The sequence below is a fragment of the Ornithorhynchus anatinus genome, chromosome 1 (genome assembly GCF_004115215.2).
Source record: "Ornithorhynchus anatinus isolate Pmale09 chromosome 1, mOrnAna1.pri.v4, whole genome shotgun sequence".
Taxonomy (NCBI): domain Eukaryota; kingdom Metazoa; phylum Chordata; class Mammalia; order Monotremata; family Ornithorhynchidae; genus Ornithorhynchus; species Ornithorhynchus anatinus.
In genome coordinates, this window is record NC_041728.1 from 66,097,111 (window position 1) to 66,169,199 (window position 72,089).

Below are 72,089 nucleotides of genomic sequence, written 5' to 3' on the forward strand. Positions count from 1 at the left end.
AGCACCCCAAAAATGTGCATTAATCTCATCGAGCAGAACAAAACCAGGGAAATTAGCATTAGGAACAAAAATGTAGAGAGATTGGAAAACATTACCAAGATTGCCAGATGGAGGAACAATATCAGCTTTTGGCTGGGTGCACACTATGAATTGATCTACACTAAAATGCCCAGTAATAATAATAATGATTATGACACTTATTAAGCGCTTACAACATGCTTGAACAGGGAGGTAAATGCAAGGTTATACGATCAGACACAGTCCCTTTTTCAAACGGGGCTTATGATCTATCTTCCCTACATTTTATGATTGAGAAATCTGTGGCCCAGTGAAGTTGTGACTTGCCCAAGGCCACGGAATAGGCCGATCCAGAGACGGGACTAGAACCCAGACCCTCTGGCTCCTAATCTCCTGTTCTTCCCATTATTTAATTAAAAATATGCAAATATACATTTTCATGATTGTAAGCTCAACATGGGCAGGGAATATGTGGAGAAGCAGCGTGGCTCAGTGGAAAGAGCACGGGCTTTGGAGTCAGAGGTCATGGGTCCGAATCCCGGCTCGGCCACTTGTCAGCTGTGTGACTGTGGGCAAGTCACTTCGCTTCTCTGCGCCTCAGTTACCTCGTCTGTAAAATGGGGATTAAGACTGTGAGCCCCACGTGGGACAACCTGATTCCCCTGTGTCTACCCCAGTGCTTAGAACAGTGCTCTGCACATAGTAAGCGCTTAACAAATACCAACGTTATATTATTATTATTATTATTATTATATGTCTACCAACTATGTACCCTCCCAAGCCTTAGTACAGTGCTCTGCACACAGCAAGCCTTCAATAAGTACAATTGATTAATTGATATGCATGTGTAACCTACTTGTTGGCAGGGAATATGTCTAACATCTTTGTTATATTTCACTCTCCCAGGCGCTTAGTACAGTGTTCGGCTCTGCACACCGAAAGCTCAATAAATATGATTGATTACAAGCAAAAAGGGAGATCGGTGGAGGGAAATGGCAACAGTTAAGCTATTGAAGGAATGGTTCACGGATGCAGAGTTTTCCAACAGTGAGCTCTTAGTACATATCTTGTCGGCAGCTGGAAGGAGCTGCTTTATTAATGTATAGCCAGAGGCTCTCATAATCAATCAAACCCCACAGCCCCCTGCTCATAACAACCTTACAATCTAGAAAAGGGGAGATGGAGATTAAGATGCTCCAAGTGAATAGGATGTTTTATAGAATGAATGACCGTCTTTTAATTCATCCAGTCGGATTTATTGAGCGCTTACTGTGTGCAGAGCACTGTACTGGGTGCTTGGAATGTACAATTCGGCAACAGATAGAGACAATCCCTGCCCGACAACAGGCTCTTTTGAGTACGGTGTCAGGGGAGAGTGCAAATGCAGTCCCCTCCCCGTCACGATTTATGCAGTCATGGTTCCCTTATTTTGAGGAAATCGCCAGGGTCAACACACCTAGAGTCTCTTGTCTTATGCTGATGAGCTGTCTCCGATTTGTAGTGACTCCACGGACGCATCTCTCCCAGAGTGCTCTGCCTCCATCTACAACCGTCCTGGTAGGGAATCCATGAAGTTTTCTTGAAGCGGTTTACTATTATCTTCTTCGGTGCAGTAAACTTGAGAATCCACTCTCAACTCTCTCCCATGCCGCTGGTGCCCAGAACAGGTGAGTTTTTGACTTGCCTTCCACTCAATAGCCACTGGCCAAGCTAGGAATGGAATGGGTCGGCCTCTGCTTGACTCTCCCTCCTATAGCCGAGACTGGTAGACTACTGGAAACTCTTCAGGTGCCATCCTGGGTTTGGAGGGCTGGCGGGGGGAGGAGGGTGATGAGTCTCACCCTGGGAAAACCAACACCTACGTGATCCTGATATCTCCTCTGTCATGGAAGCATTCATTCATTCATTCAATTGTATTTATTGAGCGCTTACTGTGTGCAGAGACTGATTATTTATCTACCCCAGTGCTTGACATATACTAAGCCCTTAACAAATACCGTAAAAAAATGATCACAAGTGCTAGAGTTGGCTGATGGAATGATACGGATTCTGAAACTACCCAAAGACGTCAGGTAAGGTGGAGCCGTGCTTTTAGGTTTCTTAAATATCAGGGATCTATGTGGGCTCGGTTCTTCACGATGCTCACTCACTCCCTGGTAATACATTAGAAAGGACTGAGGCCCCTAAGCTCTCCTCACTCCTTTCAAATCAATAGACGTGGAAGATATTTAATGGCACCCTCTCGAGTGCCAAGCACTGTACTAAGCACTGGGGAGAAACAACAGAGGCAAGACATATGTTCACTGTCCTGCAGGAAATTGCAATCTAATGAAGTGGACAGAGACAAACCAATATGTGCAGAAGAACATGTATACAGCAGGGATTAACACAGGTGTAGCGGGATGAAGTAGCAGAGTAGTTGAATATGCAAATAAAAATATAAATCAAGGCATTTCCTTATGGGTTTGGAATGAGACACTAAATTTTTTTCATTTTCAGACCAGTGCCTGATCCTTGGAAAAACAAATGAAAACAAATGAAATTAACAAAGTTTACGCCGAACACATCTCCCACAAAAGGAAAACCTCCTTAAAAACCGGATTTTGCTGAGGACTGATTTTAGTGAATGTTAGGGTCTCTTTAATGACCTTGTAACCTTTTCTGCTATGTGACCTAGGGCAAGTCACTTGACTTCTCTGTGCCTCAGTTATCTCATCTGGAAAATGGGGATTGAGACCGTGAGCCCATTGTGGGACAGGTACTGTGTCCAACCCAATTTGCTTTTATTACTCCCATGGCTTAGTACAGTGCCTGGCACATAGTAAGTGCTTAACAAATGCCATTATTATTATTATTATCATTATTGAACTCCTAGCTATAACTCTAGGATTTGACTATGTACTGTAGAGTCAGAACAGCCTCTTTATAGGTTCCATGATTTGATGCTCAACATAGCAGTCTTTTTCTCTTGGGTAATGAAAGGCCTAGGGTGTTATAGAATTCTCACCAGAGAAACCAGATTGAATTTTTTTTATGGTATTTGTTAAATACTAAGTGCTGGGGTAGATACAAACTTGTTAGGTTGGTTACAGTTCCTGTCCCACATAGGGCTCACAGTCTCAATCCCCATTTTACAGATGAGGTAACCGAGGCACAGAGCAGTGAAGCGACCTGCCCAAGGTCACACACCAGACAAGTGGCAGTGCTGGGATTAGAACCCAGGGCCTTCTGACTGCCAAGACCCATTCTCTATCCACTAGGTCACGCTGCTTCTCACCCAGAAGACAGATTTACATCCGGAGACAGTGTTCAGGGGCTAGGTGATATCTGTTGATTTTCCTGTCTATCTAAGCTCATTACATCGCACCTTTTCTGCTGAATCACATTATTAGAGCTTGGGGAACTAACCTAAATTTCTGAGTTTTTCATCTGTAAAATGGGAGACGTTTTCATTGTATCTCTTCGGGGCCCTGAGTGAAAACAGCTGTGAATTTCGCAGGCTCATGATAGTATGTGAATGCGAAGAAATCACTTGTCTTTCAGGACACTTCCTGGGAAAAAGTGTTTACTGTGTATTTGTGGGAGTATCTGAATCTTTTAAGCCGGCTGGAGGATTTAGTTTAAGGATTTAGTTTGATCTGGAAACAGCTGCGATTAAATCCTGCTGAAATCTGACATCAAATATTCACTGCAAGATATTCTTAACGCCATTAAAATCGGTTCTTGCCGAATGAACCGCAGGGTGATTAAAAGGGGAAGTTTTGACATTTCTCTACTGTTGGAGAAGAGTGTATGGATAAATACAATAAACTAAATGAAGGCTGTTAGCTCCAATCAATTCTTGGGGAAAAAAAGCTACAAGTGCATCAACAGGGATCCTTTGAGGTAAATTCTACAGCACCTACCCATATGATTTTTCTGTATTAGCATCAACCTTGATTCTGAGACATCTTTTGAGGTTTGCTTCCCATCAAGAGAGCTCAGAATAATTCAGTCATGCTGTGCTACGATGTCATCCCATCCAGCTGGGTGATTTTTACCCTGGAAGATATTCGATCACTCCTGTCCAATAAGTTACCATTTCCTATTTGGAAAGCCCCTCAGGTCCAGAGACTTCTGCAGTAGCCACCCTCAGGGATGAAGCAGCTGTGTTAGCTAAATGCATTCTGGTAATTTCCTCTAGTAGCATAGCCATGATACTGAGACTTCTGGATCAGAAATTCTGGTACATCTGTCCTGCTACTCACCTTAAGTAAGTAATAATAATGTTAGTATTTGTTAAGCGCTTACTATGTGCAGAGCACTGTTCTAAGCGCTGGGGGAGACACAGGGGAATCAGGTTGTCCCGTGTGAGGCTCGCAGTCTTAATCCCCATTTTACAGACGAGGGAACTGAGGCACAGAGAAGTGAAGTGACTTGCCCACAGTCACACAGCTGACAAGTGGCCGAGAGGGATTCGAACCCATGACCTCTGACTCCCAAGCCCAGGCTCTTTCCACTGAGCCACGCTGCTGAATGGGAGTGGAACTGTGGGGGAGAGTGGGGAGATCAGGGGTCCCCAAATTAGGGGATTCACAACACCTACGCCCCTGGGCTACTTCTTTCCCACCACCACTGCAGTTCTCCCCAGCTTCTTCCTTCCTTCCTCCCCTTTTTTGCTCCGCCCCTTCCAGTGGAAAAACGCGTGATAGATGAAGTAGTTGCTTGATTTAACAGAAAGCAAAAGTTCAACAGGCTTTAGAGGGGCTCATTTTAATTGTGAGTCCACTGAGGAATAGGAACAATGTCTAATTCCCACCTGTGTACTCTCTCCCGGTGCTCTACTCTACGTGAGAAGTAGGACAGTGTAATAATAATGTTAATAATGTTGGTATTTGTTAAGCGCTTACTATGTGCAGAGCACTGTTCTAAGCGCTGGGGGAGATACCGGGTCATCAGGTCATCCCACGTGAGGCTCACAGTTAATCCCCATTTGACAGATGAGGTCACTGAGGCACAGAGAAGTGAAGTGACCTGCCCACAGTCACACAGCTGACAAGCGGCAGAGCTGGGAGTCGAACTCATGACCTCTGACTTCGAAGCCCAGGCTCTTTCCGCTGGGCCATGCTGCTTCCCAGTGTAGTGGCTAGAGCACGGGCCTGGGAGTCAGATGGTCATAGGTTATGAACCCCGCACTGCCACTTGTCTGCTGTGTGCCTTTGGGCAAGTCACTTTGCTTATCTGGGCCTCAGTTCCCCCATCTGTAAAATGGGGATTGAGACTGTGAGCCCCACGTGGAACAGGGAGTGAGTCCAACTCTATTTGCTTGTATCCTCCCGAGCACTCAGTACAGTGCTTGGCACATAGTAAGCGCTTAACAAATACCGTCATCATTATTATTACTAGACTTAATAAATTCTACCACTACTTGTATTATTATTCACTTAGGTCTCAGGGAATAGGTTTCACTTGGACTTGATATTGTTGAGAATGATCTATTCTTTCCATTTGAAAGACAGGAAATAGAAGAAACATTATACTTGTGGCTTACAGGAGACTGAGTTATTGGTGTAATTTATCCCTAAACCTGTCGGGGAACTGCTCTAAAACTAATAGTCCAGTTATTATATGATATAAAGTCCATAAAAGTTAATAATAAACCTCCAGTTATCTCACTGTGGACAGGGAACATGTCCAGCTGTGATGTATTGTCTTCTCCCAAGTGCTTACTACAGTGCTCTGCCCGTAGTAAATGCTCAATAAATACCACTGATTGATTAGGGATTCGCTTATTTGGGCAAGCTCCTATAGTTTACACAGTCCAGAATATAACTTTCCTGTTGTGGACGAGAGAGGTTTCAGCTCTTTTTCCAAAATATTACTTCATAGCCTGGGGACTTTATTTTCACTCTGATTTTTGTTGTTGTTTTGTGTTTGTTTTTGAAACTCTGAAGGAAATTTTGTCATATTAGAGTTTCTGGTGTACCACCGGTCCATTTTCCCTGGGAATTGGTGTATGAAAAAAGTAATTTTTTAGCTTAATATCGGCTCCACCCACCCTCAGTTTAAATCTATAAACACGTTCCTGCTAAAATGTATAGGAAAACCTCCAAGGAGCTAGCTACGTCTTCAGGATTTCCACTGGCCAGGTTCCAATTATTTTTAACCGTCATAATCCACCCTCTAAAGATACTGGATTTGGCACTTAATTTGCTGTTGGTTGAAACTTGATAATGAGCCCAATCCTGAATGAGCTCTCTGAATTTCTCTGTAGGGCAATCCAGATGCATCTACCTTTCCTGTCCAGTCATGTCATCATCTGTTTTAGCAAGCACAGATTTCTCTCGTCACTTGTATCTCATTTGTACTTATTCTCTCACTGTTCTATTCATCAATTTATGCGTACTGTCTTCTCCCTTGGACCGTAAATTCCTTAACAATCTACACACAACTCAGGGGCCAAAACCCACTCCTGGGACTTCTTGCTTCAGCGGCTCCTCCACTCCTTCTTCTTCTTCAAATGCCGTCGAGTCGTTTCCTACCCACAGCGACTCCATGGACCACCCTCTTCGGAACATCCCATCTTCTGTCATAAAGTCTTTTTGGTATGTGTATCCACTGAGTTTTCTTGGTAAAGATTTGCAAGTGGTTGACCACTGCCTTCTTCCCCTCGGTAAAAACTTGAATCTCTGCCATTATCCCTGATCAACGTTTTGATCATCGGCCTTTGACTCTTTCCGATGCCGCTGCTGCCCAACCCAGGTGAATCGACTTCGCTGACGCGTCTGCTTAGACGTTTCCATTATGGGTATCCCGAAATAGCATAACTCTAAGTTTCATCAGTGTACGTAAACTCTCCTGTCATGATAATAATAATAATTATCCGTGGCTCAGTGGAAAGAGCACGGGCTTTGAAGTCAGAGGTCATGGGTTCAAATCCCGGCTCGGCCACTTGTCAGCTGTGTGACTTCGGGCAAGTCACTTAACTTCTCAATGCCTCAGTTACCTCATCTGTCAAATGGGGATGAAGACTGTGAGCCCCACGTGGGACAACCCGATTCCCCTGTGTCTACCCCAGCGCTTAGAACAGTGCTCGGCACATAGTAAGCGCTTTATAAATATCAACATTATTAATTAGGTTTTTTGTTAAGGGCTTACTATGTACCAAGCACTGTATTGAGCACTGGGGTAGAGATAAGCAAATAGGGTTGGATACAGGCTCTGTCCCACTTGAGGCTCACATTATAAATCTTCATTTTATTGATGAGGTAACTGAGGCCCAGAGAAGTGAAGTGACTTGCCCAAAGGCACTCAGCAGACACGTGGTGGAGCTGGGACTAGAACACAGAAACTTCTGACTCCCAGGCCCGTGCTCTAGCCACTAAACGAGAAGCAGCGTGGCTCAGTGGAAAGAGCACGGACTTTGGAGTCAGAGGTCATGGGTTCGAATCCCGGCTCTGCCCCTTGTCAGCTGTGTGACTGTGGGCGAGTCACTTCACTTCTCTGTGCCCCAGTTACCTCATCTGTAAAATGGGGATTAAGACGGTGAGCCCCACGTGGGACAACCTGATTCCCCTGTGTCTACCCCAGCGCTTAGAACAGTGCTCTGCACATAGTAAGTGCTTAACAAATTCCAACATTATTATTATTATTGTTAAATCATGCTGCTTCTCTGAGCCAACGCTTCAGAGAAGATCTTCCACTCCTTGCAGCTAGTATATTTCACCCTTATCAACAGAAAGACCTCTTGGGAAGTGGTAACGGGGACAAACACTAGCTCCTAGCCTCCTCGCTATTCTTCTGTGACTGACCGATAATTGATTGATTGATTCATTCATGTCATTCATTCAATCGCATTTACTGAGCACTTACTGTATGCAGAACACTGTACTCAGCATTTGGAAAGTACGGTTAGGCGTCACGTGCCCTCATCAGGATGGCCCAACAATCAATCAGTCAGTCAATTGTAATTATTGAGCACTTACCCTGAGCAGACATCTCTTTTCATTTTTATATTATAAATTATTTATATTAATGTCTGTCTCCCCCTCTAGACTGTAAGCTCACTGTGAGCAGGGAATGTGTCTGATATATATATATATATGTATATTATTAGAGAAGCAGCGTGGCTCAGTGGAAAGAGCCCAGGCTTGGGAGTCAGAGATCATGGGTTCAAATCCCAGCTCTGCCACTTGTCAGCTGTGTAACTGTGGGCAAGTCACTTCACTTCTCGGTGACTCAGTTGCCTCCTCTGTCAAATGGGGATGAACTGTGAACCTCACGTGGGACAACTTGATTACCCCGTATCTCCCCCAGCGCTTAGAACAGTGTTCCGCACATAGCGCTTAACAAATACCAACATTATTATTATTATATATTGTACTCTCCCAAGTACTAGTTCAGTGCTGTGCGCATCGTAAGTGCTCTATAAATACGATTGTTTGATCTCCACAGAACTTCTGCACATATCCCAAATTTATTTAATTATATTAGTGGCAGTCTCCCCCTCTAGACTGTAAGCTCGCTGTGGGCAGGGAACGTGTCTACCAACTCAGTTATACTGTACTCCCTCAAGCTCTCAGTGCAGTGCTCTGCACACAGTAAGTGCTCAAATAGCAATGATTGATCAATTGATCTCCTTCCCTCTCCCACTGCTCTAGGGCAGATTTCTTGGTCTCACTAGTCTGTATCTACTGTCAAATTCATTCAATCGTATTTATTGAGCGCTTACTGTGTGTAGAGCATTGTACTAAGCGCTTGGGAAGTACAATTCAGCAACGAATAGAGACAATCCCAGCCCACAATGGGCTCACAGTCTAGAAGGGGGGGTACAGACATCAAAACAAGTTAACAGGCATCAGTAGCATCATTATAAGTAAGTAGAATTATGGAGATATGCACATCATTAATAAAAATGAATAGAATCATAATGATAAATATGCATATACATGTAATCATAATGTTGGTATTTGTTAAGCGCTTACTATGTGCCAAGCACTGTTCTAAACACTGGGGTAGCTACAAGGTAATTAGGTTGTCCCACATGGGGCTCACGGTCTTCGTCTCCATTTTACAGATGAGGTAACTGAGGCATAGGGAAGTTAAGTGACTTGCTCAAAGTCACACAGCTGACAGGTGAGAGGGGAGGGATCAGAACCCACGACCTCTGACTCCCAAGCCCGGGCTTTTTCCACTAAGCCACGCTGCGGGGAGGGAGTAGAGCAAAGGGAGCAAGTCAGGGCGACGGGGAGGGGAGAGGGGGCAGAGGTTAAGGGGGGGTTAGTTTGGAAAGGCCTTCTGGAGGAGGTGAGGTTTCAGTAGGGCTTCGAAGGGGGGAAGTGTGCTAGTTTGGCCGATTTGGGGAGGGAGGGCATTCCAGGCCAGAGGCAGCTTGTGGGCCCGGGGTCGACGGCGGGTCAGGTGAGAATGAGGAACAGCGAGGAGGTTAGCGGCGGCAGAAGAGTGGAGTATGCAGGCTGGGATGTAGAAGGAGAGAAGGGAGGTGAGGTAAGCAGGGGCAAGGGGATGGAGAACTCTGAAGCCAAGAGTGAGGAGGTTTTGCTTGATACGGCGGTTGATAGGCAACCCCTGGAGATTTTCGAGGAGGAGAGTGACTTGCCCAGAATCTTTCTGTTGAAGGCGAGGCTCAGTGGAAAGAGCACGGGCTTGGGAGTCAGAGGTCATGCCTTCGAATCCCGGCTCTGCCACTCGGCAGCTGTGTGACTGTGGGCAAGTCACAACTTCTCTGTGCCTCAGTTACCTCACCTGTAAAGTGGGGATTAAGACCGTGAGCCTTACGTGGCACAACCCGATTCCCCTGTATCTCCCCCAGCGCTTAGAACAGTGCTCTGCACAGAGTAAGCGCTTAACAAATAACAATATTATCATTAATCCGGGCCACAGAGTGAAGTATAGACTGAAGTGGGGAGAGAAAGGAGGTTGGGAGATCAGAAAGGATGCTGATGCGGTAATCCAGTCGGGATATCTTCAGGGCCATGTCTTCGTTTGGAATGGACTCAATCACTAGGTGGTACAGGTCCGTATATCCACGGAGGACCTGAATGAATGTCAGCATGCAGCTTCTTAGTTCCTAATAAGTAGGGAATTGATGTGCGCCAACCCAAATGATCTGTTGCTTTCTCCAGGTGTAAATCTAACACCAGTAGCTGCCAGCCCAGACCCACTCCCAATCAATTCATTCGATTGTATTTATTGAGCGCTTTCAACGTGCAGAACACTATACTAAGCACTTGGGAGACTACAACAATAAACAGGCACATTCCCTGCCCACAGTGACCTTACAGTCATGTAAACTAGCCTTTGAATGAGAGAAATCACAGTATTTCCAGATGGATTCCTTTAAAAGAGTAGAGTTCAAATATATGTAGCTGCACATTCCATGATCTGTTGTTTTACTAAACGGCTCTCAGGGAACCTTCAATGCCACCCAAAGCAAGCATCCATAACTCGAATAGATTTCACAGCAATGTTTGCAGGTTATTAGAAAAACAAGGCCAGAGGCTGCCTCATCTCCTTTATTCATGCCCTGAAAGTCAGAGGGAAAATACAAGCGTGCTTCAGAAGGGCCATAAATTTCCACAAACCTTCACCATAATAGTTTCCAACATAAAAATATGATTTGGATAGATTACATTTTCAGTCCATTTATTTTCTGAGGCCCAGCGAGGGTACCGTCTAAGGAATTAAGAGGAACCCCTTTCTCCTACAGCAAGGTTAAGCATCTTGGAGAGATGGCAAAGCTGGGGCACCTGTAAACACCAAGAGGCTAATTGGAAGAGAAAAGAGGAGCAATCCAGATGTCTTTTGAAAGCATAATAAGGCGGGCCGGCAGGCTGGTTCTGGAAGTCAGGGTCCAAAGCTTGACTGATCCCCTGTGATGCATATAAATCGGTGATGGAAGATTCTATTGTAAGGAGAAGATCCAATCGCAGCTTCTTCTTCTTTTTTTAAACGTGGTATACATTAAGTACTTACTATGTGCCAGGCACTGTAGAGCTACAAAGTAATCAGGTTGGTGTCAAAATCCTGAATCTTAGCAACCAGGACTTTTCCTGGAGTGAGTAGCCTCTGTGACACTTAGTAGAGTCAAACCAAACCACCAAAGTTACTGTGGAAAGTTTTACTTGTTTTTTTTACCAATGTACAAGGGAGTGACACATACACACTCTCACTCACTCCACTAAGGGTCCAATATCGGTCTGCCAGTCAAGGGAGCCCCTTCTGCCAACCCCACGGCAGAAGGTTAGGAGAAGTTCCTGGCGAAGCCTAACACCGATGCTGCAAGCCTCCTCTGCACACCTCTTCCCCTAGCTACCGCTTCCCTCCAACACTTCTTCCGCTTCCAATTCTTCCTCTGAATGTTGCTTCCTCTCTGCTTCCCCTTCGAATGTTGCTTCCCCCTTCCTCAAGCTTCAAAGCAACCATCCTTTTTTATCCGTCTTGGACATCACAGCTGTGGCGCTATCCGGCAGTCGTTGGTTGGTCCAGGCCCATAACTGGGTAGAGCAGGGAGGGAAGGCCACATCTCTCTCCCTGCCCCACATTCACGGGCCGGCAATGACCCACCCTCAAGTAGAACGCCCTGGTTCTTTCGTGAGTTTCTTCTTTGTTGTTGTCTGCGGGATCACAAACAGTCACGAGGAAAGCAACTTGTTGCGGGCTCATCACGGTTGGACACAGTCTACGTCCCACATGGGGCTCACAGTCTTAACCCCCATTTTATAGGTGAGGTAACTGAGGCATGGAGAAATGAAATGAGCTGCCCAAGGTCTCACAGGAGACAAATGGAGGATCTAAGTCTAGAACCCAGGTCTTTCGGAGTCCCGGGACCTTGCTCTATCCACTGGGTCATGAGGTTTCTGCTTATGGCCGACTCCTACACTACAGAATCACTCAGTCGGTATTTATTAAGCACTTACTCTGTGCAGTACACTGTAATAAGCGCTCGGGAGAGTTCTTTATAGCAATATAACAGACGCACTCCCTGACCACAACGAGTTTACCGTATAGCGGGGGGAATAGACATTAATATAAATAAATAAGTTACGGATAAGTACATGAGTGCGGTGGGACTGGGTGGGGGGTGACTAAAAGGAGCAAGTCAGGGTGACACAGAAGGGAGCTGAAGCAAAGAAAAGAGAGTATAGTCAAGGAAGACCTCTTGGAGGAGATAAGGCTTTGAAGGTGGGGAGAGTAATTGTCAGATATGAAGAGGGAGGGCGTTCCAGACCAGAGGCGGGAGGTGGGCAAGAGGGCAGTGAAGAGATAGGGAAGCAGCGTGGCTCAGTGGAAAGAGCACGGGCTTTGGAGTCAGGGCTCATGAGTTCGAATCCCAGCTCCGCCACTTGTCAGCTGTGTGACTGTGGGCAAATCACTTCGCTTCTCTGTGCCTCAGTTCCCTCATCTGTAAAATGGGGATTAAGACTGTGAGCCCCACGTGGGACAACCTGATTCCCCTGTGTCTACCCCAGCGCTTAGAACAGTGCTCTGCACATAGTAAGGGCTTAACAAATGCCAACATTATTATTATTATTAGATAGATCAGATCGAGCTACAGTGAGAAAGTTAGCGTGAGAAGAGTGATAAGGTTAGCATTAGGGGAGTGAAATGTGTGGGCTGGGTTGTAGCAGGAAAGTAGCAAGGTGAGGTAGGAAGGATGAAGAGGAAAATAACGTGTATAGCTACAAACATCAAGTACCACGCCACAAAAAGGGATGACTATTTTGCGTGCTCATTATGGTGGGGATTGTGGATCCTGCTTTGGCCTTTTCAGCCACACACACACTCATTGGTGAACCTGACTGCCGGTGGAGTCTTTGATACGAAGGACAACTACATATATATAGACTTCAGAGCTAGAAGCAGCAAGCGGCTGGAGTGACAAGTTGTAAGGCAAAGCTTTCTGCTCTATTGCTGAAGGAATTACAGATCAGCTGTCTCGCAGGGTCTGAAAAGCAACATGGCTTAACGGATAGAGCACAGGTCTGAGAGTCAGAAGGTCACGGATTTTAATTCCAGCTCCATCACTTGTCTGCTGTGTGGCCTCGGGCAAGTCACTTCATTTCTCTGTGCCTCAGTTATCTCATCTGTAAAAGGGGGATTAAGACTGTGAGCCTGATGTGGGACAGGGACCGCATCCAACCTGATTTGCACGTATCCTCCCCAGTGTTTAGTACAGAACCTGGCATGTAGTAAGCACTTAACAAATGCCATAATCATCATTATTGTCTGCTGCTGACCTAAGGGGGACTGGGCGAGAGAGTGTGGATGAGTCTTTGGGAGACCGTCACCATTACTGGCAGGAGAGAAAAGAAACAAACCAATCCTACACACAGTAGGATCCCCTTATACCAAAGTCCTACGCAGTAAACATCTCAGGATATTAGCAATCAGTGGCATTTAGTGAGCGATTACTTTGTGCACAACACTGTACTAAACACTTGAGAGGGTAGGGTAGAGTAAATTGACCAGACCCCTGCCCTCAAGAAGCTTACAGACTTTCTGTTCTTTTGCTGACGTCTGTGTAGTCCTATTGAGGCATGCACTGCTCACCCCAAATGTGAACAGGGTTAGAAGAGGATCCCCCTAATTTTTTTAATGGTATTTGTTAGGTGCTTACTATGTGCCAGGCACTGTAGTAAGTGCTGGGATAGATACGAGCTAATCAAGTTGGACACGGTACCTGTCCCACACGAGGCTCACAGTTTTAATCCCCATTTTACAGATGAAGGGAAAGGAGACTCAGAGAAGTTAGGTGACTTGCCCCAAATCACACAGCTGACCAGTGGCAGAGCTCCCCGGACCCAGGTCCTGCGACTCCCGGGGCTCTTTCCTCCCTGCTTCTCACACCCTATTAAAAGTCACACAGCCGATCAGTGGCAGAGCTGGGATTAGAACCCAGGTCCTCTTACTCTCGTTTCTTTTCCTCCCTGCTTCTCATGCCCTGTTCATTACCCGCTGCCTCACCAACCTCCCGACTGAGTCTCCAGATGACCACGCCAGGTGAACTTTAATCTTCTGGTGCAATAGCAGTTTATCAGGAAACAAGGCAGGTGGATGCTTGGTAATGGGCCTGCGGGCGGGCTGGGGATGGGCGTCGGCGGGGGGGGGGGGGGGGAAATGGCGGAAGGCCCTGCCCCACCGTGGGCAGAGGACCTGAGGAGAGCCCTTCCGACTCCCTAATGGTCAGCCTGGCTCAGTGGGAAGAGCCCAGGCTTGGGAGTCAGAGGTCGTGGGTTCGAATCCCGCCTCTGCCGCTTGTCAGCTGGGTGACTCTGAGCAAGTCACTTCACTTCTCTGGGCCTCAGTTCCCTCGATTGGAAAATGGGGATGAAGATTGGGAGCCTCCCGCTTGCCGCTGAGCCCCGCTCCTTCTCGGATGAATGAATGATCCCCATTTTACAGATGAGGTCAGTGAGGCCCAGGGAAGTGAAGTGACTCGCCCAGGGTCACACAGCTGATAGGAAGCGGGATTGGAACCGGCGACCTCTGCCTCCCCTTGATTCTATTTATTGCTATAGGTCTCATGTCTGTCCGTCTCTCCCGATTAGACCGTAAACCCGTCAAAGGGCAGGGACTGTCTCTATCTGTTACCGATTTGTACATTCCAAGCGCTTAGTACAGTGCTCTGCACATAGTAAGCGCTCAATAAATGCTATTGAATGAATGAATGTGTCGATTCTGCATGGTTCTTTTTGGTCACCCACCTGGGAAGGACTTCATCATCAGTCATGGGAGGCAGGAGGTGGAAAACAAATTGGGAAGACTTCCTGGAGAAGATGTGACTTCAGAAGGATAATATGATTACTACTATCGATCATGGTATTTGTTAAGCGCTATACTATACTAAATGCTGGGGTGGATACAAGCAAATCGGGTTGGACACTGTCCCTGTCCCATGTGGGGCTTACAGTCTCAATCCCTAGTTTACAAGTGGGGTCACTGAGGCACAGAAAACTGAAGTGACTTGCCCAAGTGTCCTTCTATTCAGAGATGCAGCAAGCCTAACTCTGGAACTCTGGAGAGTGACTCTTACAAAATGCTGAGTGAGTCGGGTGAGTGGAAATATGGTCATTCTTATATTCCTTTATTCGCATTTACTGAGCACTTACTGTGTGCAGAGCACTGTACTAAGCGTCTGGGAAAGTACAATACAACAATAAACAGACACATTCCCTGCTCAAAGCGAGCTTAAAGTGATAATTGTGGTATTTAAGTGCTTACTAAGTGCCAAGCGATAGGATAGACGCACCATTACCCCACCGGCTACAGTTCCTAGTCCTTGTAGTCTAAGGGAGAGGGAGAAAAGGTATTGAATCCCCATTTTACAGATGAGGAAACTGAGGCACAGAATAGTTAAGTAATTTGCCCAAGGTCTCACCACAGACAAGTGGCAGAGACAGAATTAGAACCCAGGTCCTCAGACTCTCAAGCCTGTGCTCTTTCCACATGCCGTGCTGCTCCAAGCCAAAGAGTTTCAGGGGCAGAGCCAGGCACTATCCAACGCCGGGGGCTCATCCCTAATAAGGCAGTCTCCCCGGGTAGGGTGAAGCTCTTTTGAACGACCCTCACTTTGCTTCTCTTGGAGGATGGCACAATTAAACCTCAAATTTGATACCAAGAGGCTGAATATGAGTACCAGTATTCTGTCACACTCTTCCAAGTGCTCAACACCACCCTCAGTTGATGCTGTTTATTAATAATAATAGTAATAATAATAATAAGAATAGTATCTGCTCAACTAAGTGTCAAGCACTGTACGAACTATTGAGGTAGACGCAAGCTAATCAGGATGGACATCAGCTCTGTCCCACCTGGGGTTCACAACCTTAATCCCCATTTTCCAAATGAGGTAACAGAGGCCCAGAGAAGTGAAGTGACTTGCCCAAGGTCACATAGACAAGGGGCAGACAAGTGTCTGTGCACAATATTGCAGATGCTCAATAAACCCCACTGATTAGTTAGGAAATAAACCCCTAGGAGCAGGAATACAGAGAAGTGGACTTGAAAAGCAGGGTCGTAATTTACCGAGAACAAAACCTTTTGGCTTGAACCCATTCTATTAGGCTTCCCTAGGTGCTTTCGTCAGTTGTTTAGTTGCAACTTAGTATAGTATAGCGCTTAGTATAGTATAGCGCTTAACAAATACCATGATTAGTAGTAGTCAAATTATCCTTCTGAAGTCACACCTTCTCCAGGAAGTCTCCAGCAAGGGGATGATGCTGAAGGGGAGAATGTGTGCAAGTGCAAGAGGAGGGATGTGGGGAATCCTGACAGCAACTGATAACTCATCTAGGTCTTAATTTATTCACGTGTAAAATGGGTGAGTCGTTTCCTAATTTAATATAGAATTAAGAGGCTCGGTTGTTCAGTGGTTGAGGTGTGCATGAGACTGACAGGCGTGCGGCCCAAACAGCCCCCTTTCCTGTTACTCTTTAGGGTGTCCAACACCCATTAATTGCATCTCTCCAGATTGATGTCATTTAAAAGAATTGCAATGTTCTTCCTCCCCATTAAATCAAATTAGGTTGCCGCCTGCTATAAGCAAACTCTTCATGGAAACAATTCATGTCGCATTAAGCCCGTCTTACACACCAGTACAGGTTTTGCTCCAGGAAACAGTGATTCCTCTGACATGGTCTCATTTTCCCCTCCCAGAAGAACAGAGCGCGGTTTATTTGATAGATTGCAGTCTGTGTCTTTTCCGCTGTCTCTACCTGCTCTCAGGGCTGCCTCGTGGAAACCCTTTTCTACAGTAGCTCATATCTTTTCCAGGCCAAATGGCAATATTCGGTCAATCAGTGGTATTTATTGAGCACCTATTGTGGGCAGAGCAGTGTATTGAGCGCTTGAGAGATGGCAATACAACACAGGTGATAGAACACATTCCCTGCCCACGACAAGCTCCAGTCTAGAGGGGGAGACCTACATTAATATAAACAAGTTACAGATATATTTCTTAAGTCCTGTCTTCAAGAGCGGATGCTTTTCAGGTTCTCATCTTTTAATTCACTGGTCAGTTCCGTTCCAACACATCCTATCATAACCACATCCTACCTATTTCCTTTGTCTACCTTGCAGAATCAGAAAGCACTTAGCATTTTCTTTTCTTGTGAGAATCACGTCACTGTTGCTTCAATTCATCCTTGCACAAAGCTGACTTTCCCATGGCCTTGTTAAAGATTTGTTGCCTTAAAAGGGCAGGGAATTTTAGGGTAAGAAACAGGTAAGATTGAAGGACGCTGCACTTAACTGATAGGAAGTGGCAGGATGGAGTCATCTGATGTTTTACCTGGAGAAAGAAGATTGCTGTGCTTCACCTTTCTGCTTCCTGTCTCTCCCTACTCAAGTTTTTCATTCCGCTGCCTGAATCATTTTTCTAAAATAAGTTCGGTCCACCTCTCTCCGCTCCTCAAGAACCTCCAGTGATAGCCCATCTCCCTCTGCCTCAAACAGAAACTTCTTACCACTGGCTTTAAAGCTCTCATTCCCCTTGGGCCTATCTTACTTAACCGATTTCCTTCTACAACCCAGCCCAATCTAAAGCCATTCATTCACTCACTCAGGCCCATGTCCTGCCTCCATCCTGGACCTTCCACCCCCTTTATATCTGACAGACGATCGCTCTCCCCACTTTTAAAGCCTTATTAAAAGCACATCTCTTCCAAGAGGACTCCCCCAACTAAGCTCTCACTTCCCCTACCTCCGCTTTTTTCTACATCCCGCTGTTACTTGGATTTGTACCCTTTATCCTCCCTGCTCTCAGACACACAACATTTAGGTACCTATCTGTAATCTAGACTGTGAGCTGCTTGTGGGAAAAGAACATGTCTCCCAACTCTGATATATTGTAATAATAGTAATAACCATATTAGGGTATTTGTTAAGAGCTTACTATGTGCCAAACACTGTTCTAAGGGCTGGGGCGGATATGAGGTAGTCAGGTTGTCCCACGTGAGGTTCACAGTCTTAATCCCCATTTTACAGATGAGGTAACCGAGGCACAGAGAAGTTAAGTGACTTGCCCAAGGTCACATAGCAGGCAAGTGGCAGAGCTGGGATTAGAACCCAAGTCCTCTACTCTCAAGGGCTTAGTTCAGTGCTCTGCCCACTGTAATGGCTCAATAAATCTGATTGACTGATATCTGATGGAGGAGAGCGTGACAGTTTTGTAATGAGCTAATATAATAAAAATGTTGGTATTTGTTAAGCGCTTACTATGTGCAGAGCACTGTTCTAAGCGCTGGAGGAGATAGAGGGTCATCAGGTTGTCCCACGTGGGGCTCACAGTCTTCATCCCCATTTTACAGATGAGGTAACTGAGGCACAAATGAGGACATGGCCTTCTCACATTTTTCTGCCATGATTTGGAGTGTCCACTGTCAACGTTTAGGACCACTGGGTTGACTCTAGTGAGCAGTTCTGACCAAATGAGCTGGGAAAAGGTCTATGAGCTCTATTGTACTCTCTCAAGTTCTTGCAGTGTGGCTCAGTGGAAAGAGCACGGGCTTTGGAGTCAGAGGTCATGAGTTCGAATCCCAGATCTGCCACTTGCCAGCTGTGTGACTGTGGGCAAGTCACTTAACTTCTCTGTGCCTCAGTTACCTATCTGTAAAATGGGAATTAAGACTGCGAGCCCCACGTGGGACATCCTGATTCCCCTGTGTCTACCCCAGCGCTTAGAACAGTGCTCGGCACATAGTAAGCGCTTAACAAATACCAACATTATTAGTACAGTGCTCTGCACACAGTAAGCGCTCAATAAATACCATTGATTGGTTGGGTTCCCGGCCGCACACAGCTGCCTCATCGAACTCCCATTCTCTCCCTCACCCCTTCTATGCTTCCATCACGAGGATCGGATGGACGAGCCGGGTGACCCCCAGCACACGGAGTCTCATTTGGTGTCTCACACCCCTTGGATCCAGGAGCAGAGCCTCATGTCTCTTCCCGAATCCTCTGGGCTGTGGGTCCGAGTGCGTGTTTTTCTCCGGGTTGTGTGTTCAGTTGTCTCCCTGCCTTGGTGACTGCCTCTGTAAGGAGAGAGACTCCCTCCCTTTCCCTTGCAGACTTGATCCTAGGAACGATTTGGGTTCTGTTTGAATTTGGATTCTAGAGGTGGGGCGTTCTGGGGGAGATGCCTAAACATAAGACAAGACACCTCACCGGCCGGTACCTTTCCCCAGGACTGTGTACGGCGCTCTGTACTCTCTCACCACTGATTCAGTGCCTGGGGGATTCTGAAGCTTTCACCCATCCTCATAATTGTGTCCTTTGTTAAGCATATATATCGACTAAGGCTGGGGTAGATTCGGTGCACTCAGATTTCATTCATTCATTCAATCATATTTATTGAGTTCTTACTGGATGTAGAGCACCGTATTGATCCCTTGGAAAATGCAATTTGGCAACAAATAGAAACCATCTCTACCCAACGACGGGCTCACAGAATCCCTGTCTCTTATGAGGCTCACTGTCTAAGGGGGAGGGAGAGCAGCTATTGTTTCCCCATTTTACAGATGAGGGAATGGAGGTACGGCGAAGCTTGTGACTCGCCCAAGGTCACACAGCAGACAGGTGATGGAGCCGAGATTCCCCATGCCGATCCTACGCTTTACAAAAGAGCAAATGTGGTTTTTGTTCCTGTCTCCCCCGTAAGCCCGTCAACGGGCAGGGACCGTCTCTATCTGTTGCCGATTTGTCCATTCCAAGCGCTTGGTACACTGCCCTGCATATAGTAAGCGCTCAATAAATACTATTGAATGAATGAATGAATATTTGTTAAGTTCTGTTCTAGGCACTGGGATAGATACGAGATGATTAGGTTCTACAGGGGACGCACAATCTAAGTAGGAGGGAGGCCAGGTACCGAATCCACCTGTTGCAGTTGAGGAAACCGAGGTACAGATAAGCAAAGTGACTTGCGCAAAGAAGTAGGGGAGGCCGGGACTAGAACACAGGTTCTCTGACCCTCAGGCCGGCGCTCTTCCCACTAGAGCCCACCGCTTCCTCTATGGGGAAGACCCCCTGCCTCCCGACCAACAAGTTGATAATAATAATAGTGGTATTTGTTAAGTGCTTACTATGTGCCGGGCTCCGTACTCTATTGCTATTGTTCATATCCGTCCATCTCCCCCGATTAGACCGTAAGCCCGTCAGAGGGCAGGGACCGTCTCTATCTCTTACCGATTTGTCCATTCCAAGCGCTTAGTCCAGTGCTCTGCACATAGTAAGTGCTCAATAAATACTATTGAACGAATGAATGTACTAAGTGCTATCGATGGCGTCGTGATAGGGGATGGCAGAGCCGGCTGTGTGGTGGGAGGAGGTCAGGTGGATCACCCTATTTATTTTGTTTATTTTGTTTAATGAGATGTACATCGCCCTGATTCTATTTAGTTGCCGCTGTTTTTAGGAGATGTCCTTCCCCTCGACTCTATTCATCGCCATCGTTCTCGTCCGTCCGTCTCCCCCGATCAGACCGTGAGCCCGTCAGACGGCGGGGACCGTCTCCATCCGTTGCCGACTTGTCCGTTCCAAGCGCTTAGTACAGTGCTCTGCACGCAGTAAGCGCTCAATAAATACGACTGAATGAAGGAAGGAATGAAAGAGAGTATAGCAAAGGAGGCCGTTATGAGCTTAGGGCAGGGCACTGCACACAGTAAGCGCTCAATAAGCACCATTGACCGATTGGTCCTTCCGTGAGAGGGGAGTAGGACGCTTCCTGGAACCTCAGCTGCTTTTTCCCTTTCCTCTTAATCGCTTTCCAGGAGAGGGCAGCAAGCACATGAATGAAGGCTGGAATTCCGGAGGAGATGTTCCCAAGGGGAGCTCTGCGATGGGGCTGTCCAGGGCCAAACTTCCTAGCCCCACCACTGGACTCCCCTCAGGGATGGCCCTCACTGGGGTGGAAATGGCAGCAAAAGCAACTCTGCACCCCAACGATTTCCCCTGAGGTGACCCCGGTGGGCGTAATTCCGCGTAGGGGAATCCGTCGGTAACCCCGTTGGCGTGGCTCAGTGGAAAGAGCCTGGGCTTCGGAGTCAGAGGTCACGGGTTCGACTCCCGGCTCCGCCACTTGTCCGCTGTGTGACTGTGGGCGAGTCGCTTCGCTTCTCTGAGCCTCAGTTACCTCGTCTGTAAAATGGGGATTAACTGTGAGCCTCACGCGGGACAACCTGATTAGCCTGCATCTCCCCCAGCGCTTAGAACAGTGCTCTGCACATAGTAAACGCTTAACAGATACCAACATCATTATGGTTATTACTAGTAATAACGGTAATAATAACTAATGGTTTTCGTTAAGCGCTTATTACGTGCCCGGCATCCACTAAACGCTGGGGTAGAAGCAGCGTGGCTTAGTGGAAAGAGCGCGGGCTCGGGAGTCAGAAGTCGCGGGTTCTAATCCCGACTCCGCCACTTGTCAGCTGTGTGACTTTAGACGAGTCGCGTAAGTTCTCTGTACGTCAGTTACCTCATCTGGAAAATGGGGATGAAGACCGTGAGCCCCACATTGGACAACCTGATTACTTTGTAGCTCCGCCAGTGCTTAGAACAGTGCTTGGCACATAATGAGTGCTTAACAAAGACCATCATCATTATTATTATTATTACAAGTAAATAGGGTTGGACAGTCCCCATCCCACATGGGGCTCACGGTCTTAAACCCCATTTTCCAGATGAGGGAACTCGGAAGCAGAGAAGTTAAGTGACTCGAGAAGAAGTTAAGTCACACGGCAGACGAGAGGTGGAGCCGGGATTAGAACCCATGGCCTTCTGACACCCGGGCCCCTGCTCGACCCACTATGCCATGCTGCTTCGCCCAAGTGCTTTGTACTCATCCAAATGCTTAGTACAGCGTCCTGCACACAGTAAGTACTCATTAAATATGATTGATTGATTAAGCTTGGCTCCCACGATCCTTACATCTGTCACAGACCGTGAGACTTTTTCACTTTTATTTTTTAATTTAATGATATTTGTTAATCACTTACTACGTGTCAGGCGCTGTACCACACACCGGGTCAGACACAACCTAATCAGGTTCGACACAGTTCGTGTCCCACATGGGGCTCACAGTGGGGGCAGGAATCTGTGTTAACTACGTGTTAGTAGATCAACCGTTATATTGTGCTCTCCCAAGGAATTAATACAGTGCTCTGCACACAGTAAGGACTCAATAAATGAAACCGATGGATCGATTGAGCTTGGCTCCCACGATCGTGGCATCTCTCACGGACTGTGAGACTTTTTTTTTAATTAACGAGATTCGTTTAGCACTTACCATGTGCCAGACACTGTACTACGTGCTGGGGTTGATTCTAGTTAATCATGTCCCACGTGGGACTCACAGCGGGAGCAGGGAATCGTGTCTACTCGCTCTGCTATATCATCATTCTCTCCCGAGCATTTAGTACAGTGCTCTGCACCCAGTAAGCACTCAATAATTAGTATTGATTTTTCCAGATGATGTGACAGAGGCCCATAGAAATGAAATGATCTGCCCTAGGTCACAAAGCAGACAGGTGAAAGAGCCAAGATTAGAACCCAGGTCCCCCCGACTCCCAGGCCTGTGCTCTACCCATTAGACTACACGGCCGCTCTCGCCTTTTGCCAAGTGAGAGCTGATGCGACGGACAGCAGCGGCTGACGGGAAGCAGCATTCGTTGCCTGGCTGCGAGACTTAAAAACTGAGTCAGAGGGAGATCGTCGTCAGCGTCGTCACTGAAGCTATTTATTGAGCATTCGCTGTGTACAGAACACTGTTCTATAATAATCTTGGTATTTGTTAAGCGCTTACTATGCGCAGAGCACTTTTCTAAGCGCTGGGGTGGATACAGGGTAATCAGGTCGTCCCACGCGAGGCTCACAGTCTTAATCCCCATTTTACAGATGAGGGAACTGAGGCCCAGAGAAGTGACGTGACTCGCCCACAGTCACACAGCTGACAAGCGGCGGAGCCGGGAGTCGAACCCATGACCTCTGACTCCCAAGCCCAGGGTCTTTAGGAGAGCATAGTGGAAGCAGAGAAAAAGGGCAGGGCCCCTGCTGTGGTCAGGAGAGGGATGCTCCTTTGTTAACATGTAGGGGATGACTTTGCCTTGCCTGTTTGACTGAGGGCTGTCACCCCTAATAATAATAGTAATGTTGGTATTTGTTAAGCGCTTACCATGTGCAGAGCACCGTTCTAAGCGCTGGGGGAGATACAGGCTAATCAGGTTGTCCCACGTGAGGCTCATAGTTAACCCCCATTTTCCAGATGAGGTAACTGAGGCCCAGAGAAGTGACGTGACTCGCCCACAGTCACCCAGCTGACAAGTGGCAGAGCCGGGAGTCGAACCCGTGATCTCTGACTCCGAAGCCCAGGCTCTTTCCACTGAGCCACGCTGCTTCCCCCTAAGGTTGCAGCCGCCTCTGGGGGAAGGTGTCTTGGGCCGGAGGCCGCCTGGATAGGCCTTGCTGGGTAAAGAGAAGATCATTCCCAATTGTAGGAGTGGCCAGGCTGAATGGCAAAAGAGAAAAAGTAGTTCCTCTATGGGGTAAAGCACAGAGTGTGGAAAAGCAGGAGGGGAGAAGGGGACAACAGTTGTGAAGCTGAAAAATAATAATAATGGTATTTATTAAGCACTTACTATGTGAGAGGCACGGTACTATTGATAATAATAATAATGTTGGTATTTGTTAAGTGCTTCCTATGGGCAGAGCACTGTTCTCAGCGCTGGGGGAGATACAGGGTCATCAGGTCGTCCCACGTGAGGCTCACGGTGAATCCCCATTTTACAGATGAGCACTGAGGCCCAGAGAAGTGAAGTGACTTGCCCACGGTCACACAGCGGACAAGTGGCAGAGCCGGGAGTCGAACCCGTGACCTCTGACTCCGAAGCCCAGGCCCTTTCCACTGAGCCACGCTGCTTCCCCGTAATAATGGTATTTGTTAAGCACTTACTAGGGGCCAAGTGCTGTTCTAAGCACTGAGGTAGATACAAGGTGATCAGGTTGGCCCCCGTGGGGCTCCCAGTCTTCATCCCCATTTTCCAGATGAGGGAACTGAGGCCCAGAGAAGTTGAGTGGCTTGCCCAAGGTCACACAGCAGACAAGTGGCGGAGCCGGGATTAGAACCCAGGTCCTCTGACTCCCAAGCCCGTGCTCTTGCCACCAAGCCACGCTGCTTCTCAGCAGTAAGCGCTGCGGTGGATACAGGAGGATCGGGTTGGACCCGATCGCCGTCCCACATGGGGCTCACATTCTCAATCCCCATCTGGCAGTTGAGGGAGCTGAAGCACAGACAAGTGAAGTGACTTGCTCAAGGTCACGCAGCAGACAAATGGCAGAGCTGGGATCAGAACCCATGACCTTCTGACTCCCAGGCCCGTGCTCGATCCACTACGCCGTGCTTGCAGGGTAGTACCTGTGTTTGGACTGTAAGTTCAGACTGTAAGTTCATCCTCTAGACTGTAAGCTCTTTGTGGGCAAGGAATGTGTCTCATATTTTTATAGAGAAGCAGCGGGGCTCAGTGGAAAGAGCCCGGGCTTGGGAGTCAGAGGTCATGGGTTCGACTCCCGGCTCTGCCCCTTGTCAGCTGTGTGACTGTGGGCGAGTCGCTTCGCTTCTCTGTGCCTCAGTTCCCTCATCTGGAAAATGGGGATGAAGACTGTGAGCCTCACGTGGGACAACCTCATTCCCCTGTATCTACCACAGCGCTTAGAACAGTGCTCTGCCCATAGTAAGCGTTTGACAAATACCAACATTATTATTATTATTATAATGTACTCTCCCAAGCGCTTAACAAATACCGACATCATTATTATTATTATTATAATGTACTCTCCCAAGCGCTTAATGCAGTGCTCTGCACACAATAAGCACTCAGTAAATACAACTGATTGATTGATTGGAGCAAGCATGCTTTTCCCTGGGTTTTTCTAGATATGCTAAGTCTGACCTAATGGGGGAGGCTGAAGGAAAGAACTTACTTCAGAAGACGGCAGATTTTCCTAGGGTCCAATTAGTGTCATCAGAGGGAGGAAACCAATCATCAGCCGTTGGGGTGGGAGGATGTTTTCCTTTTCCCCCCTCTCAACCTTCCAGCCCCATCCTGGAATCTCCCTGTCTCCGCCGCGAAGCGGCACGGCCCAGTGGAAGGAGCTCGGGCCTGGGATTCAGAGGACCCAACTTCTAATGGCAGCTCCGTCACTTGCCTGCTGTGTGACCTTGGGCAGGTCAGTTAACCTCTTTGCACCTCGGTTTCCTCGTCTGTAAAATGGGGATTCCACGCCTCTTCTCCCTCCCCTCGGACTCAAGCCCCATGCGGGACAAAGGCTGCGTCCTACCTGTTTAATTTGTATCCACCCCAGCGCTTAGTATAAAGCTTGGCACACAGAAAGCACTTAAAGGATACCACAGTTATGATTTATTCTAGGCCCTTTTTCACTCACGCCTCTATGGTATAGCCTGTGGAAACTGGAAGAGTATGTGGCCAGAAACCTATCATAGCTTCTCGGCACTAAAGCGTGTGGCCAGAAACCTATCGTAGCTCCTCGGCACTAAAGTACTGCTAGGTCAGGAGGGAGAAATTGATGGCATTTATTGATCTCCAGCACTCAGAGTCAAGAGGCGGTTGTCGCAGATGAGGTTCAGTGTAAGGTTTATGTGCTTGCTTCCCGATGGGCTTCGGGCTTACGAGGTGTAGCCTCTGAGAACAGGAAGAACTACCCCATAGCCAGCCAACTCTCTCCCTCTGTCCTTCTCTCTCCTTCTAATAATAATAATAATTACGGTATTTGTTAAGCGCTTACCATGTGCCAGGCGCTGCACTAATTGCTGGGATCGATACCAGCAAATCAGGTTGGACACAGTCCCGCGGGGCACAGTCTCAATCCCCATTTTACAAATGAGGTAACTGAGGCACGGAGAGGTGAAGCGACTTGCCCCAGGTCACGCGGCAGACAAGCGGAGGAGCCGGGATTAGAGCCCACGACACTGGGATTCCCAGACCCGGACTTTATCCGCTAGGCCTTGCTGCTTCACGTGCTTGCTGCTTCACATGAGAAGCAGCGTGGCTCAGTGGAAAGAGCACGGGCTTTGGAGTCAGAGGTCATGGGTTTGAATCCCGGCTCGGCCACTTGTCAGCTGTGTGACTTTGGGCAAGTCACTTAACATCTCGGTGCCTCAGTCACCTCATCTGTAAAATGGGGATTAAGACTGTGAGCCCCACGTGGGACCACCTGATTCCCCTGTGTCTACCCCAGCGCTTAGAACAGTGCTCGGCACATAGTAAGCGCTTAACAAATACCAACATTATTATTATTAGTATGTACACACACCCATGTACACACACGCGATTCCAGTCGGCCCATTGTCACGCTCAGTGTCCCATCCTGGGTCCCTTTGATTCAGGCTGGCTCCCTGCTGTCTGAATAGGCATCGACCACCACACCAATCAATCAGTGGTATTTACTAACACTTACTGTGTGCAGAACACTGCGTTAAGCTCTTGGGAGAGTACGGGTTAGCAAAGTTGGTAGTTATGATCCTAGCCCAGGAGCTGACAGTCTAGAGGGGAGGGGACAGACGTTAATATACATAAAGAATTTACGGATATGGACGCAAGTGCCGTGGGGCTGAGGGTGGGGTGAATAACCATTGCCCAAAAAGTACCGATCGAAGAGCATAGACAATGCAGACCCTCCGTTTCAACTGCTATCCATCAGTGGTATTTACTGAGCGCTTACTGTGAGCAGAGAACTGTACTAAGTGCTCGGGAGAGTGTAATGCGAGAAAGTTGGGAGACGTGATCCCGACTCCAAAATAGGTTGATGCATTTTGCTTAGAGAAACGTTAACGAGGCGAAATCCTTCAGGGAGAAATGAAAAACGAGGGTTTTTTTCAGGGCTACTGCTCGATCGTCTGGTGGTTTAAATTACCAGTCACCTGGTCATCTGAGCGGCGGGGAGTTTGGGGGAAGAGGGAAGTGGATTTTACAGGAAGCTCCAGAGGAGGAAGGGAGTCTTGTTTGGGGAGAGAACTGTCCCCTCAGGAACGTGCACTTGAATATGTAGTTTCCACCGAAACTGAAGCATGTGTGGGTGAAAGGGGACGTGAATGTGGTTTCTACCACTGGACCAGCAGAAAGAGAGGAGGCAGAGGGATGCGTAGATGAATAATAAGAATTCTGATATTTGTGCTTACTACGTTCCAGACACTGAACTAAGCACTCGGATGGACGCAAGCAAATCGGGATGGACACAGTCCCTGTCCCACATGGGGCTCACGGTCTTAATCCCCATTTTCCAGTTGAGGTAGGGATTGGTGATAATAATAGTAACAGTAACTGTAGTATTTGCGAAGTCCTTAGTAAGTGCCAAACACTGTACTAAGCGCTGGGGTGGATATCGGGTTGGAAACAGTCCCTTTCCCACGTGGGACTCACAGTCTTAATCCCAATTTTCCAGATGAGGTAACTGAAACACAAAGAAGTGAAGTGACTTGCCCAAGTTCACGCAGCAAGTGGCGGAGCTGAGATTAGAACCCAGGTTCTTCTGATTTCCAGCCCCTTGCTCTACCCACTCTGCTTCTCAAAGGGCCACACACGTATCCAACACTGAATGGGGTACAGAGAGGAGGCAGAGGGTTGCGAGGGTGAGAGGGGACGTTGATATCCAACACTGAACAGGTGACAGAGAGGAGGCGGAAACTGTGTGCTGAAAGGAAACTTTCGTGTAGTTTCTACCACACTCGTGTGTGAGGAGACTGGGAAAGTGTATATTTCTCCACTGTCCCGGCTCATTAGCCCGGGCTCTGGAGCGGTGACCGGAGGCGGGAGAGTCCAGAAGCAAGTTTCCCTCGGCTGTCCCGGCTCAGCAGCTCGAACTCTGGGATGGAGGCTGGCGGGGGAGAGAAGGGAAGGACCTCCTCGTCAGAGCCTTCCTGGACCCTGCTGGTTTAAACTGCCCAAGATCCATCTCCCCACTCATGGCGCCAGACTCTGGAGGGACGTCCGGAGCTGGGAAAGCAGGAAAGTTGGATTCTCCTGCCGCTTTGTGTTTGTTTTTCTGTTGATTTAACAAAACATGAACGATAAATTTGGGTTTGTTTTTTTCTTTCCCTTTCTGGAATGGACCCATGACTCTCCCAAGCGCTTAGTACATGCTGTGCACACAGTAAGCGTTCAATAAATGCGAATGAATGAATGAATGGCTCAGCACCCACCCCGATGTCTACACTGGTGGCTACACTGGCAACACGTGGGTACCAGAAGGAGCGTGGTGTAGTGGATAGAGCATGGGCCAGCGAGTCAGAAGGACTTGGGTTCTAATCCCGGCTCCGCCTTTGTCTGCTGTGTGATCTTGGGCAAGTCATGTCATTTCTCTGGACCTCGGTTCCCTCATCTGTGAAATGGGGATTAAGACTGTGAGCCCCACGGGGGACAGGGACTGTGTCCAACCCGATTAGCTTGTATCTACCCCAGCGCTTAGCACAGTGCACGGCCCGTCGTAAGCACCTAACAAATACCATTACAAGCAATACGACTGGCAGGGGGAGGTGGCCAACCCTTTCGTCTCAGGATTGGTTGAACGGATGGAATACCCAGATCAATCAGTACATTAGCCAAGGAAATCCCTGTTTTGCCATGATCCCTACCCTCAAGGAGTTTACAGTCCAGTGAGGGAGGTAAACAATAAAACAAATTACAGATAGGCGAAAGAACAGGGTGTAAGGAGATGGGCAGAAGTTCTGGGGGACTGGGGGTTCGGGTATCTAAATATTTAAGGGGTTCACGTCCCAGGGATTCGGCTTTGTGGAAGGGAGGACAGAGAGAATGAGGGAAATGAGGGCTCAGGGTTATTTGCAGATATCCTGCGCCTGTCTCCTGGGAGCTGGGTCTCCATGGGAGGGGAGGTATATCAGTACTCATATTTATTGAGCACTGACAGAACGCAGAGCACTGTACTAAGCGTTTATCACTGAAGGTGAGGAGAGCGATCGTCTGTCGGTTCTGAGGAGGGAGGGTGTTTCAGGCCAGAGGCAGGACGTGGGCTAGAGGTCGGCAGCGAGATAGATAAGATGGAGGTACTGTGAGAAGATTGTCATTAGACGAGCGAAGTGTGAGGGCTGGGTTGTAGTGGGAGAGTGGCGAGGTGAGGTAGGAGGGGACAAGGTGAGTGAGTGCTCAACAAATACTAAGCGCTTAACAAACACCAGAGCAGAGCACTGTCCTATGCTCTGGAGAGAGTAGGAAATAACAGTATAAGAGACACATCCCCTGCCTACATTGTCATCACCGCTCCTGTTGAGGGGGTTTTCGTTTGAAAAGCAAAATACAAACTCATTACTAACTAATGTCAAAAACTCGGAGCTGCCTGCCAGACCCAGGATGTTCTTCTCTCGGGAGATCTTATGCTCAATCTGTCTGGGACAGAACGAGTCCAGCAGTTGGGCATGGATCTGTGAGAGATGAGTGCCAGAGATGGTGAGAACGCCACCAGTGGGCTTTTCTGGCCACGTTTCCACGCTACGTAGGCCAGACCTAGAGTTTGGGCCCAGCTTCCAGCGGAACCCAGTGCCCCATGTCAAAGAGTTGGATGTGAGGCCCCCCCCTTAGTACATAATAATAATAATGTTGGTATCTGTTAAGCGCTTACTATGTTCTAAGCGCTGGGGTAGATACAGGGTAGTATCTACCTGTACCTATCTACCTCACGAGAGGCTCCCAGTTAACCCCCGTTTTCCAGATGAGGTAACTGAGGCCCAGAGAAGTGAAGTGACTTGCCCACAGTCACACAGCTGACAAGTGGCAGAGCTGGGATCCGCACCCACATGGGATCTGTAGCCGACAAGACAGCTGCGATGACTGGAGATGAGCCCCTCGGGGCAGCACTGCTCCCACAGAGAATTCAGTCGCTCAATCAATCAGTCGATGGTATTTATTGAGCGCCTACTATGTTCAGAGCACCGCACTAGGTGCTTTCGTTGCGGGCAGGGAATGTGTCTGTTTATTGTTATATTGTACTCTCCCAAGCACTTAGTACAGTGCTTTGCACACAGTAAGAGCTCAATAAATACAATCGACTGACTAAAATGGGGATTAAATATCTCTTCTCCCTCCTACTTAGACTGTGAGCCCCATAAGGGCTAGTGTCTAAGACTTAAGATATATCGAGAAGCAGCCTGGCTCAGTGGCAAGAGCCCAGGCCTGGGAGTCAGAGGTCATGGGTTCTAATCCCAGCTCTGCCCCTTGTCTGCTGTGTGACCTTGGGCAAGTCACTTCACTTCTCTGGGCCTCAGTTCCCTCATCTGGAAAATGGGGATGAAGACTGGGAGCCCCACGTGGGACAACCTGATGACCTTGTATCTACCCCAGGGCTTAAAACAGTGCTCGGCACGTAGTAAGTGCTAAACAAATGCCATCGTTATTATCATTATTATTATGATGATGGTGGTGCTATTATCTTGTATCGACCCCAGAGCTTTACACTGTGCTTGGCCTCTAAAAGAGCTTAACAAATACCACTTTTATTATTACTTTTATTATTATTATCCTTCCTTTGTAAACCTGCCTGTCAGTCAGAGGTTAGACAGGATCCTTTCTTATTTGAGGAATATTTTATTCTACCTCAGAAGCAGGTTGGGAATGATAAGCCCTATGTTCCCTGTTCCATAGATTCAGGTTCTCATTTGAGCTCCAAACCTCCTACCGTTGGAGGGCCAGCTGTCAATAAATCAATCATTCAGTGGTGCACTTGCTGTGTGCAGGGCACTGTACTAAGCACTTGGAAAAGCACAACAGGACAGAGTTGGTAGACGCAATTCCTGCACAAGAGGAGCTTACAGTCCCTTTTTGGAGTCACCCAGACAGGTCCCAGGAGGGAGAACATCCGACAAGGTCTGATTTCACTCACAGTTCAAATCACTTGGCCTATTTCCCCAGAGAGAGGCCATGGAGGAGACGAAGACGAAGATCCACAGATCTGTTCGGAGACCAGTGGCCTGCAGAGGCCTCTTACCCACTGCCGGTGCAAGCAGGGTGGTCAAGTGGAAAGAGCATGGGCCTGGGAGTTAAGGGAGCTGGGTTCTAATCCAGCTGCCCCTTTTGTCTGCTGTGTGACCTAGGGCAAGTCACTTTACTCCTCTGGGCCTTAGTCTCTTCATCTGCAAAATGGGGATGCAATGCCTGTTTTCCCTATTTACTTATATGGGACTTAATGATCTAGTACCTGCCCTAGTGTTTAGCACAGTGCTTGGCACATAGTAAATGCTTAACAAATAATAATAAGTCAATCGCATTTATTGAGTGCTTAGTGTGCAGAGCACTGTAATAATAATGTTGGTATTTGTTAAGCTCTTACTATGTGCAGAGCACTGTTCTAAGCGCTGGGGGAGATACAGGGTCATCAGGTCGTCCCACGTGAGGCTCACAGTTAATCCCCATTTTACAGATGAGGTAACTGAGGCACAGAGAAGTTAAGTGACTTGCCCACCGTCACCCAGCTGACAAGTGGCAGAGCCGGGAGTCGACTAACTGCTTGGGAGAGTACATTAAAACAGTAAACAGACACCTAATAAGTGGTATTTGTTAAGTGCTTAGTATATAATACTAAACACAAATATTATTATTATTATTATGCAACTGCGGCCCAGTGCGGCTGCCGTATCCCTGAGCTGTTAGCTTATGGGTCGTTGTCATGGTTACGGTGGCCATCTTCACTGCCCAAGTTGGCCAACTTCTTCTCAGGATTCCTGCCGGTTCTGTCCACCTCCCACAACGACCTTAGGTGGTCGGAAACTCTCGCTTCTTACCTGCAGAGCCTCGACCAGCTGAACTGCGGAGGGGGTCCTTATTCTCAGTGCACTGCTCCGTTTATAGTCCAGCAGGCGGGCAAAGAGAGAGCTTCCGAAACCTTAATTCCCAAACTGCACTTGAATCCAGGAGCCCCCGAGAGGACACAGAGAAATCTAGCTCAGGGTGAAGCCTGGACTGGCATCAGTCCAACCTCCTCTTTGGTGCTTAGACAAGTAGAGTGTTTGAGACCTGGCGGAGTGTTTCTTTCAAACGAACACATGCTATGCTTGTGACTTCTGAAATTTTACCTGGGGGCCTTCTCGTCTGATTCAGTTTGAGTTATGCCTGTTAACGACAGGGTTTTGGCTCAGGGCTAAATAAGGAACGCTTTAAGGTCTGTTACACACACCATTAAAAGCAGTCAGAGATAAAGCCATCTCGATAGTCCTTGCTGGCTACTTGGAGCAATTTATAGCCTTTCCCTCGATGACCTCTGTTCGCATAATGGGTGAGTTAATCAGTTCCCTCTTCCTTTATTTCCAAGGGTCGGATAACAGTATGTGTTGGGGGGTAGGAGGAAGGGGGTGGAAGCCCTGATCGTCTTGACAACTAAAAGATAGATAACAGGTCCAAGCTACCTGAGGTAACTGCTAAATCAGGGAAAGAGCCAGGGATGGGGGTCTAAAATCAGGCTGTAACGTCCCTTTCCAAGGATAGCGAATGACTAGGAGGGGGTGTTATCTGAAGGGGATTTGGGAAACTGAGGAGCTATAAGGGCCGTGGGCTGCCCTCCCAAATCCAACTCTCCTGTCGCACCGGCGGTGAAGCCGGAACTCGTTCCCAAGCTCCCCAGAAGTTGGCTCTCCTCAGGAGATGGATGGGAGTGGCCGGGGCCGAGGTGAGACTGGAGAACACCGGCCTGCCCTGTTTCCCGGGCACCCAGAGTTCTCGCTTCAGCAGGACCAGCCATGCCCCGCACGACCTGGGCTCCTCAGAGGTGGCTGGTACCTTGGAGCCATTACAGACCCCTGAGAGGGTCATGGGAAGGCAGCACGGTTGACAGACCAGCGTTCCAAAGAGGGCATCAGATAACCTCGGGGCTATTCCTGGATATCGCACTTCTAAAATTAAATTAAACCTCGTGCCAGTCTGTGTGTGCCCCTGGTTCTGGCTGAGCCAAAGCAACGTAAAATCCTCTCCCGTGTGGGTCATGGACGTTAGGCCATTTTCATTAGTTAAAGTCTCACTGACCCGTGGTGTTTCACTGCTTCCAGAACGTGTGTGTGGGTTTGTGCATTTGTGCGTGTGTGCGTGCGTGCACCGCTCTGTGTATTTCTATACCAATATGACCAGAGCAGGAATTGTCTCTAACTGTTGCCGAATCATCCGTTCCAAGCGCTTAGTACAGTGCTCTGCACATAGTGAGCGCTCAATAAATACTATTGAATGAATTCTTCTTATTTGAAATGAGATATTACCAGTGATGAGACTTTGCATATGTGTGTCTGTGCATGCATGTGTTTCTATGTATAATATATATACATACATGACCGTTCTTCCTATTTTTCATTCAATTCAATAGCATTTATTGAGCGCTTACTATGTGCAGAGCACTGTACTAAGCGCTTGGAATGGACAAATCTGCAACAGAGACAGTCCCTGCCCACTGACGGGCTTACAGTCTAATCGGGGGAGACAGACAAAAACAAAACAAAACCAAAACAATATATTGCTATATTGTACTCTCCTAAGTGCTTAGTATAGTGCTCTGCACACAGTAAACGCTCAGTAAATTCGATTGAATGACTGACTGACATCCATAATCCAATCGAATACCTAGTATGGCAATCGTACCCCCGTTAGAGCCCCCCAACCTCTATTCATTCTAGTGTTGGTAATTGTTAAATGCTTACTATGGGCCAAGCACCGTTCTAAGCGCTGGGGGAGATACAAGATCATCAGCTTGTCCCATATGGGGCTCACAGCCTTCATCCCCATTTTACAGATGGGGGAACTGAGGCACAGAGAAGTGAAGTGACTTGCCCACGGTCACACAGCTGACAAGCGGCGGAGCCGGGAGTAGAACCCGTGACCTCTGACTCCCAAGCCTGGGCTCTTTCCACTGAGCCACGCAGCTTCTCCACAATAACTACTACTTCTATTACTGCAACTAGCCTACATCATGAAATGGATACCCAGAAATTGCATTGTATTGATGGTAGATGACATACATGTCATAAAAATCAGAACATACTAGAGGTTTCTACTCTCATTCTTGGCTGAATTCAAGCATTTCCTCATTTTGTTGTTAAAAATTATTCTGAGAAAATAAATGATAAACCTAAAAATAAATAACAAAATCGATACTGGGAACAACTACCTCCCTAGAGTGGCCAGAAATTGGAATCATGTGTGAATTTCTCATCCCGGGTAACTAGGAGAATCTTCCCCCATCGAATTATCCCAGAACTATAGGATTGATAAATCAGCCCTTTATGGCGTAATATAAAGTTTGGCTCTGGGAAGGTCTTACAATTTGTCAGTCGGTGCAGTGATCTCAATTGAGAGACGTATTTTCCTCCCTTGATGGACTGAAATGATCCAAGTGAATCTATTAAGGTTGTTTCACCCCTCTGGGCTGCAAAAGAAGCTCTTGTTTTGGTGAGCATTTAAAAATGTCTATTTACCAGACTTCATTCATTCAATTCATTCAATAGTATTTATTGAGCGCTTACTATGTGCAGAGCACTGTACTAAGCGCTTGGGATGAACAAGTCGGCAACAGATAGAGACAGTCCCTGCCGTCTGACGGGCTTACGGTCTAATCGGGGGAGACGGACAGACGAGAACAATGGCAATAAATAGAGTCAAGGGGAAGAACATCTCGTAAAAACAATGGCAACTAAATAGAATCGAGGCGATGTACAATTCATTAACAAAATAAATAGGGTAATGAAAATATATACAGTTGAGCGGACGAGTACAGTGCTGTGGGGATGGGAAGGGAGAGGTGGAGGAGCAGAGGGAAAAGGGGAAAAAGAGGGTTTAGCTGCGGAGAGGTAAAGGGGGGATGGCAGAGGGAGTAGAGGGAGAAGAGGAGCTCAGTCTGGGAACGCCTCTTGGAGGAGGTGAGTTTTAAGTAGGGTTTTGAAGAGGGAAAGAGAATCAGTTTGGCGGAGGTGAGGAGGGAGGGCGTTCCGGGACCGCGGGAGGACGTGACCCGGGGGTCGGCGGCGGGATGGGCGAGACCGAGGGACGGCGAGGAGGTGGGCGGCGGAGGAGCGGAGCGTGCGGGGTGGGCGGTAGAAAGAGAGAAGGGAGGAGAGGTAGGAAGGGGCAAGGTGACGGAGAGCCTCGAAGCCTAGAGTGAGGAGTTTTTGTTTGGAGCGGAGGTCGATAGGCAACCACTGGAGGTGTTTAAGAAGGGGAGTGACATGCCCAGATCGTTTCTGCGGGAAGATGAGCCGGGCAGCGGAGTGAAGAATAGACCGGAGCGGGGCGAGAGAGGAGGAAAGGAGGTCAGAGAGAAGGCCGACACAGTAGTCTAGCCGGGATATAACGAGAGCCCGTAACAGTAAGGTAGCCGTCTGGGTGGAGAGGAAAGGGCGGATCTTGGCGATGTTATAAAGGTGAGGCCGGCAGGTCTCGGTAACGGATAGGATGCGTGGGGTGAACGAGAGAGACGAGTCAAGGATGACACCGAGATCGCGGGCCCGAGAGACGGGAAGGATGGTCGTGCCATCCACGGTGATAGAGAAGTCTGGGAGCGGACCGGGTTTGGGAGGGAAGATGAGGGGCTCAGTCTCGCTCACGTTGAGTTTTAGGTGGCGGGCCGACATCCAGGCGGAGACGTCCCGGAGGCGGGAGGAGATGCGAGCCCGAAGGGAGGGGGAGAGGACAGGGGCGGAGATGTAGATCTGCGTGTCATCTGCGTAGAGATGGTAGTCAAAGCCGTGAGAGCGGATGAGTTCACCGAGGGAGTGAATGTAAATGGAGAACAGAAGAGGGCCGAGAACTGACCCTTGAGGAACTCCGACAGTTAAAGGATGGGAGGGGGAGGAGGCGCCAGCGAAGGAGACCGAGAATGATCGGCCAGAGAGGTGAGAGGAGAACCGGGAGAGGACGGAGTCCGTGAAGCCGAGGTGAGATAAGGTATGGAGGAGGAGGGGATGGTCGACAGTGTCAAAGGCAGCAGAGAGGTCAAGGAGGATCAGAATGGAGTAGGAGCCATTGGATTTGGCAAGAAGGAGGTCACGGGTGACCTTAGAGAGAGCGGTCTCGGTAGAGTGGAGGGGACGGAAGCCAGATCGGAGGGGGTTTGGGAGAGAATGGGAGTTAAGGAATTCTAAGCATCGATTGTAGACGACTCGTTCTAGGATTTTGGAAAGGAAGGGTAGTAGGGAGATAGGGCGATAACTGGAGGGGGAAGTGGGGTCGAGAGCGGGTTTTTTTAGGATGGGGGAGACGTGGGCATGTTTGAAGGCAGAGGGGAAGGAGCCCTTGGAGATTGAGTGGTTAAAAATAGAAGTTAAGGAAGGTAGGAGGGCAGGGGCGATGGACTTCGGAATGGCTTGCATCACATCTGCATTAATAAGATTGATTGTTCCGTCAGGTTTCTCCGAAGGAAAGATGTAGGAAATTTTCAGGTGCGACTGACCTAGATAGATGCCCAGAGGGACATTTTGACTGAAATGAGACATTTTGTATCTATTGCTCAAATTCAAAGATGCCCTTTTCACTCTTCAAGGATTGACTTATTTTCTCCAGGCTAGGGATGCCACTTAATCAATCAACCGATGATCTCCTTTGAGCACTTACACTGTGCGGAGCCCTATACTAAGTGCTTGGGAGAGTTCAGTACAGTAGAATTGGTATATGAGATCCCTGCCCACAAGCAGCTCATAGTGTAGAGTTGGGGGACAGACAATAAACTAAAGTACACAGCATGGCTCAGTGGAAAGACTCTGGGCTTGGGAGTCAGAGGTCATGGGTTCGACTTCCGGCTCTGCCACTTGTCAGCTGTGTGACTGTGGGCAAGTCACTTAACTGCTCTGTGCCTCAGTTACCTCATCTGTAAAATGGGGATTAACTGTGAGCCTCACGTGGGGCAACCTGATGACCCTGTATCTATCCCAGCGCTTAGAACAGTGCTCTGCACTTGGTAAGCGCTTAACAAATATCAACATTATTATTATTATTAGTACAGATAGGGGAAATAGTAGAGTATAGGGATAGGCGCATAAATATTGTGGGGCTGGGGGAAATGAGGGCTTAGTCAGGAGAGACCACTCAGAAGAGATGTGATTTTAGAAGGGCTTTTAATAATAATAATAATTATGGTATTTGTTAAGTGCTTACTCTGTGTAGAGCACTGTTCTAAGCGTTGGGGTAGATACAGGGTAATCAGATCGTCCCACGTGGGGCTCACAGTTTTTAATCCCCAATTTTACAGATGAGGTAACCGAGGCCCAGAGAAGTTAAGTGACTTGTCGAAGGTCACACAGCAGACAAGTGGCAGAGTCGGGATTAGAACCAACCAACTCTGACTCCCAAGCCCATGCTCTTTCCACTAAGCCTTGCCGCTTCTCTAAGGTGGGTAGAGTGGTGGTCTGCTAAATATGATGGGGGAGGAACTTCCAGGACAGAGGGAGGATGTCAACAAGGAGACATTCATTCAGTCGTATTTCTTGAGAGCTTCCTGTGTCGGAAACACAGAGTGCAATCTAGCAATAAACACACACATTCCCTGCCCACAGTGAGGTTACAGTCACAGAAGAGAGAGAGAGAGAGAGAGAGATGAGATTGAGGTATTGTGAATAAAGTGATGTTAGAGGAGTAGTGTTTATGATTTGGGTTTAAGTAGATCATCGAGGTAGGGCAGGAAGGAGAGAGCTGATTTCGTACCTTAAAGCTGATGGAGAAGAGTTTCTGTTTGATGTGAAAGTGAATAGGCAATCACTGGAGGTTTTTGAGGAGTGGGGAGACATGGGCTGAATGCTTTCTCAAGAAAATGATCTGGACAGTAGAAGGGAGAGACAGAAGACAGGGAGATCAATCACTCAATGGTATTTATTGAGCTCTGATTGTTTTCCGGAGGAGTACCAGGAGAGGAAAGTATAAATAGAGCCAAGGTTAGATAATCCTTCAGGAGAAGGGGGTGGTCTACGGTATCTAAAGGCAGCTAAAAGGTCAGGAAGATTTTAGGTTGGAGTAGAGGTAATTGGTTTTGGAAAGAAAAGGGGTCATTGGTGACCTTAGAAAGGGAAGTTTCTATGAAGTGGGAGGGGGCCGAAGCCAGATGTTAGAGGGTCATTAAGAGAGTTGGCAGAGAGGAAATGGACGTAGTGGGTGTAAAACTCGCTTGTGGAGTTTGTAAAGGAAGGGTAGGAGAGAGATGGGGTGATAAGAGCAGGGTGCCAGGAGGTCAAACAAGGGTTTTTTAGGGTAGGGAATAAATGAGCAATTTTAAAAGCAGCGGGGAGGAGCCATTGAAAAACCAGAGGTCGAGGATCAAAGTTAAGGAGGGAAGAAAGGAGGGGGCCATGGTTTAATAAGGTGAGAAAGGATGGAGTAGGAAGCACAGATGAAAAGGGTAGATTTTTAGATAAAAATCTCTTCTAGAGATAGTGCTGGGAAGGATGGGAGAGTAAAGGAAGAGAATCAATCAGTCGGTGGTATGTGAGCCCCTTCTAGACTGTGAGCCTGTTGTTGGGTAGGGATTGTCTCTATCTGTTGCCAAATTGTACTTTCCAAGTGCTTAGTACAGTGCTCTGCATGCAGTAAGTGCTCAATAAAAATGACTGAATGAATGAATGCTGAGGGCTTACTACGTGCAGAGCACTGTACCAAGGGCTTGGAAGAGTACAGTACAGCAGAATGAACAGACACATTCCCTACCCCTACTAAACTTATGGTTTAGAGGAAGACTGGAGAGAAGCAGGGGAGATTTTAGGGAGATCATGGCCAGGTCATTAAGGGCAAGAGATGGGGAAGACAGGGGAAAGAGGGGTTTCAGGAGGGAGTTAAGCAGCTGAAACAGCTGGTGTAGGAAATGGGATTGGGAATCAAGTAGGATGGATGGAGGCGAGGCCAGAGTTAAAACAGGTGAGAGTGAATTTGAGATGGATTGGGTCAGCCTGCTGTCTCGATTTCCGCCAGCAACTCTCTGCAGCTCATGCGTAAGAGCAGAGGAAGTGTAGTGTGGAAGTGATCCAGGGCTGCAGGTTGGTGGCACGAGATCAGCAGAGGAACAGGAGGACGATGGAGTTCAGTGGAGAGGATGGAGTTGATTATGTAAATTTGTTGATCGAGAGAAGGTAGGTGGCCATTGAGACAAACTGGGGCTTGATGACTTGGGAAAATTGAAGGGGGTTGTGGGATCTGAGGTCTCTGAAGGGGAACAGGACAGTTTTCTGTGGAGGAAATGTATGGGAGAGAAGATTGTTGTTCTCTCTTTAAAATATTCTAATTAAATTCTTCAGTTGAGCCACCTGGATCAGAGGATTCCACATCGGAAACAAGTCCTCTGAACTGTAATTGTGGAATGGCTATTAGATTTTAAAGTGGTCTGGGGCAGGCAGCTCGCTAAGGGATGACCTGAACGAATGGGGATTCAGTGGGATGGGGAAAAAGGGTATCCCTAAGCGACTTCCTGTGGGCCTCTAAACTGTAAGCTGTGTCTACCCCAGCGCTTAGAACAGTGCTCGGCACATAGTAAGCGCTTAACAAATACCAACATTATCAAGCTCGTTCTGGTCAGGGAATGTGGTCACAAACTCTGTTGTATTGTCCTCTCCCAAGCTTTTAGTAACAATCAATCAATCTTATTTATTGAGCATTTACTGTGTGCAGAGCACTGCATTAAGGACTTGGGAGAGTAAAATATGAGGCACACTTCCTGACCACAGTGAGCTTACAGTCTAGAGGGGGAGACAGACATTTAATATAAATCAATTATGGTTTTATAAAAAAGTTTTGGGGGTTGGTGTGGCGGTGAATAAGGGCAAATCAGAAGGGAGTGGGAGAAAGGGAAATGAGGGCTTAGGGAAGGCCTCAAGGAGGAGAGGTGTCTTCGATGAGACTTTGAGGTTGGGGGAGTCATTGTATGTTGGATATCGTGGCTCAGTGGGAAGAGCATGGACTTGAGAGTCAGAGGTCATGGGTTCGAATCCCGGCTCCGCCACTTGTCAGCTGTGTGACTTTGGGCAGGTCACTTAACTTCTCTGTGCCTCAGTTACCTCATCTGTAAAATGGGGATTAAGACTGTGAGCCTCATGTGGGACAACCTGATTGCCCTGTATACCCCAGCGCTCAGAACAGTGCTCTGCACATAGTAAGCGCTTAACAAATGCCGACATTATTATATGAAGAGGGAGAGGGTTCCAGGGCAGAGGCAGGACGTGAGTGAGAGGTTGGCGGTGAGTTAGATAGGATCGAGGCACTGTGAGAAGGTTGGCATTAGAAGAGCAGAGTGTTTGTGCTGCGTGATAGTAGGAGAGTTAGCCTGGTGAGGTAGGAGGGGGCAAAGTGATTGAGTGCTTTAAAGCCGTTGGTAAGTAGTTTCTGTTTGATGCGGAGGTGGACTAGCGACCACTAGAGATGCCTGAGGAGTGGGGAAACGTGGACTGAACACTTTTGCAGAAAAATGAATTGGGCAGCAGAGTTAAATGTACTACAGTGCTCTTCACACAGTAAGCACTCAAATACCAGTGATTGATTGGGCCTCAGTGAAATGCATACACTGGTCATGCTTGCACCGCAGGATGGCTAAGATAAATGGAACTTCAGCGGTGAGGTTCCTCCTCTCCCTCCTCCCCGCTGCTTCTCCTCCTCTTCCTCCTCCCCCCCGCTTCTCCTCCTCCTCCTTCCTCCTCTTCCTCCCCCCCCGCTTTTCCTCCTCCTCTTCCTCCTCCCCCCAGCTTCTCCTCCTCCTCTTCCTCCTCCCCCCCCGCTTCTCCTCCTCCTCTTCTTCCTCCCCCCCTTCTTCTCCTCCTCCTCCTCCTCTTCCTCCTTCCCCTCCTCTTCCTCCTTCCCCTCCTCTTCCTCCTTCCCCTCCTCTTCCTCCTCCCCCCCTTCTCCTCCTCCTCTTCCTCCTTCCCCTCCTCTTCCTCCTCCCCCCCTTCTCCTCCTCCTCTTCCTCCTCCCCCTTTTCTCCTCCTCTTCTTCCTCCTCCCCCTCTTCTCCTCCTCTTCCTCCTCCCCCCCTTCTCCTCCTCCTCCCTTATTAAAATATTGAACTCTGTAATGTGGAAGAAACATATCCCTTGCAATAGATCTGTGAAGATATGGAAGGAAGAGAAGAAGCATGGCCTAGTGTAAAGAGCACAGTCCTGAGAGTAAGAAGACCTAGGTTCTAATCCCAGCTCCAACATACACCTGTTGTGTGACCTTGGACAAGTCACTTCACTTCTCTGGAACCTCAGTTCCTGCATCTGCAAAATGGAGATTAAATACCTGTGCTCCCTCTTACTTAGACTGTGAGCCCAATGTGGGACCTGGTTATCTTGTATCTACCCCAGTGCTTAGTCCAATGCTTGGCACCTTAGTACTCCCTCCCGGATTTTGTGTGCCCCTCTTTCAAACACCTTCAATAGTGGAGCAGAATTGCAGTTACGGTTGTGCTGGTGAGCTGACTAAATATTTCAGGATGCCGTGATTAGCAATGTTTTCGCCTCTCAGGGTCACACTCGGAGAGTTTCCAGTAGTCTACCACTCTTGACTATGGGAGGGAGAGTCAAGTAGAGGCCTACCTGTTCCAATCCTAACTCGGCCAGTGGCTAGCGAGTGGATGCCAATCTGCTCTAAGTCAAAACTCACCTGGGCTGGGCAGCGGCGGCATGGGAGAAAGTCGGCAGAGACTCAAGCTTACAGTGTGAAAGGAGGCCACTTCCATATTTTTACCAAGAAAACAGTACGGATACACTACCGGAACGATTGTAGATGGAGGTGGGGCGTTCTGGGAGAGATGTGTCCGTGGCTTCGCTATGGGTTGGAGGTGACTTGACAGCATAAGACAGGAGATACAAGTTAATCAGGTTGAACACAGTCCCTGTCCTACATGGGGATCATGGTCTGAGTAGCAGATCCTTGTGGACAGGGAGCGAATCCTGAGCCTTTGTTGTTGGGCAAGGATTTTCTCCATCTCTTGACAAATTGTACTTTCCAAGCGCTTAGTACAGTGCTCCGCTTACAGCGCTCAATAAATACGATTGAATGAATTGAATGACTAAATGAACGCTATTTTGTATTTCCCAAGTGCTTAAGGCAGTGCGCAACACTAAGGAGGGTTGTTTTTTTTTTAAATGGTATGTAAGCGCCTACTACATATCAAGCACTCTACTAAGTACTGAGGTAGTTATAATCAGGTTGGACATAGTCCACTTCCCACATAGGACTCAGTCTTAATTCCCATATTCCAGATGAGGTAACCGACACCCAGTGAAGTGTGAATTGCCCAAGGTCACAGACAAGTGGAGGAGTCCGGATTAGAACTCAGGTCCTCCAGCTCCCAGACGCATGCTCTTTCCACTAAGCCACGTTGCTATTCCAGGTTGTTCAATAAATGCTTTTAGCATGATTGCTATTACCCCTAGAATCTCCCCGTGCTGGCTGGCTGAACGATCGTCTCTGCCTAATTCAGGCGTGTTGTCGGCCATGCGATTAGGCTGAATCACAGCTCCTCAACCCACAGCAGCAGCTCTTGGCTGACGGGCACAAAGGCACTGTTGATGATGCCTGTGGCCTGTCGAGTCGAAGAGTTTCCTGCCGGTTCAGCGGTGTCTTCCGACTCTGGCTGCCGGCTACTTGATCCGTGCTCCAGCACAGTGACGGGGGATAGGGTGAAGCCAAAAAGTCACACTTGTTTTGCTCTGAGTTTAGGAAAGGGTCAGATGGGAGACCCCTTCAATTCTGGCTCCACTGACCATCCCTGCTCAGGAGCTTGGTGGGCTTTCAAGGAACTCTCCCGAGTACTTAGTACGGTGCTCTGCACCCAGTAAGTGCTCAAAAAATACAACTGAGGCAGCTGAATATGTTTCGATCCCCGCTCCCCTGATGGAGTCAAACGACTTAGGAGGCTGTCGCTGGTAATCTTTTCCCGCTAATTGGTGGTGAGAGTGATGAAATAGGTGAGGCTGATGAAGTGACAGAAGTTGGTTGTGCCCTGATTTCACAGCCCCACTATAGGTTAGAAACCACCACAGGCTTATCGACTTTCAGCTGGGTATGACAATCACTGCCCCCCAGTGTCATCAAAATCTGCCAATCTGTCGGAGTAAAAGCTGGTCATTTTGATTTTTTTAAAAAAAATTTTAAATCTGTCCAAACTTAAGTGAGTGTGCTGAGAATAGAGGTGTTGGCGAGGTCAGTTGACACTTCTGCTGCTGCCAAGATCCTCCTTCTATTGTGGACTGAAGCCACATTAAAATTCAGGTAGCTTCTAGTTAACAGTATTCTTCGGGTTTTTTTATGGCATTTATTAAGTGCTCACTATATGTCAAGCAATTTCTAAGTGCTGGGGAAGATTCGAGTTAATAAGGTTGGACACGGTCCATGTCCCGCATGGGGCTCCCAGTCTACAGTCTAAGTAGGAGGGAGAACGGGTATTGAATTTACATTTTGCAGTTGAGAAAACTGAGGCACAGAGAAGTTAAATGACTTGCTCAAGGACGCACAGTAGACAAGATGTGGAGTCAGGATTAGAACCCAGGTCCTTCAGAATCACAGGCCCATGTTCTGCCATACTGCATTTTTGCCAGCAGCGCTGAGCAGAGGTCTCCAGTGGAAAATCTGGATTCTTTTAAGACCCGATGAAGACACTCTTGGATCTTTGGCTGGGAAATACCAAGAATGGTTCAGTGAGAAAGGTTGGAAGAACTGATAACTGATTTATGCCAAGTCTTTCAAGCCTGGAAATTTTGCAGCCAATGAAAACCAAATGAAGACAAGGCATAACCTAGCCCGGGCTGGGGTCCAAGGAGAACTCACGATATGAAGGGCGAGGGAAAGCAAGACGAGGGGAAGAAAATATGTTACTTTGCTGACATTTGTCTCAGGACTGTATGCTCAGGTATGCTCAACCTTTAAGATCAAGGTTGGAGAAGAGTTGATCCTAAAAGAGGAAGGTGTTTCGAGGGAAGATTTGATGACTTCCTCCATCATGATCAGGTTGTTCAGGTTAATAATTATTATTATTATTATGATAATTGTGGTGTTTGTGCCCAGCACTATACTAAGCACTGAGATAGATACAAGATAATCACATTGGATATAGTTCCTGTCCTACGTGGGGCTCATAATCTAAGTAGGAGGGAGAACAGAAACTGACTTCCCATGGTCTCCCCCGATTAGACCGTAAACCCGTCAAAGGGCAGGGACTGTCTCTATCTGTTGCCGACTTGTTCATTCCAGGCGCTTAGTACAGTGTTCTGCACATAGTAAGCGCTCAATAAATACTACTGAATGAATTTTACAGATGAGGAAACTGAGGGCAGGATTAGAACCCAGGTCCTCGGCCTGCCAAACCCCTGTCCTTTCCACTAGGCCACACTGCTTCTCAGTTGTTGACATCCTCGATCCTAGTTTTCCCCGGTGTGTAAACCTCAGGGACCACACTACCCAGTCAATTTGGAGACTCCCGCTGGACGTAACTCATTCAATAGTATTTATTGAGCGCTTACTAGGTGCAGAGCACCGTACTAAGCTCTTGGAATGAACAAGTCGGCAACAGATAGAGGCAGTCCCTGCCGTTTGACGGGTTTACAGTCGAATCGCTGGGCAAGTCACTTAATTTCTGGGAGCCTCAGTTTTCTCATCTCTAAAATAGAAATGGGATACTTGTACTCCCCCTGTATCTGATCTGATTATGATACATATATATATATACATATGTATATATGTGTATATATATGAATAAAACATCCATCGTTATTTGTATGTGTAATATTATATCCTCTAGAATCAGCTCCATGTGGGCAGAACATGACTACCATCTCTACCAAGTTGTTCTCTCCCAAGCACACAGTAAGTGCTCAATACATACAACCGATTGACTGATTGATTTGCTTCTACTCTAGTGCTGGCCACAGAATATAAGCTAAACTAATATCACAGTTATGCTAGCCTGTAAACTCCTCCATTTGAATGTAAGCTCCTTGTGGCAGGGAACATGTCACTTCTTTAATCTGTTTCCCAAATGCTTAGTGTACAGTGCCAAGTGGGTTTGTTTGTAATGGCATTTGTAAAGTGTTAACTATGGCCAGGGAATGTACGAAGCGCTGGGGTAGATACAAGGTAATCAGGTTGGACACAATCCCTGTCCCACATGGGGCTCACTGTCTTAATTTCCATTTTTCAGATGAGGGAACTGAAGCACACAAAAGTTACCTAATCCCGGCTCTGCCACTTGTCAGCTGTGTGACTTCGGGAAAGTCACCTAGCTTCTCTGGGCCTCAGTTACCTCAATTATAAAATGGGGATTAAAACTGGGAGCTCCAAGTGGGACCACCTGATTACCTTGTATCTACCCCAGCTCTTAGAACAGTGCTTGGCACATAGTAAGGGCTTAACAAATACCAGCATTACTGAGAAGCGGCATGGCTTAGTGGCAAGAGCACATGCTTGGGAGTCAGAGGGCGTGAGTTCTAATCCCGGCCCTGCCTCTGTTTGCTATGTGACCTTGGGCAAGTCCCTTAACCTCTCTGTGCCTGTTAATTCATCTGTAAAATGGGAATAAAGACCGTGAGACTGACGTGGGACACCCCAATTACCTTGTATCTACCCCAGCACTTAGAACAGTGCTTGATACATAGTAAGCACTTAACAAATACCATTATTAAGTGACTTTCCCAAGGTTACCTAGCAGACAAATAGTGGATCCAGGATTGGAACCCAAATCATTTTGACTCCCAGACTCATGCTCTGCGATTACGACTTGAAACAATCAGTGGTATTTATTGGTACCACGGATCAAAGAAAGATGAGCTGGAAGAAAAGAAGAAGAAAGAGAAGACTGGAAACAACAATATCTAGTGGAAAGAGAATGGTTCCAGGAGTCAGAAGATTTGGGTTCTAATTCCTGGTCTGCCACCTGCCTTCTGTGTGACCTTGAACAATCACTTCCCTTCACTGTGCCTCAGTTTCCTCATCTATTGAATGGGGATTCAGTATCTGTTTTCCCTCCTACTTAGACTGTGAGCCCGTTGAGGGACAGGTGTTGTTCACCCTCATAATCTTGTGTCTATCCCAGAGCTTAGTGTACAATTCTTGCCCAGTAATAAGCACTAAACAAATATCATCATCATTATTATTATAAGATGAAGAAGAAACTGAGGGAATATGGCAGCAGAAGGAAGTTGAAGGTGAGAACCACGGATGAGTAGATCGAAGGGCATGAACCATGAAACGGTGAGGAAAAGGGAGTGTTGAGATCGATAGAAGGGGGCCAGAGGGATGTGGATCCAGGAGGTTGTGAGGCAGGGAAGAAGGAGCGGGCGAAGGGAGGTGGAATACAGGGAATCAGAAAGGGCTGGGACTGAGAAGTTGGAGGGCTTGTCAGGAGCAGATGGGGCAATAATCACAGGAAACATTTTCCATCACTCAAACAGGATGAGCTGGTTACTACAAGGAAAATGAATCAGCGTGGCCTCGTAGAGAAAACATGGGCCTGGGAGTCGGAAGGACTTGGGTTCTAAATCCTGGCTCCTCCAATTGTCTGCTGTGTGACCTTGGGCAAGTCACCTCACTTCTCCGTATCTGCTACGTCAGCTGGCAAATGAGGATTAAGACCGTGGGCCCCGGGTAGGACTGGGACAGCGTCCAACCCGATTTGCTTGTATCCACCCCCTTTTGGCCCACAGTAAGCGCTTAACAAATACGATGATGATGATGACGAGGAAGATGAATCTCGCTCAACGCGGATGAACTCCCCCTCTAGACTGTAAGCTTTTTGTGGGCAGGGAACACATCTACTGACTCTGTTATAGTATGCTCTCCCAATAATAATAATAATTGCATTTAAGTGCTTTCTATGTATCAAGCATTCTTCTAAGTGCTGGGGTAAATATAAATATAGGATCATCAGTTTCAACCTAGTCCCGGTCCCACTTGGAGCTTCCAATCTTACTCCCCATTTTACAGATGAGGGAGCAGAGGCATGGAGAAGTGAAATGACTATCCCAAGGTCACATAACAGACAAGTGATAGAGCCAGGTCCTTCTTACTCCCAGGTGCTTAACACAGGGCTCTGCACAATTGGGTGCTCAATAAGTACCGTCGATGATGATGACAGCTTGCATTTTACTGAATTTTAAATTGAGGCTTTCAAAGTAGCCCCGTGAGGGATAGCAAACCATCCGACCGCACGTCGGTCCTCTCAGGGCTGGTGCCAGCTGGTGCTGGCTGGTGGGAAAAGAGCCTGGGTCTCGATGTGGACTTCGGACAGCTTCTGGACTATCCAGAGGATCTGGTGAGAGCTAGGTGACTTATCGAGTTGACCATTAAAGACATTTATCAAGAAAACATTCTCTGAAATGTATCGGATTCGTTTCTCCCGGTCATCGGCCAGAGGAGATCAAAACGGAGGTCCTGACCGTCGTGGAGATTAAATATCCGCTGGCAGTTCGACTCGGTCTAGGAGAGGATTGGATGAACTCCAATTGGGTAATTACATTTTTCTTCCATAAAGCCCTCGTAAAGTTTAGATTACATACGGTGGTTTTCATTTTCCTCCATTTTCCTTGTAATTTTGCTGAGCCGAGTCGGACAGCTATCGAATTCCCTGTCACGGGCAGCGGGAGGAGGGCTCTCTGGAGAATGGGGGTACATAATTTCCTCAAAGCACGTCGAGGTGAAATACTGATGGACTTGACAAGTTTGGGGACGGTAGGTGTTAGAAGCCATGACCAGTGGAAGATGAGGGCCAAATCCTTCTCTCACTTGAAGGATTTTAGGCTCTTTTACTAAAGGAAGCAACGATCCATTATTTAGTGAACGCTTTCTGGCTTCAGAGCACTGTATTAAGCTCTTGGGAGAGTTCGGTACAATAGAGTTGGTAGAAATGTTCCTTGCCCACAAGGAGCTTACAGTCTAGAGACAACTTATGGTGACCCTCACCCTGCTATAGGAGGGAAACTGGACTTTTAAAATCTGACATTGGTGGTCTATATCAATCTATGTAACCTGCTTATTTATTCTATTTCATTCTGCCAAAACTCCTGCTGCTGTCGATTGTATCCTTGCTCTTCATCCTGCTCCCACTATTTGAAAATAATTTAATAATGACTGGGGTATTTAAGTACTTTATAATAATAATAGTGTTGGCATTTGTTAAGCGCTTACTATGTGCAGAGCACCGTTCTAAGCGCTGGGGTAGACAGAGGGTAATTAGGTTGTCCCACGAGAGGGGTACAGTCTTAATCCCCATTTTACAGATGAGGTAACTGAGGCACAGAGAAGTTCAGTGACGTGCCCACAGTCACACTGCTGACAAGTGGCAGAGCCGGGATTGGAACCCATGAACTCTGACTCCCAAGCCTGGGCTCTTTCCATTGAGCTACGCGGCTTTATGCTGAGTACTCTACTGGGGAAGGTACCCTACAATCAGATTGTCACAATCCCTGACCCACACGGGGCTCCTACCTGACCCCATCATCACCTGAGAGACAGGAGACCCAAGATTTAGTCTTGGCTCTAGTGTGACCTGGGGCAAGTCCCTTAACTTCTCTAGGCCTCAATTTCCTCATCTGTAACATGGGAATTAAATACCCCTTGGCCCACCCTCTCAGTCTATTAATGTCATGTGGGCTAGGGACACTGTTCGGTTGGATTATTCTGGATCGATGCTAGTGTTTGGACCAGCACTTTTTGTTTTGCTCGGTCTGTGACAAGCCCTATTCTAAGCACTGGGGTAGATGCAGCTTTATCAGGTTGGACACGGTTACAGGCTTACAGTTTAAGTAGGTAGGAGAAAAAATTGTGAACTCCCATTTTACAGATGAGGCAAGCGAGGCCCAGAGAAGTGAAAGTGACTTAATAATAATAATGTTGGTATTTGTTAAGCGCTCACTATGTGCCGAGCACTGTTCTAAGCGCCGGGGTTGACACAGGGGAATCGGGTCGTCCCACGTGGGGCTCACAGTCTTAATCCTCATTTTACAGATGAGGTAACCGAGGCACCGAGAAGTGAAGTGACTTGCCCAAAGTCACACAGCTGACAAGCGGCCGAGCCGGGATTTGAACCCATGATCTCTGACTCCAAAGCCTGTGCTCTTTCCACCGAGCCCCGCTGCTTCTCGTCTTGCCTCGCCCAAGACTTGCCCAAGGTAACGCAGCAGGCAACTGGCAGAGCCAAGATTACAGCCCAGGTCTTAAACTCTTTCCACTAGTCTAAACTGCTTCCCAATAACGCATCTTATGATAGCAAAGCAGTGGAGTAAGTGTGTGGGAGAGTAAAATACAACAATAAACAGACGCATTCCCTGCCCACAGTGAACTCACAGCCTAGAGGAGGAGCTAGGCATTAATACAAATGAAGAAATAAATTGCGGATATGTACATTTGCTCAAGTGCTTAGTACAGTGCTTTGCCTACAGTGAGTGCTCAGTACATACGATTGAATAAGTGTTGTGGAGCTGGGGGAGGGATGAAATAAAGGGAGCAAGTCAGGATGATGCCGAAGGGAGTGAAAGAGGGAAAAAAGGGCTTAGTCGGGGAAGGCCTCTTGGAGGAGGCGTGCCTTTAATAAGACTTTAAAGAAGCACGCTGCTTTAGAGAAGCAGCGTGGCTCAGTGGAAAGAGCCCGGGCTTGGGAGTCAGAGGTCATGGGTTCGAATCCTGGTTCTGCCACTTAGCTGTGTGACTGCGGGCAAGTCACTTCACTTCTCTGTGCCTCAGTGACCTCATCTGTAAAATAGGGATAAACCGTGAGCCTCGCGTGGGACGACCTGATCACCCTCTATCTCCCCCAGCGCTTAGAACAGTGCTCTGCACATAGTAAGCGCTTAACAGAGACCAACATTATTATCATTAAAGGCGGGGAGAGCAATCGTCTGTCAGATTTGAGGAAGGAGGGAGGCCAGAGGCAGGACGTGGGCAAGGGGTCGGCGGCGAGATAGATGAGATCGAGGTACGGTGACATCGATGACTTCTCTAGTTCCCAGCTGGCCCTAGGTGATCTGGTTATATTTGGTCAGCCAGGATTTAGCCTCAACCCAGGGAAGAGAGGGGATGGAGAGAAGAAAGAAGAGGAGAAGCAAAGGGATAGAAGAGGAGGAAGGGGAGAGGAGCAGTGGGGGAGGAGGGAAAGCCAACCGCTTATTCCCTTTTTCCTGTTTGTTCCATCTGATGGAGCAAACTCAAGGCCCTGGAGAGGCGCAGGTCACAGCTGTGAACACATGAAGGGTACACGGACCTCCCAAATGAGACTCATCTCCCGCTGCCTAAGCAGATTTAATGAAAAAAAACCCAACGACGACGACCAAAAAACAATCCCCAGAACAACTTTCGGCCCTAGGAAAGGCCGCCACCTCACCACGTACACCGTCGCAGCGTTCCAGGCCTATTGCTGAGCATGGTTGTCGAGAAGCAGCGTGGTCCAACGGAGGCAGAAGGATTTGGGTTCTAAACCCAGATCCACCACCTGTCTGCTGTGCACTCGGGTGGTCTAGTGGTTAGTATTCGGCTCTCCCACTGCCAAACGCCACCTAGTTCATTCATTCGTTCATTCATTCAATGGTATTGAGCGCTTACTATGTGCAGAGCACCGTACTAAGCGCTTGGAATGTACAAATCGGTAACAGATACGGTCCCCGCCCTCTGACGGGCTTACGGTCTAATCGGGGGAGACGGACAGACAAGAACACTAGAAATAAATAGAATCGAGGGGATGAACAGCTCATTAAAACAGTAGCAAATAAGTAGAATCAAGGCGATGTACATGTCATTAACAAAATAAAAATAAACTATTAACAAAATAGTTCTTCCCGTTGAACTCCCAATCCGAATATTAATCTCGTCCGAGGACGTTTTACACCCATGAGGTTCGATTCCCGGTCAGGGAGGGTTGATTTCGCACAGCTATCTGTTGTTTTAGAGAAGCGGCATGGCACAGTTGATAGAGCAGAGACTTGGGAGTCCTGGGTTCTAACCTCAGCTCCTCCACTTCTCTGTCGTAGGACGTTGGGTAAGTAACTTCCCTTCCCTATGTGTGGCTCAGTGGAAAGAGGACGGGCTCGGGAGTCAGAGGTCAAGGGTTCAAATCCCGCCTCAGCCGCTTGTCAGCCGTGTGACTTTGGGCAAGTCATTTCACTTCTCTGTGCCTCAATTACCTCATCTGTAAAATGGGGATTAAGGCTGTGAGCCCCACGTGGGACGACCTGATCACCTTATATCCTCTCCAGGGCTTAGAACAGTGCTTTGCACATAGTAAGCACTTAAATGCCATCATCATTATTATTATTATATATAATGATATAAATAATACACAATACAATATAGTTATAATATATTATTAATATATAACATAATATGATTATATACATTAGTAGTAGTAGTAAACTGGGGATTGAGACTGTAAGCCCCACTTGGGACGGGGTCTGTCCAACCCACTTTGCTTGTACCCACATCAGTGCTTAGTGTAGTGCCTGGCACGTAGTGAGTGCTTTACGGACTCCATAATAATAATTATCATTACCTTGGTCAAGTCACTTCACTTCTTGGTGCCTCGAGTACCTCAGTTACCTCACCCAGCAAATGAGGATTATGACGGCGAGCCCCATGTGGGACAGGGACTGTATCCAACCTGATTTGCTTGTATCCACCCCAGTGCTTAGAATAACGACCGGCACATAGTAAGCACTTAACGAGTATCACAATTATTATTACTAATAGCAGTAGTAGTATGAGAAGCAGCATGGCTTAGTGGAAAGAGCCCGGGCTTGGGAGTCAGAGGTCGTGGGTTCTAATCCCGGCTCCACCAGATGTCAGCTGTGTGATTTTGGGCAAATCACTTCACTTCTCTGTGCCCCAGTTACCTCGTCTGTAAAATGGGGATGAAGCCTGTGAGCCTCACATGGGGCGACGTGATTACCCCGTATCTACCCCAGCGCTTAGAACAGTGATCGGCACATAGTAAGCACTTAACAAATACCAATATTGTTATTGTGAATCCTGGCTCCACCACTGTGTGATTTTGGGCCAGTAGCTTAACTTCTCTGGGCCTCAGTTACCTCGTCTGTAAAATGGGGATGAAGACTGAGCCTCACGTGGGACAACCTGATTCCCCTGTGTCTACCCCAGCGCTTAGAACAGTGCTCTGCACATAGGAAGCGCTTAACAAATACCAACATTATCATTATCTACCCCAACACTTAGAACAGTGTTCGGCACATAGTAAGCACTTAACAAATACCGTGATTATTATTACTATTATCTACCCCAACGCTTAGAACAATGCACACAGTAAGCACTTAACAAATATCATCATCATTATTAGTAGTAATTGTAACGCGCACTCCCTACTAGCCAACTGGTGAAATATGGCTAGCTGGGCCCACCTCCCCTGTCAGGATGGACTGACCAAAGAGGGTTCATCTGTGCCCTCCTTCAGCCCTGGGCACGGGGCCCCTGTGTCCCACCGGGAAGTAGCCCGAGGCTCGTTGGTGCAACTCTGGCCCCCAGGTCAGGCTGATTGATCGGTAGAAATAACACTCCGTCCGCAATAACCGGTCCTCGATCCATGGAAAATCTGAGTTGCCGCGAGAGGTTTATTCTGGTGGATGTGTATTAGAAATGCAGACGTACTTCCAAATGAAGGAATGGGCCATCCACAAACAACGCCGTAAAGAATTAATACTGTCGGGCCTATGTCTGTGGAAAAGATTTGGGAATATCTAATGAAATATGAGTCAAGAATCATTCCTCTTTAGTCATAATTCAGCCTTCTCAACCAAATTCATTTGGATTTATTACAGATACGGACTCAGTCTCGGTGTTGGGGTAATCAGGAATCCATCAGACGCTAATGATTGGTTCACTTCTCTGGGCGGTTGTTATTTGTAGTGTTTTGTTTGTTCCTGTTTAAATTGAATTCCATCATTTATGTAATAAACTCTTTACCACCCACGTGGAACTCCATTTTAGGAAAACAGCAGGTCTCTCCTAAAGGCCATGCATCACCGCTGCATATCCTACGCAGCAGGGCTCTGGTGGACCCAGGAGTTCGTTTCTCCAAGTCCCCTCTCTATCCCCTCCTCTGTCTACCGGGCAGCAGGGGATTGATAGGGGTGAGTGAGGGTCAGAGGGATCGTGGTGGTGGGTTGCTTTCCATTGGAGAGGCAACTGAGCTGCAGAATTTATCATTCTGCACTAGAGAGTTGAAACCAAATTATGATGTTGGTATTTGTTAAGCGCTTACTATGTGCAGAGCACGGTTCTAAGCGCTGGGGTAGATACAGGGTAGAGACAGGGTAATCAGGTCGTCCCACGTGAGGCTCACGGTTAATCCCCATTTTACAGATGAGGGAACTGAGGCACAGAGAAGTGAAGTGACTTGCCCACAGTCACACAGATGACAAGTGGTAGAGCCGGGGCACTGCTCCCATAATTGGAAGCACTCTGAAGGCAGGGACCACGGTTTCTCGCTCTATTATTTGCTCCGAAATACCTAGTACGCTGCCCTGCGTACCAGAGGTATCCATGAGTGGCAACTCTAGCTCTGAAAAATGTATTTATACCCACCTCAATTTGTATGTATATCCAAATACCCGGTAATAATAATATTTAAGTACCTACTAGGTGGCAAGAAGTGAACCAAATACTGAGGAATTTACAAGGTAATCAGGACCCACTATCTAAGTTGGTGGGAAAACGGGTATTGAGTCCCCATTTTGCGGAGGAGGGAAATGGGGCACAGGAAAGATAAGTGACTAGCCCAAAGCCACATCGAGAGGAATTGGCTGATTTTCTCACACTCGCCTCTCCATCAATCAACTGATCATGTTATTAGATGAGCTCTTAATCTTTCCAGAGCTCTGTACTAAGTGTTTGACAGAGTACAATAGCTCTGAAAAATGTATTTATACCCACCTCAATTTGTATGTATATCCAAATACCTGGTAATAATAATATTTAAGTACCTACTAGGTGTCAAGAAGTGAACTAAATGCTGAGGAAGTTACAAGGCAATCAGGACCCACTATCTAAGATGGTGGGAAAACAGGTATTGAATCCCCATTTTGCAGAAGAGGGAAATGAGGCACAGGAAAGTTATGTGACTAGCCCAAAGCCACATAGAGAGGAATTGGCTGATTTTCTCACACTTGCCTCTCAATCAATAATAATAATACTAATAATGTTGGTATTTGTTAAGCACTTACTAGGTGCTGAGCACTGTTCTAAGCGCTGGGGCAGATACAGGGTAATCAGGTTGTCCCACGTGAGGCTCACAGTTAATCCCCCATTTTACAGATGAGGGAACTGAGGGACAGAGAGGTTAAGTGATTTGCCCACAGTCACACAGCTGACAAGTGGCAGAGCCGGGAATCAATCAACTGATCATGCTATTAGATGAGCTCTTACTCTCTCCAGAGCACTGTATTAAGTGTTCGAGAGAGTACAATAGAGTAATAATAATAATGGCATTTGTTAAACGCTTACTATGTGCCAAACACTGTTCTAAGCGCTGGGGGCGGATACGAGGTGAGCAGGTTGTCCCACGTGGGGCTCACAGTCTTAATCCCCATTTTCAGATGAGGTGCCTAAGGCACAGAGAAGTGAAGTGACTTGCTCATAGTCACACAGCTGACAAGTGGAAGAGCTGGGATACATATAGTGGTATTTAACTTGCCAGTATATATATGCATACAGTGGTATTTGATGCACCGATGAATCAACGCCTTCCCGTGGCGGGAGAGTTTGCATATGTCAGTGAAGCATAGAGCTACGCCACTGAGAGATACCCTCTTGCTAGGGTTACCCGTAATGGAAAGATCTAAGCCGAAGCATCGGTCATAGCCGATTCACCTGGGCTGGGCAGCAGTGGCATGGGGGGAAAGAATCAAAGGCGGATGATCACGAGCGATCGAAATGTTGATCAAAGACGACGGCAGAGAACGTGCAGAAGGCAGTGGTAAACCGCTTCTGTATTTTTACCAAGAAAACTCCGTGGATAAATCCATAAAGTCACTATGAAATGGAAACGACTTGACAGCATTTGAAGAAGAGAAGAGTGGTACTGTACTTAGCACTTCGATACAAGATTTTCAGGTTGGACACAGTTCCTGACCCACGAGGGGCTCCCAGTCTAATTAGCACTTAGAACAGTGCTTGGCACATGGCGCTTAACAAATACCATAATTATTATTATTAGAGAGAGAGGATTAGAACCCAGGCCCGTTCCAGTAGACATGATTTGCTCATTCGCTCCCCATTCCATCCACTTCCCTACATGTCCACCATCTTAACCTCCCCAAGATGGAAGATCTTCAACCTCCACTCATACACCCTCCCTTTCTTCATCTCCCATCCCAGACCCATGGAAGTTGTGTTCACAGCTGTAATTTATTTATTTATTTAATCATATTGTTTGTCTGCTCCTCTAGATTATAAGCTTGTTGGGGGCAGGGAGTGTGTCCATTTTATTTTTGTAGCCAGTAGTATTTATTGAGGGCTTACTGAGTGCAGAGCACTGTACTAAGCGCTTGGAAGAGTACAGTATAACAAATTCATTCCCTGCCCACAAGGAGTACAGTGCTCTGCACTCAGTAGGCGCTCAATATATACTATTGACTGACTACAAAAATAAAACGGGCACGCTCCCTGCCCCCAACAAGTTTATAATCTAGAGGGGCAGACAAAATTAACATAAATAAAAAAAACCAGATATATACATGAATGCTGTGGGGCTGGGAGGGGAGGGGAATATAGGGAGCAAGTCAGGGTGACACAGAAGGGAGTGGGAGAAGAGGAAAGGAGCTCTTGGGCAGGGAAGGCTTCTTGGAGAAGATGTAACTTGTACTCTCCCAAGCGCTTAGTATAGTGCTTTGCACACAGTAAGCGCTCAATAAATACTATGGAATGAAACACCCACAGAAATATTTCCCAAAGGCCGAACAGCAGCAGCGATTGGAATGCAACTTCTCTCTAGATGGTCACCTTCCCCCTCGAGTTGGACTTCTGTACCAGAGAGCTGCTTTTTCCTGGGCTCATTGCCAACCACAAATTCCAGCGACGAGAGCGACAGTTGAAAGTTCCTTTGCCCACCTTCTGCCCTGCTTCTCCCTGAGTTCCCCGAATTGGTCCACGCAACGAGAAGCCCAGCAAAAAGCAGTTCAGCACTGGCAGAAGCTGCTGCCTCCACTTGCTTGATGGCTCTCTCCCCGAGGGAGTTCTAACACCAGGTTGAAATAATAATTAGAATAATAATATTAACAATTACTGTGGTTTTCGTTAAGCACTTACTGTGGGCCGGGCACTCTACTAAATGTTGGGGTGGATACAAGTAAGTCAGATCGGACACAGTCCCTGTCCCACATGGGGCTCACGGTTTTAAACCCCATTTTACAGATGTGGGAACTGAGGCACTGAGTTTTACCACTTGCTTGGACTGAATCGTCTTCACCGCATCAGGGTGAAATGCAAGATGGGGCTGTCGGATCAGATTAACTGGGGGCATAACAAGCTCTCTCCCGGGAAATGAAGCCAACCACAGGCAGGTCTTATCCTGGATGGCAGAACTTAGTACAGTGTTCTGCATAAAGTAAGCACTAAATTAATAAATACCATTGCCCTACAACAGAGGAAAGCAGGTTGGCTTAGTGGACAGAGCATGGTCCTGGGAGTCAGAAGGACCTGCGTTCTAATCCCGGCTCCGTCATTTGTCTGCTGTGTGACCTTCACTTCTCTGGGCCTCAGTTTCCTCATCTGTAAATTAGGAATTAAATGGTATAGTGGCTAGGGCAAGGGCTTGGGAGTCAGAGGTCATGGATTCTAATCCTGGTTCTGCCACTTGTCTCCTTGTCGCTTGTCACTTCACTCCTCTGAGCCTCAGTTACCTCAGCTATAAAATAGGGATCGAGACTGTAAGCCCCATGTGGAACGGGGACCGTGTTTAACATGATTTGCTTGTATCCGCACCAGCGCTTAATGCCAAGCCTGGCACACAGTAAGCCCTTCGCAAATGCCATTATTATTAACAATAATATATAATAATAATAAATCCTATTCCCTGCTACTTATACGGTGAGCCTCAAGTGGACAGGGACTGTGTCCAACCTGATTATCTTCTACCTACCCCAGAGCTTGCTACTGTGCTTGGCACATAAAAAGTGTATAACAAGTACCATTATTATTGACATTTTTATTATGAGAGTTATTATAATTGCTATTCATTCATCCATTCAATTGTATTTATTGAGCATTTACTGTGTACAGAGCATCGTACTAAGCGCTTATCCACCTAAACATCCTAGTTGCCCTCCTCTGTCCCAGCTCGATCTCTACTTGGCTCTTCTTGGGACGTAATGGCTTGAACTTCGGTCGGTTTCAATCCGCCTGCAGAGCCAAAGAGATCTGTCAGCGCTACAGCTTGGAAAAGATTTGGTCGACCTTTCTAGACCTCGGCCGTTTGACCCCTGTGCCCTAGCCCGCTGTCTCCGGGGGAATCTTTCCAATCCCCAAGGTGAGAAAGAATATCCTTATCTTTTTCTCTCCCTCGCTAATGCCTGTGGACTTTCTAGTTGCTCTTTCCCTCCGATTTTTTCCATATACACTCCCTCTTCCAGCCCAGCCAAAAGAGTGATCTTCATTATTCAGGGATCTTTGTCATTTCTTCCTGGAGTCGTAGAATGGTTTATCACTGAAGATGGCATTTTCCAAGATGAAACAACCCAGTGCTATAGCACCGCAGCACCGGCTAAAGTAAGACCCGCACCCTAAATCTCCATCTGAACGGAACTCCCTGGTTAGGCGTATGAAAATAGCAGTAAGACTGTGAGGGATTTTCTCTTTGTTTAAAATATGGTGAATCTTGCAGGGCGTGATAATGAAACCGATGCAATAAAGCCCCTTTATGCGAACACCTTGTCAGGGGATGTATTTCAGGGAACCGCAAAGGAAGCTGAGTGCGTAATTGTGTGGGATGAACTTTCCAAGGAGAGATTCCTGCTGAGCCCAAGGTCGCTGACAAAACTTGGTGGCCCCAACTGGGATAGGGGGTAGGAGGGAGACGATGTCATCAAAGGCATTATATTAATGGTGCTGTCAGCAGGGCCACTCTATTGCACGTCGAAAGGCATTCTCACTCACAGAACAGCCTAACATGCTATTGGCCACCTAATGGATGTAACTAGAGCTCACCTCCTCCAAGAGGCCTTCCCAGACTGAGCTTCCCCTTTTCCCTCTGCTCCCTCTCTGCTCCCCCTTCACCTCCCCTCAGCTAAGCCCCCTTTCCCCTCTCTCCCTCTGCTCCTCCCCCTCTTCCTTCCCCTCCCCTCAGCACTGTGCTCATTTGTAAATATTTTTATTACCCTACTTATTTGGTTAATGAGGTGAACATCCCCTTGATTCTATTTATCGTGATGATGTTGTCTTGTTTTTGTCCAACTGTCTCCCCCGATCAGACTGCGAGCCCATCCATGGGCAGGGATTGCTTCTATCTGTTGCCGAATTGTACATTCCAAGCACTTAATACAGTGCTCTGCACATAGTAAGCGCTCATTAAATACTATTGAATGAATGAATGAATGAACTACGAGCCGTCTGCCCAGTTACGATGAAACCATTCATGATTTAGAGCGGAGGACTACGGTACAGACTCTGGGAGATCAGGTTTGATTCTAGTGGTCCCTAGCTTATCCTCCGCGGAACCAGCAGAGTCTAGATGGGTGTCGATGGATCTGTAATCAAACAGTTTATCCCAGGTCACCGGACGCGGAGGCAAGGATGGAGAGGCGAGAGTTATAGGGGTGTTGGATGGACACGAGAGGAGGTGTCCAGCTTGACATCCGGGTGTCTTCGTGCCCTCGAGGGAGGCAGAGTCTTGGACTAGATTTGGAGTTGAGCTGAGGGATGAGTGTGACTGTGGGCAAGTCACTTCACTTCTCTGTGCCTCAGTTACCTCATCTGTAAAATGGGGATTAACTGTGAGCCTCACGTGGGACAACCTGATGACCCTGTATCTCCCCCAGCGCTTAGAACGGTGCTCTGCACATAGTAAGCGCTTAACAAATACCAACATTATTATCACTCCTGGTATTATGGCAAGTCTTCCACCCACATTCTGCCAGCCTTGCAGTCGAGAACAATTTTATGGAGCTGGAGGGTTTCAGAGCTAGGACTCAGAGGATTTAAGGGTCTGGCTGAGATCAGAGACCGCTGGATTAGCGGAGTTAGGGTCAGGGTCTGGTGTTTAGGGTGGAAAAGACAGTGGCCTCTGGAAGGTAGGGGAAAAGAGACCGGTTTAGGTTTGGGGCACTGGGCTTTCCCTGTTTTAGCATCAGGGAAAATCACAACCTAATCCTTCCCAGCCATCCAGAGGAGCACGTTGGGATTATTCTTGATTCTGTTTAGTTGCCATTGTTTTTACGAGATATTCTTCCCCTCGACTGTATTTATCGCCATCGTTCTCATCTGTCCGTCTCCCCCGATTGGACCGTAAGCCCGTCGAACGGCAGGGACCGTCTCTATCTGTGGCCGACTTGTTCATTCCAAGCGTTTAGTACGGTGCTCTGCACATAGTAAGCGCTCAATAAATACTATTGAATGAATGAATGAAAGTTGGGATGCCCAGTGTTTAATAAATTAGATGACTCTATACGACCCAAAAGGCTTCTAAAGACTCATACCACCAAGCACAGTTCGGTTGAAGAGTGAATTCGCTTTATCCTTGTCATAGGAATTCCACAAAGGTGATCACAAAAGTTAAACAGTTTTTCAAACACAGCATGGTCTAGTGGAGAGAGAATGGGCCTGGGAGCCAGAAGATCTCGGTTCTGAAACCCAGCCCTGCCACTTGCCTTCTGTGTGAACTTGTGCAAGTCGCTCAACTTCTCTTTTCCTCGGTTTCCTCAACGGCTATTACCTGTTCTATGTGCCGGGCCTTGTACTAAAAGCTGGGGTTCATACGAGCAAATTGGGTTGGACACAGTCCCTGTCCCTCGTGGGGCTCACAGTCTCTATCCCTATTTTATAGATGTGGGAACTGAGGCATAGGGAAGTAAAGTGGCTCAGTGGAAAGACCCCAGCCTTGGGGGTCAGAGGTCGTGGGTTCTAATCCTGGCTCCGCCATTTGTCAGCTGTGTGACTTTGGGCAAGTCACTTCACTTCTCTGTGCCTCAGTTCCCACATCTGTCAAATGAGGATTAGAACTGTGAGCCCCACATGGGACAACCCGATCACCTTGCATCCCCCAGCGCTTCGAACAGTGCTCTGCACATAATAAGCGCTTAACAAATGCCGCCATTTATTTCTATTTATTTTAAAGTGACTTGCCTGAGGCCACACAGCAGAAAGGTGGCAGAGGTAGGATTAGAACTCAAGACCTTCTGACTCCCAGGCCCATGTTCTAGCCACTACACCATGCTGCTTCCAATGGAAGTAGAGAAATGGGGTGTTGGGGGGCAAGCAGGAAGGTGGAGGAGAGAATTAGAGTAGTTCTTTTCCTTGTGGCCTCGTGGATATAGCCCGGGCCTGGGAGTCAGTAGGATCTGGGTTCTGATCCAGGCTCCACTGTTTGCTGGATGACCTCGGACAAATCACTTCACTTCTCTGTTCTCTCATCTGTAAAATGGGGATTAAGACTGAGTTCAATGTGGGACGGGGACTGTGTCCAACCTGTTTAGTTTATATAATAATAATAACAATGTTGGTATTTGTTAGGCGCTTACTATGTGCCGAGCACTGTTCTAAGCGCCGGGGGAGATACAGGGTAACCGGGTTGTCCCACGTGAGGCTCACAGTTCATCCCCATTTTCCAGATGAGGTCACTGAGGCCCAGAGAAGTGAAGTGACCCGCCCACAGTCACACAGCTGACAAGTGGCAGAGCCGGGAGTCGAACCCGTGACCTCTGACTCCCAAGCCCGGCCTCTTGCCACTGAGCCACGCTGCTTATATCTACCCAAACATAAGAACAGAGCTTGACACATAGTAAGAGCTTAACAAATACCATTATTATTATTTCCAGACCTATTCATGATTCTGAAGGCCTTCTGTCATGATAGGGAGCCCAGACAACCTCAGAGATCAAGCCCGCAGTTGTCGTGTAAATAGCACCCTTGTAAATAGCCCTCACTCCTTCCTGCATTCAACTGCATTTCATTCAGTTGTATTGATTGAGCACTTAATGTGTGCAGAGCACTGTACTAAGCGCTTCTTCTATATATCTCGGAGACCTCATGTGTTGCCTTTGCACTCTGCGATTCACCCTTTCTCCAGATCCCACTGCACTCATGCACATATTCGTCTTCAACTTACTGTAATGTCTGCCTCCGTCAGCTGGGCGACTGTGGGCAAGACACTCGACTTCTCTGGGCCTCAGTTCCCTCATCTGGAAAATGGGGATGAAGACTGTGAGCCTCACGGGGGACAACCTCACTCCCCTGTATCTCCCCCAGCGCTTAGAACAGTGCTCGGCACATAGTAAGCGCTTAACAAATACCAACATTATTATTATTATTAGTCTGTAAGCTCCTTGAATTGGGAGCTCTAATGTACTGTATATTCCTAATTCAAGCGCTCAATAAATACCACTGCTTGATGGCTCTTCTTTCAGTTACTTGCAGCACAGGCATGAAGGTGTTTGCTTCATCCCAAACTGTTTCCAGAAACATTTCAAACATGCAGAAGCATGTTTGAAACACGAGAAACAGCCTAGCGGAGAGAGCGTGGGCCTGGAAGTCAGGGGACCTGGGTTCTAATCCTGGCTCGGCCACTCGTGTGCTGTGTGACCTTAGGCGAGTCACTTAACTTCTCTGGGCCTAGGTTTCCACCTCTGTAAAGTGGGGATTAAAGCTGTCCCAAGGGGGACAGGGGTGGTATTCAACCTGATTAATAGGGAATGTGTCTATTGTTTAGAATGTACTCTCCCAAATGCTTAGGAGAGTGCTCTGCACACAGTAAGTAAGATTGACCGACTGATTGATTATCCTGTATCAGTGGGAAGCAGCTTGGTGTAGTGGATAGAGCACAGGCCCGGGAATCAGAAGGTCATGGGTTCTTATCCCCGGTTCCAGCCCGGGCTTGGGAATCAGAGGTCATGGGTTCGAATGCCGGCTCTGCCACGCGGCAGCTGTGTGACCTTGGGCAAGTCACTTCACTTCTCTGGACCTCAGTTACCTCATCTGTAAAATGGGGATTAACTGGGAGCCTCACGTGGGACAACCTCATTCCCCTGTATCTCCCCCGGCGCTTAGAACGGTGCTCCGCGCGTAGTAAGCACTTAACAAATACCAACATCATTATTATTATTATTAGTACCCCTTGTCTGCTGCGTGGCCTTGGGCAAGTCACTTCACTGGTCTCAGTTCTCTCATCCGCAAAATGGGGATTAAGGTCGTAGATCTCATGTGGGACAGGGACTGTATCCAGCCCGATTTCCTTATATCCACCCAAGCGCTTAAGACAGTTCCCGGAACATGGTAAGTGCTTACCAGCGTGGCTCAGTGGAAAGAGCCTGGGCTTGGGAGCCAGAGGTCATGGGTTCGAATCCCAGCTCTGCCACTTGTCAGCTGGGTGGCTGTGGGCGAGTCACTTAACTTCTCTGTGCCTCAGTTCCCTCATCTGTAAAATGGGGATGAAGATTGTGAGCCTCACGTGGGACAACCCGATTACCCTGTATCTACCCCAGTGCTTAGAACAGTGCTCTGCACGTAGTAAGTGCTTAACAAATACCAACATCATTTATTATTATCATTATTATTATTATTATTATTATTATCAGTAAGTACTTAAGTGCCCCGATTGTTATTTTTATTATGCAGAGCCCCAGATTGGAGCTTCCTTGAAAGAAATGGAAACTTCCAAGTATTTCCGAGGCAGCGGTCTATTCTGCAGAGAGCCATCACCGTTTGGTTACGGAATGGAAGGAATAATGGCCCTAAAAGAAGGAGGCAGCCAACACTCTGCTTTATCTTTCCGGCAAAATGAAGGTCTAGGCCTTTTGAGATTGTATTATTTCTCACCGCAGTTTATCCAAACATCTCTGGAACTTCAGAAAATTAGACTGGAGACCAATTGGAGGTAAAGAATAAAACTTGATTACCAAGGATTTCAGTCAAGTGTGTTTAGTGGGAATTGAGAGGCGGAAAGTAGCGTTGTAAGAACCCCACCGAAAAGAAGATGTAAATTACAATTAGCCCGATCTCGCCCATAAAATGCTGATGGTGTTACTAACGGGTTTTCAATTCACTGGTAGTCAAATTGATTTGCTGCCTGGATCTTGTTGAGCAAAGTAGCCAAAGTCATTTCAGATTCGTGGGCCCGGCTGTAATAGCTCCATTCTTCATTTCGGTCCCGACTCCGGTGACACCGGGGACGAATCAGCAGTAGACGCACAGCGTGGTGGACGCCACCATTTTCAGAGGCAGGAGCCGATCGGCTCGTTGGCAGGCGGCCATGCTTTTTAGGCCTAAACCAGTACACGGGGAAGCTTACTGAGCTTGTACGTATTGACTAGTCAGTCGTATTTGTTGAGCACTTCCTATACTGTACTAAGCACTTGAGAGAGTACAACAGCACAATAAATAATAACGTTGGTATTTATTAAGCGCTTACTACGTGCAGAGCACTGTTCTAAGCGCTGGGGTAGATACAGGGTAATCAGGTCGTCCCACGTGAGGTTCACAGTTAATCCTCATTTTCCAGATGAGGTAACTGAGGCACAGAGAAGTGAAGCGACTTGCCCACGGTCACACAGCTGACAAGTGGCAGAGCCGGGAGTCGAACCCGTGAACTCTGACTCCCAGGCCCGGGCTCTTTCCACTGAGCCACGGACAGATTCCTTGCCCACAATGAGCTTACAGCCTAGAGGGGGAGACGGACATTAATATAGATAAATGAACCCCAGGCATGGACACTAATGCTGTGGCGCTGGGGCGGGGGGCTGCCTTCCGCTAAATGCCTCCGAGGGTTGGGGAGGGTGGTAATTGGGGCTGAAGATCTCCAGCACCCGAGGGACGTCCACCCGGGAAATCCCAGAATGGTCTGGGACCTAAACGGAGCTAGATGCAAACACAGATGTGGACGTCCAAATGTTCTCGGTGAGCGAGGACGATGGGGTTTGGTTCGGGGTCCCCTGAACGCTGCCTCCAGGCAGCCTTAACTCAGAGACGTTTGACTTGTTCTCTCAACTCCCTCAGGACAGCTTACGGTAATCCGGGACTGTCCAACTAAATGGGGGCAAGTGGTCAACCTACTGAGAGAACCAGGTAGTTTCCCAGTGGGGTCTCTCCAGAGTCAGGATTTATCGCTTTGGAGTTACTCGCTAAGCCTCTCGTTCTGTCCAAGATGTAGCCAGCTGGGGAAGCAGCACGGCCTAGTGGAAAGAGCCCGGGCTTGGGAGTCAGAAGGACCTGGATTCTAATCCCACCTCTGCCACTTGTCTGCTGTGTGACCTTGGGCAACTCACTTAACCTCTCTGTGCCTCAGTTACCTCAGCTGTAAAAATGGAGATTAAAAAATGTGAGCCCCACGTGGGACAATCTGATTACCCTGGATCTCCCCCAGCGCTTAGAACAGTGCTCCTCCGCACATAGTAAGCACTTAACGAGTACCATATTATTATTATTACTTACTGGGCCTCAGTTATCTCACCTGTAAAATGAGGATTAAGGCTGTCAGCCCCATGTGGGTCAGGGACTCGGTCCAACCTTGTGATCTTGTATCTACCCCAGCACTTAAAACAGTGCTTGTCACATAGTAAGCACTTAAATACCATCCTTATCATCCTCATCAGTTGCAAGCGGCAGAAGGTTTGGACCCCTCTCTCCCAGGGAGAGAGAGGAGCCAGGTGGAGGTGAAGAATATAGAATTAAAAACTCAGCAAGTTCCTACCTTATTCTGAAAATGAACCGGAGAAACTCTGCCTATAGAATTCCATCCTGAGGCCTCTCAGAGGCCATGGATCTGTTGCCGATTTGTCCATTCCAAGCGCTCAGTACAGTGCTCTGCACATAGTAAGCGCTCAATAAATACTACTGAACGAATGAATGGATGTCAACCCAGATAACCCAGATAATATGATGCTTCTGGGTACCAGAAGCACCCCCCAAATTGGATTCTCCCTGTAACTCCTGCTGCGTTAATAGCAAAGGTAGTCATTTCCACTGACCGATTCTTTCTTTGGCTCTCTTAACCAGGCACTGCTCCAAGCGCTGGGGTAGATATAAGCTAATCAGGTTGAACGCATCCCTGTCTCACTTGGGACTCACAATCTTAATCCCCATTTTACAGAGGAGGTAACTGAGGTGTAGATAAGTGAAGTGACTTGCCCAGGGTCCCTCAGCAGACAGGTGGCCGAGCTGGAACGGGAACCCAGGTCCTCCTGACTCCCAGCTGGAGCTCTATCCGCTCACCCGTGCTGCGGCTCTGTACCGGTAAGTGCTCGATAAATATCACCGAGTAATTGAGAGAGATCGTTCGGACCAGGTTTTCCTCTGGCATTATCGTGTCCTGGGTCCTGGCTTCTGTTTGGCCCTGCCGGATTGAAATAGGATTCTGCCTCCTCCAGTCCCCCTTTTCCTTTGGAAAATGAAATGTTGCAAAGCCTGAACGTGTTTGTTTTGTTCTATTGACATTCCATCGACAGTGAAGCTCCTCGGTTGCTCTGAGACTCAATATCCCAAAGATTGTCCCGAGACTGTAAATTCAAGCACAGAACTCTGGGGGGGAAGGTCAAGTGCCCTATTTAGGTCCAAACTGAATAATAAGGATGATATTTCGAAGGGCAAACACTTTGTTAAGCAGTGCGATAGATTAATAGAGCACGAGCCTGGGAGTCGGAAGGTTGTGGGTTCTAATCCCAACTCTGCCACTGGTCTGCTGTGTAACCTCGGGCAAGCCACGCCACATCTCTGGGCCTCAGTTTCCTCAGCCAAAAAGGGGGGATTAAGCCCCATGGAGGACAGGGACTGGGTCCAACCCGATTTGCTTGTATCCGCCCCAGGGCTAAAGTAAGTGCTTAAATAAACACAGTAAGCGCTTAACAAATACCAGAACTATCACTGTTGTTAATAACATGATTCCTGAGACTCACAGTTTAAGAGGGAAGGAGAACAGTGCTTTATCACCATTTTACAAATGAGGAAATTGCAGCACGGAGAACAGAAGTGACTTACCCAAGGTCACACAGCAGACAGGTGGTAGAACAGGAACTAGAACTCATTCTCCTGACTCCCGATCCCATGTCCTTTCCACCAGATCTTGCTAAAGAAGCTGCAGCTCACACGATAAAGGCCTCCACATGGAAAAGAAGCATTGATTAATTTAATAAAAGATCATTTTTCCAATATACAAATACTAGTTGGGACCAAGCCCGGATGAGATATATTTAAATTTCCAAAAAATAGCATCAGCTTAATCTTTCCATTTGAATGGTGAATATTGATTAATCCTATGGGTGGGGAGGGAAAACCAGGCAGGGACTCTGAAGGTTGGATGCTTAGGTCCGGAGCTGGACACTTCCTCTGGCCTGGGACGTTGGCAGGGAATTCTTTTAGAATTGGAACTGTAATTGATAATTGTATTAATGTATTAATATAATTAATACATGTATTAATAATAATGATGATGATATTTGTTAAGCACTTACTGTAAGCACGTCAACGGGCAGGGATTGTCTCTATCTGTTGCCGAATTGTACATTCCAAGCGCTTAGTACAGTGCCCTGCACAGAGTAAGCGCTCAATAAATACTATTGACTGAATACTCCAAGCACTATTCTGGGGTAGATTCAAGGTAATCAGGTTGTCCCACATGGGGCTCACAGTCTTAATCCCCCTTTTACAGATGAGGTCACTGAGGCCCAGAGAAGTGAAGTGACTTGCCCAAGGTCACACAGCAGATAAGTGGAGGGGTCAGGATTAGAACCCACATCCTCTGACTCCCAAGCCCTTTTCCACTAAGCCATGCAGCTCCTCATAATAAGTTCCGTTGTCCAAGCACTATCATCAACACCCCTGCATGGTAGCGTCCCGGTCTCTGTGATAGAAGGGCCACACCTAGAAACTGTTTTTTATTTTTATCTGGGAAGAAACTGACGGAGTTGCCCGTCTGATCTGGTGTGATCTCCGAAGCACCCTCTAAATCAGCTGTTTCATTCTGTAGTTGATTGCTCTGTTTCGAGCACCGGACTCGCCCTCAGTTTACCAACCTCTCCCTCGATGTCTCTGTCACTGTCCGACTGTGAGCTCGTCGTGGGCAGGGAACTGCCTACCAACCGCGGGCCTGTGTTCTAATCCTGGCTCCACCACTGGTCTTCTCTGTGACCGTGGGCGAGTCACTTGAGTTCTGTGCTTCAATTACCTCATCCATAAAATGGGGACTAAGCCTGTGAGCCCTATGCGGGAGAGGGACCGTGTCCGACCTGACATCCTTGTATCCACCCCAGCGCTTGGTAGAGTGCCTGGCACATAGTAAGTGCTTAACAAATACCATAAAACAAAACAACAACAAAATAATCTGTTGTACTCTCCCAAGAGCTCAGTACAGTGCTCTGCACTCAAATAAATAACATTGATTGGTTGATTGATTGATTGAAGGACCACTGGCCTCATCCAGCGAGACACTGCTCTTGCCCCTCTGTTGTTAGAAATCCCCTATTTCTGAATGCCACATTTATCATTTCTTCTGAAGTACTCGGAGAGGTTTCAAATTGGGATATCATGTTTGTGGGGACAAGAATTGGGATCAAGGAAGTATAGAGGAGAAACTTTCTCTCTGGACACAAACATCTTGGCAAAATGTACTGATTTTTGAGCAGTAGGCAAAACCCCCCCGGTCAAATAGTAAAATAAAAACTCGTGGATAATTAGTTGGATGCTATCCTTGTCAAAAAGTATATATGTTGTAGTGTGAGGGTTTTACTCAAAGAGGCATCTGAAGAGACTCTAGCACATTTGGTTGTTAATAATAATTGCGTTATTTGTTAAGTATTTACTGTGAGACAAGCATTACGCTAAGCGATGGGGAAGATAAAAATATTCAAGATGAACACAGTCCCTGTTTCACATGGGGCTCACGGCCTCAAGGGGAGGGAAAACAGGTATTTGATCCCCATTTTTTATGTGAGGAAACCGAGGCCCGGAGGAATCAAGTGACTTGTCCAAGGTCACACAGTAGGTAAATGCCGAAGCTCGGATTAGAACATGAATCTCCTGACACCCTGGCCTGTGTTCTTTCCATTAGGACACAGTGCCTCAGGGAAGGAATCATTGCATGGCAGAATTTAATAAAGGCTACGCATTGTAAGGATCATAAATACATTTACAAACTTCTAATGAAGAAAAACCACATAATCATCGATTTAAATATGCCCATAAAAGCTAAATAGAGAAGACTGCCACAAACAAAAATTGCTTCTGACAATTCTCTCTATTTAACATTTGCTTTCAATTCTCTCTTTCCTGGCCCGAGCAAGGCTTCTGGTGAATTCCCTTTTCTCATCTCCCGTCTTGTTCAATTATTTTCAAAATTGAAAAGTCAAGGGGAGAGGAATGCCGCTAGCCATTTTATTCTCCATAAATTAAACTTCCCTATCAAAATTTAACAATTCTATCAGACCGGATTCCAACATCCAAGCTGAGTAGAAGAATCTGGGAACCAGAAGAGTTCTGTGCCCTTTTGGAAATCACATTAGAGCCGTGAGAGAGATTCAGAGAGCTTTCCTTCCCCTTGCACCTAGTCAGACTTCTGTTCTCGAGGGCAGATATGAAATAATAATAAAAAAAAAGCGGTCCACATCTCCTGTTTCTTCAGGCTGCAAATCAACTTCCATATGTTTAGGTCCATTTCTTTGGTTTATTTTGACTTGATCAATTAATCAATTTATTGCTATTGTTCTAGTCTGTCCGTCTCCCCCGATTAGACCGTAAGCCCGTCAAAGGGCAGGGACCGTCTCTATCTGTTGCCGACTTGTTCATTCCAATCGCTTAGTACAGGGCTCTGCACATAGTGAGAGCTCAATAAATACTATCGAATGAATGAAGGAATGGTACCTATTAAGTGCTTAGTGTGAATAGCACTGTACTAAGCTCTTGGGAGAGCATTCGTTGCAATGCCCAGCCTCTACATCACACTTTCTTCCCTCTGATGCTTTAACAACATGAAATAAATGTCTAGTCAGGTTGGCTAAGTGTTTCATTTGAGAAAAAACATCCGGAATTTCATTGGTCTGCAGTTGAAATTCATCCCAAATCCAGCTCCATTGCAAGAAAACTATTCCAACCTCGAGAATCTTTATCCTGAAGCTGCCCGTTTGAGACGGCTGATAGGCCTTCCGTGAATCTAATGATATCTGAAACGTGGAGCGGCCTCCAAGTTCTGCAGTCAGACAGTATGCTATTTCTTTGAGATGATTTATTTAATATCTTGTCCAAAAATAGTGCACAGAATCAATTTGTTGGAACTGGTGGGAGGGAGGGGTTTTTTTTTTTCTTATAGGCTAGGGGATCCTTGGGCATACTTGAAAGCAACAGGATAGGAGCCTTTGGAAAGTGTGTGGTTGAAAATTGTCATCAGGGAGGGAAGAGGAAATGAGGCAGTTACTCTGACGAGATGAGAAGGGATGAGGTCAGAAGCAGAGGTGGAGGGGGTTGAATTTGAGAGGAAAAGGGAGATCTCTTGAGATACAGCTGAGAACGCCGATTGTTCCGGACCTTTAACTCTCTCCTTAGGCCCCCTGTTCCTCCCCCTCCCCCATCTCTCACCCCCAATGATCTGGCCGCCTATTTCCTCACGAAAATCAACACGATCAGGTCTGAGCTCCCCAAAGTCACCCCTCCGCCTCTCCCCTCCCCCCCACCGACCCCCTCCCCTACTTTCCCATCCTTCCCTGCGGTATCCTCAGAGGAGATCTCCTCCCTCCTCGCGAGTGCCACCCCCTCCACCTGCGCCTCGGACCCCATTCCCTCTCACCTTCTTAAAACCATCGCCCCTGCCCTCCTCCCTTCCTTAACTTCTATTTTTAACCACTCGATCTCCAAGGGCTCCTTCCCCTCTGCCTTCAAACATGCCCACGTCTCCCCCATCCTAAAAAAACCCGCTCTCGACCCCACTTCCCCCTCCAGTTATCGTCCTATCTCCCTACTACCCTTCCTTTCCAAAATCCTAGAACGAGTCGTCTACAATCGATGCCTAGAATTCCTTAACTCCCATTCTCTCCCAGACCCCCTCCGATCTGGCTTCCGTCCCCTCCACTCTACCGAGACTGCTCTAAGGTCACCCGTGACCTCCTTCTTGCCAAATCCAATGGCTCCTACTCCATTCTGATCCTCCTTGACCTCTCTGCTGCCTTTGACACTGTCGACCATCCCCTCCTCCTCCATACCTTATCTCACCTCGGCTTCACGGACTCTGTCCTCTCCCGGTTCTCCTCTTACCTCTCTGGCCGATCATTCTCGGTCTCCTACGCTGGAGCCTCCTCCCCCTCCCATCCTTTAACTGTTGGAGTTCCTCAAGGGTCAGTTCTTGGCCCTCTTCTGTTCTCCATTTACACTCACTCCCTCGGTGAACTCATCCGCTCTCACGGCTTTGACTACCATCTCTACGCAGATGACACGCAGATCTACATCTCCGCCCCTGTCCTCTCCCCCTCCCTTCGGGCTCGCATCTCCTCCCGCCTCCGGGACGTCTCCGCCTGGATGTCGGCCCGCCACCTAAAACTCAACGTGAGTGAGACTGAGCTCCTCATCTTCCCTCCCGAACCCGGTCCTCTCCCAGACTTCTCTATCACCGCGGATGGCACGACCATCTTTCCCGTCTCTCGGGCCCGCAATCTCGGTGTCATCCTTGACTCGTCTCTCTCGTTCACCCCACACATCCTATCCGTTACCGAGACCTGCCGGTTTCACTTCTACAATATCGCCAAGATCCGCCCTTTCCTCTCCACCCAAACGGCTACCCTACTGTTACGGGCTCTCGTTATATCCCGGCTAGACTACTGTGTCGGCCTTCTCTCTGACCTCCCTTCCTCCTCTCTCGCCCCGCTCCGGTCTATTCTTCACTCCGCTGCCCGGCTCATCTTCCCGCAGAAACGATCTGGGCCTGTCACTCCCCTTCTTAAACAACTCCAGTGGTTGCCTATCGACCTCCGCTCCAAACAAAAACTCCTCACTCTAGGCTTCGAGGCTCTCCATCACCTCGCCCCTTCCTACCTCTCCTCCCTTCTCTCTTTCTACCGCCCACCCCGCACGCTCCGCTCCTCCGCCGCCCACCTCCTCGCCGTCCCTCGGTCTCGCCCGTCCCGCCGTCGACCCCCGGGTCACGTCCTCCCGCGGTCCCGGAACGCCCTCCCTCCTCACCTCCGCCAAACCGATTCTCTTTCCCTCTTCAAAACCCTACTTAAAAATCACCTCCTCCAAGAGGCGTTCCCAGACTGAGCTCCTCTTCCCCCTCTACTCCCTCTGCCATCCCCCCTTTACCTCTCCGCAGCTAAAGCCTCATTTTCCCCTTTTCCCTCTGCTCCTCCACCTCTCCCTTCCCATCCCCACAGCACTGTACTCGGCCGCTCAACTGTATATATTTTCGTTACCCTATTTATTTTGTTAATGAATTATACATCGCCTCGATTCTATTTAGTTGCCATCGGTTTTTACGAGATGTTCTTCCCCTTGACGCTGTTTATCGCCATTGTTCTCGTCTGTCCGTCTCCCCCGATTAGACCGTAAGCCCGTCAGACGGCAGGGACCGTCTCTATCTGTTGCCGACTTGTTCATCCCAAGCGCTTAGTACAGTGCTCTGCACATAGTAAGCGCTCAATAAATACTATTGAATGAATGAATGAATGAATAATAAGTTCTAACTCAACAGGATCCAACACACACCCTCCCAACGTTTGGGGAAGCTCATCCATGTGGAAGTTCAGTTAGAGGTGAATAATAATAATAATGTTGGTATTTGTTAAGCGCTTACTATGTGCCGAGCACTGTTCTAAGCGCTGGGTAGACATAGGGGAAGCAGGTTGTCCCACGTGGGGCTCACAGTCTTAATCCCCATTTTACAGATGAGGGAACTGAGGCACAGAGAAGTTAAGTGACTTGCCCACAGTCACACAGCCGACAAGTGGCAGAGCTGGGGTTCAAACTCATGAGC